This window comes from Amblyraja radiata, chromosome 43 (genome assembly GCF_010909765.2).
Source record: "Amblyraja radiata isolate CabotCenter1 chromosome 43, sAmbRad1.1.pri, whole genome shotgun sequence".
Classification (NCBI taxonomy): Eukaryota; Metazoa; Chordata; class Chondrichthyes; order Rajiformes; family Rajidae; genus Amblyraja; species Amblyraja radiata.
The window spans coordinates 2,888,986-2,961,074 of NC_045998.1; the positions used below are offsets into that span (position 1 = coordinate 2,888,986).

At 43.6% G+C, this 72,089-nt stretch overlaps 1 long non-coding RNA gene across 1 annotated transcript; it reads right to left on the reverse strand.

The window, feature by feature from the left end:
- Positions 1 to 15,100: 15,100 nt before the first annotated feature.
- On the reverse strand, positions 15,101 to 31,880 carry LOC116967971. The gene is made up of 3 exons (XR_004410371.1): positions 31,870 to 31,880; positions 21,816 to 21,825; positions 15,101 to 15,129 (listed from the first exon to the last, which is right to left on the reverse strand). It is a non-coding gene; the product is annotated as an uncharacterized LOC116967971 (long non-coding RNA).
- Between the last annotated feature and the right edge of the window lie 40,209 nt (positions 31,881 to 72,089).

Below are 72,089 nucleotides of genomic sequence, written 5' to 3' on the forward strand. Positions count from 1 at the left end.
ACCTTCTCTGCACTCCCTCTATGAAAATAATGTCCTTCCTCAGATTTAGAGACCAAAACTGTACGCAATACTCCAGGTGTGGTCTCACCAAGACGCTGTACAACTGCAGTAGAACCTCCCTGCTCCTATACTCAAATCCTTTTGCTATGAAAGCTAACATACCATTCGCTTTCTTCACTGCCTGCTGCACCTGCATGCCCACTTTCAATGACTGGTGTACCATGACACCCAGGTCTCGCTCCATCTCCCCTTTTCCTAGTCGGCCACCATTTAGATAATAGTCTGCTTTCCTGTTTTTGCCACCAAAATGGATAACCTCACATTTATCCACATTATACTGCATCTGCCAAACATTTGCCCACTCACCCAGCCTATCCAAGTCACCTTGCAGTCTCCTAGCATCCTCCTCACAGCTAACACTGCCCCCCAGCTTAGTGTCATCCGCAAACTTGGAGATATTGCCTTCAATTCCCTCATCCAGATCATTAATATATATTGTAAATAGCTGGGGTCCCAGCACTGAGCCTTGCGGAAACCCACTAGTCACTGCCTGCCATTGTGAAAAGGACCCGTTTACTCCTACTCTTTGCTTCCTGTTTGCCAGCCAGTTCTCTATCCACATCAATACTGAACCCCCAATGCCGTGTGCTTTAAGTTAGTAAACTAATCTCTTATGTGGGACCTTGTCGAAAGCCTTTTGGAAGTCCAGATACACCACATCCACTGGTTCTCCCCTATCCACGCTACTAGTTACATCCTCGAAGAATTCTATAAGATTCGTCAGACATGATTTACCTTTTGTAAATCCATGCTGACTTTGTCCAATGATTTCACCACTTTGCAAATGTGCTGCTATCCCATCTTTAATAACTGACTCTAGCAGTTTCCCCACTACCGATGTTAGACTAACTGGTCTGTAATTCCCCGTTTTCTCTCTCCCTCCCTTCTTAAAAAGTGGGGTTACGTTTGCTACCCGCCAATCCTCAGGAACTACTCCAGAATCTAAAGAGTTTTGAAAGATTATTACTAATGCATCCACTATTTCTGGAGCTACTTCCTTAAGTACTCTGGGATGCAGCCTATCTGGCCCTGGGGATTTATCGGCCTTTAATCCATTTAATTTACCCAACACCACTTCCCGGCTAACCTGGATTTCACTCAATTCCTCTAACTCCTTTGACCCGCGGTCCCCTGCTATTTCCGGCAGATTATTTATGTCTTCCTTAGTGAAGACGGAACCAAAGTAGTTATTCAATTGGTCCGCCATATCCTTGTTCGCCATGATCAACTCACCTGTTTCTGACTGCAAGGGCCCTACATTTGTTTTAACTAATCTCTTTCTTTTCACATATCTATAAAAACTTTTGCAGTCAGTTTTTATGTTCCCTGCCAGTTTTCTTTCATGATCTATTTTTCCTTTCCTAATTAAGCCCTTTGTCCTCCTCTGCTGGACTTTGAATTTCTCCCAGTCGTCCGGTATGCTGCTTTTTCTGGCTAATTTGTACGCATCATCCTTCGCTTTGATACTATCCCTGATTTCCCTTGTTATCCACGGATGCACTACCTTCCCTGATTTATTCTTTTGCCAAACTGGGATGAACAATTTTTGTAGTTCATCCATGCAGTCTTTAAATGTCTTCCATTGCATATCCACCGTCAACCCTTTTAGAATTAATTGCCAGTCAATCTTGGCCAATTCACGTCTCATACCCTCAAAGTTACCTTTCTTTAAGTTCATAACCATTGTTTCTGAATTAACAATGTCACTCTCCATCCTAATGAAGAACTCAACCATATTATGGTCACTCTTGCCCAAGGGGGCACGTACAACAAGACTGCTAACTAACCCTTCCTCATTACTCAATACCCAGTCTAAAATAGCCTGCTCTCTCGTTGGTTCCTCGACATGTTGATATAGATAACTATCCCGCATACATTCCAAAAAATCCTCTTCCTCAGCACCCCTGCCAATTTGATTCACCCAATCTATATGTAGATTGAAGTCACCCATTATAACGGTTTTGCCTTTGTCGCACACATTTCTAATTTCCTATTTGATACCATCTCCAACTTCACTACTACTGTTAGGTGGCCTGTTCACAACACCCACCAGCGTTTTCTGCCCCTGTCAGCTGATTTACATCGGGTAGACCAAGCTCCAGAAATAGTGGATGCATTAGTGATAATGTTTCAAAACTCTTTAGATTCTGGAGTAGTTCCTGAGGATTGGAGGGTAGCAAACGTAACCCCACTTTTTAAGAAGGGAGGGCGAGAGAAAACGGGGAATTACAGACCAGTTAGTCTAACATCGGTAGTGGGGAAACTGCTAGAGTCAGTTATTAAAGATGGGATAGCAGCACGTTTGGAAAGTGGTGAAATCATTGGACAAAGTCAGCATGGATTTACGAAAGGTAAATCATGTCTGACGAATCTTATAGAATTTTTCGAGGATGTAACTAGTAGAGTGGATAGGGGAGAACCAGTGGATGTGTTGTATCTGGACTTTCAGAAGGCTTTCGACAAGGTCCCACATAAGAGATTAGTATACAAACTTAAAGCACACGGTATTGGGGGTTCAGTATTGATGTGGATAGAGAACTGGCTGGCAAACAGGAAGCAAAGAGTAGGAGTAAACGGGTCATTTTCACAATGGCAGGCAGTGACTAGTGGGGTACCGCAAGGCTCAGTGCTGGGACCCCAGCTATTTACAATTTATATTAATGATCTGGATGAGGGAATTGAAGGCAATATCTCCAAGTTTGCGGATGACACTAAGCTGGGGGGCAGTGTTAGATGTGAGGAGTATGCTAGGAGACTGCAAGGTGACTTGGATAGGCTGGGTGAGTGGGCAAATGTTTGGCAGATGCAGTATAATGTGGATAAATGTGAGGTTATCCACTTTGGTGGCAAAAACAGGAAAGCAGACTATTATCTAAATGGTGGCCGATTAGGAAAAGGGGAGATGCAGCGAGACCTGGGTGTCATGGTACACAAGTCGTTGAAAGTAGGCATGCAGGTGCAGCAGGCAGTGAAGAAAGCGAATGGTATGTTAGCTTTCATAGCAAAAGGATTTGAGTATAGGAGCAGGGAGATTCTACTGCAGTTGTACAGGGTCTTGGTGAGACCACACCTGGAGTATTGCGTACAGTTTTGGTCTCCAAATCTGAGGAAGGACATTATAGCCATTAAGGGAGTGCAGAGAAGGTTCACCAGACTGATTCCTGGGATGTCAGGACTTTCATATGAAGAAAGACTGGATAGACTTGGCTTATACTCGCTAGAATTTAGGAGATTGAGAGGGGATCTTATAGAAACGTACACAATTCTTATGGGGTTGGACAGGCTAGATGCAGGAAGATTGTTCCCGATGTTGGGGAAGTCCAGGACAAGGGGTCACAGCTTAAGGATAAGGGGGAAATCCTTTAGGACCGAGATGAGAAGAAACTGTTTCACACAGAGAGTGGTGAATCTCTGGAACTCTCTGCCACAGAGGGTAGTTGAGGCCAGTTCATTGGCTATATTTAAGAGGGAGTTAGATGTGGCCCTTGTGGCTAAAGAGATCAGGGGGTATGGAGAGAAGGCAGGTACGGGATACTGAGTTGGATGATCAGCCATGATCATATTGAATGGCGGTGCAGGCTCGAAGGGCCGAATGGCCAACTCCTGCACCTATTTTCTATGTATCTATGTATCTATGAAAGCCCTCTAAACCCCTCTAAACACCTATGAACACCTCTGAAACCCCCTAAATACCCCTAAACCCCTCCAACTTCCACTGAACGCCTCTAAACCCCTCTGATGCCATGTAAGCTCCTCTAAACACCTCTGAACACCTCTGAACATTTCTACACCCATGAAATCCACTCCAAACCCCTCGACACCACCACTTTAACACCATCTAAAACCCTCTAAAGCCCTCTAAACCTCTCTAAACCTCTCTAAACACCTCTAAACACCTCTAATTCCCTCCGAACACCCGACACCCCTGTAAACCACTCCACGCCACAAAACCCCTCTAAACCCTTCTGAACCTCTATAAACCCATGCAAAGCCATCTAATCCCATCTAAAAGCCAACTAATCCCATCTAAAAGCCAACTAATCCTATCTAAAAGTCAAGAAACCCCTCTAAACCTCTCTAAACACATCTAACCCCCTCTATTCCCATCTGGATGTGTTTAGAGAGGTTTAGAGGGGTTTCGAGACTTTTAGATAGGATTAGATGGCTTTTATGAACCTAACCCTTATGAACCTAAACCCCTGAAAACACCTGAAAACACCTCCAAATTACTCCAAAACCTATCGGGACCACTCGGAACACCTCTAAACCCCTCGAACACCCTATGTATCCCTCTGAACGGCTCTGAATTCCTCTAACCCCTAAACTCCTCTAAACCTCTCTGAAAACTCAGAACTCCTCTAAACCCCTCGAAACCATTATAAATCCCTCTTAAACCCTCTGAACCACTTTAAACTTCTCTAAACCCCTCTAAACCAGTCTTAACCCATCTGAAACCCTCTAAACCCCTGTAACCCCCTCTAATTTCCTTTAAACACTTCTAAACTCATCTGAAACTGAATGCCTGTAAACCACTCTAAAGCCATCTAAACCCCCCTGATTCCCTCTAAAACCCTCTAAACCACTCCAAACTAATCTACAACCCTCTGAACCCATCTGAACCCATCTGAATCCCTCTAAAAACCTATTAGCACCTCTGAAACCCCCTAAACCCCACTAAACCCCTCTCAACCCATCTGAGCACCTCTGAACGCCTCCAAATTCCTCTAAACAACTCTAAACATCTCTAAACACCACTGAACCCTTCTAACCCTCTCCAAACCACACCTCTAAACCTATCAGAACACATCTGAACCCCTCTAAACCGCTCTAAACCGTTCTAATCCCCTCAAAACGCATCTAAACCCCTCTAAACCGCTGTAAAACTCTCTAAAACCCTCCAACACTCCAAAATCCCGTTAAACCCCTCTAAACCAATCTCAACACATATTAACTCCTCTAAACCACTCTAAACCGCCCTAAACACCTTTCAACATCTCAAACTGCTCTCAACCTTTCTAAACTCTTCTGAACCTCTCTGAACCCCCTTTAAATCGCTCGAAACCCTCGAAAGCCCTCTAAACCCCACCAAACACATATGAACACATTTGAAACCCTCTAAACCCCCTCTAAACCCCTCTGAACATATCTAAACACACCTGTAAAGCCCTCTAATCCCCTGTAATGGCCTATACATCCATCTAAACCGATGTAAACACATCTAAACTCCTGTAAACACCTCGAAAACCCTCCAAAACATTTCGGAACAACTAGGAACACCTCTAAACCCCTCGAAAACATTATGTATCCCTCTGAACGGCTCTGAAACCCCCTAAATCCTTCTAACCCCGAAACCCCACTAAACCTCTCTAAAAACTCCGAACTCCTCTAAAACTCTCGAAACCACTCTAAACCCCTCTTAAACCCCTCTGATCCCCTCTAAACATCTCTAAACACCTCTAAACCACTCTAAATTCCTCTGAACCCCTCTGAATCCTTCCAAACCTCTGAACACCTCAAATCCGCTCAGAACACCTCTGAAACCTTGTGAACCGCTCTAAACTCCCTCTAAAAGCCTATAATTCCCTCTGAACTGCTATGAACCCCTCTAAACCGCTCGAAACCCCCTCTAATCCCCTCTAAACCCCTCTAAACCCCTCTAAAGCCCTATAGTCCTCTAAAGCCCTCCAAACCCCTCTAAGCCCCTCTATCCCCTTTAAACCCCTCTAAACCCCCTTCAACCCCTTATACCCCCTCTAAAACAATCTCAACACATATCAACCTAACTAAACCAGTCTAAACACCCCTTAAAACTTCGAAACATCTATAAACCGCTCTCAACATCTCTACTCCTCTGAGCCCCTCTTAACCACTCTGAACCCCTCGAAATCCCTCTAAATCACTCCAAACCGCTCCACACCCCTCTGAACCTGTCTGTACCCATATACACCTCTCTAAACACCTCTAAAATCCTCTAAGCCCATCTATATTCCTCTAAACCCCTCTAAACGCATCATAACCCCTCTAAACTTCTCAAAACACTTCCAAACAACTAAACCCTTATATACCATTATGAACCCATCTAAAATCTTTCTTAACCCCACCAAACCCCTCTAAGAACCTCTAAACCCTTATAAACGTCTTTACACCACTAGAAACGTACTTGAAACACCTCCAAACTTTCGAAACTCCTCTAAACACCTCTAAACCTATCTAAACCCCTCTGGACATCTCTGGACACCTCTAAACCCCTCTTAATCCCCTCCAAACCGCTCCAAACCATATGAATTCCTCTGAGCCTCTCTAAACCCCTGCAAACACATCTGAACACCTCTGAACCCTTCTAAACCTCTATAATCCACTTTACACTCCTCTAAACACCTCTATACATCTCTAACCCCATCTAAACCCGTCTAAGCGCCTCTGAACCCATCTAAACACCTCTAATCACCTCGAAACCCCTATACATCCCTCCACACCGCTCTGAGCACCTCAGAACACCTGTATACCCCTCTAACCTCTCTAAGCCCCTCTGAGACCGTCCAAACCCATCTAAACCCCTTCGAACACAACTGAACAGCTCTAAACCCCTTAAAATCCCTCCAAACTCCTTCACACGTTTCGGGACCCCTCTGGCTTTCGGCGGCGGCCTGGAGCTGATGCAGCGGGGCTCGGTACGGAGACGGCGGGACCCGGAGCTGGGGCAGCTGCCCGGAGTTGGGGTAGCGCCCCGGAGCGGAGACTGCAGGACCCGGGGCTGGGGCGGCGGCCTGGAGATGGGGCAGCGGCCGGGAGCTGGGGCGGCGGCCTGGAGCGGAGACTGCGGGACCCGGAGCTGGAGCGGCTGCCCGGAGCTGATGCTGTTGCGGGCCGTCTCGGAGCGGAGACGGCGTACCGGCTTTTGGCGGCGGCGACATCACCACGGATGTCCGCTGGACTGGAGGGCGGCATCTCCAGCCTGGATCGATCGCCTCAGCGCAGAGAGAGTACAAAGAGGGAAGAGACGGAGACTAAGACTTTGCCTCCATCATAGTGAGGATGTACTTGGTGAACTCACTGTGGTGGATGTTTAATTTGTGTTTATTGTATCTTTTGTTTTTATTGGTTCTGTGTATGACTGCAGGCAACATAATTTCGTTCAGACCGAAAGGTCTGAATGAAAATAAAGGAATCTAAGTCTAAGTCTAAACATCTCTAAACCGCTCTCAACATCTCTAAACCCGTCTGAACCCCTCTGAACCCCTCTGAACCTCTCAAAACCCCTCTCAATCCCTCTAAACCCCCTCTTAAACCTTCTGTACCCCTCTAGCCCCTCCAAATCTCTTTAAATCACGCAAACCGCACGAAACCCCTCTGAAACAGTCTGAACCCATATAAAACATTCTACTCACCTCTAAACCGCTTTAAACCGATCTAATCCCCTCTAAACCCATCTACACCGGCCAAACACCTCTAAAAATCTCTAAACCGCTCTCAAACGCTCTAACCCCGTCTGAACCCCTCTGAACCCCTCTGAACCCCTCTCAATCCCTCTAAACCCCTATTAACACTTCTGTACCCCTCTAGCCCCTCTAAATCCATCTAAACCCCTCCAAACTCATCTGACCCTTGTAATCCCCTCTAAACCCCCTTTAAACGCCTCTAAACTCCTCTACCCCCATCTGAAACCCTCTAAATCACTCTAAACCACTCAAAACTCCTCTAAACCCATCTAAACCCTTCTCATAAAACACGTCTCATAATACATCTGAACCCCGCAAAACCAATCGAAAGCCGTCGAACCCCATTGAAACCCCTCTTAACACCTCGAAATCCATCTAAACAACCCTGCGCATTATTGAACCTCTGTAAACTCCTCCTAACCCCTATACACCGCTCGGAACCCCTCTACCCCCGTCTAAAATACTCTAAACCGCTCTAAACCCCTCTATTCCCATCAAAACACCTCTGACCTCCTCTGAACCCCAATAAACTTATCTAACCCTCTATAATCCAACTCTAAGCCCCTCTAAATCTCTCTTATCCTATCTAAACACCTCTAGGCACCTCAGAGCCCCTCTAAACACGTCTAAACACCTCGACACCCTTATAAACACATGCAAACCCCTGTGAGCACCTCTGAACACCTGCATTCCCTTCTATCCCCCTCTAAATCCCTCTACACCCCTCCAAACCACAATGAGCCCCGCTGAACCCCCTAAAACTCCATAAGTCACGATAATCCCCTCGAACACCCCCCCCCCCAACACATCTGAACCCCTCTAAACACCTCAAAACTCTCTAAACACCTCTAAACACTTCTGGACCCATCTGAACCCCTCTAATTCCACCCACATCCCTCTGAAACCCTCTGAACCCCACTTAACCTCTCTAAACCCCCGGAACCACTCCAGTCCCCTCTAAAGCCCACGACACACCGAGAAACCTCTTGACCACTAGAAACGCCTTTAAACCGCTCGAAACCCCCCGAAAGCCCTCTAACCCCCTCTAAACACATCTGATCACCTCTAAAACCATCTAAACGCCTATAAACTCAAACTATCCTGAACCCCTCTGTACCCCTCTAAACCGCTCTTTAATCCCCATCTATACGCCTCTAAACCGCTCTGAACATCTCCGAACGCCTCTAAACCCCTCTGATACCCTGTAAAACCCCTGTAAACCTCTCTGAACCCCTCTGAACACCCTAAACCCATGTAAACCACTCCAAACCCCTCCAAACCCCTCCTCTCTAAACCCCTGTAAAGCCATCTAATCCCATGTAAAAGCCTCTAAACCGCTCTAAACCTCTCTGAACACATCTAAACCCCTCTAATCCCATCTGAACCCTTCTGAACCTAAACCCATGTCAACACCTCTAAATCCCTCCAAAACCCATCGGAACCAATCAGAGCACCTCTAAACCCCTCTAAACCAATCTTAACACATCTGAACCTCTCTAAACCCATGTAAAGCCATCTAACCTCCTTTAAACGCCTCTAAACCCATCTGAAACTATTTGAATGCCTCTCAACTAATCTAAACCCCTCTGATAAACTCTGAACCCTTCTAAACCACTCCAAACCACTCTAAACCCCTCTGAACCCCTCTGAACACCTCAGAATCCCTCTGAGCACCTCTCAACACCTACACACCCCACTAACCCCCTCTAAACCCCTCTCAACGCATCTGAGCACCTCTGAGCCCCTCGAAACCCGTCTAAAGCACCTCTAACATTCACTGAACGCCACGGAACACTTCTAAACCATTCCACATCACTAAACACTTCTAAACCCCTCAGAACACATCTGAAACCGTTTGAACGGCTCTAAACCCCTCTAAACCACTCTAAAGACCTCCAAACTAATCGAAACCCACCTGAACCGCTCTAACCCCGTGTAAAGCCATCTAATCTCCTTTATACGCCTCTGAAACAGTCTGAACGCCTCTGAACCACTCTAAAGCTCTAAACCCCTCTAAACCACTCTAAACCACTGTGATCCCCTCTAAACCCCTCGACATCCCTCTCAACCCATCTGAGCACAGCTGAACCACTGCACACCTTTCTAAACCACTTTAAACCCATATAAACACTTCTAACCCGCTCTAAACCCATCTGTACCCCTCAACACCCCTCCAAATCCCTCTAAACCCCTACTGAACCATCTAGCCCCTCTAAATCTATTTAAATCACACCAAACCGCACGAAACCCCGCTGAACCCCTCTGAACCCATATGAAACTATCTAATCACCTCTAAAACCCTCTAAGCCCCTCTAAATCCCTCTAAACCCCTCCAAACTCACCTGACTGCTCTAATCCTCTGTAAATCCCTCTAAACCACTTTCAACGCTTCTAAACTCCTCTGACCTCCACTAATCCCCTCTGAAACACTCTAAATCACTCTAAACTACTCTAAACCCCTCTAAACCATTCAAACCCCTCATAATACACCTAGCAAGTAAGTAAGTAAACTTTATTTATATAGCACATTTTAAGTCAACTTGCATTGACCCCAAAGTGCTTCACAAAAATGAATAAAAATGGACACAACATATTACAGAGTTCAACACAAACATCCCCCACAGCAGAATCAAAGCATTTCCACTGTGGGGGAAAGGCACCAGAAAGTTAAGTCCTCTTCCTCTGTGAAACACCCGAGGTCAGGGCCCATCTGTGGCCGTGCAGCCAGTCCGATGATTTTCAGGGCCCTCTTGCCGTAAAGATGAAACATCGGCGTCGGGTGAAACATTCCTCAGCGGCTTGGAAAAGTCTGGAGCGGCTGTCCCCTCCCCGGAGACCGGAGACCGCGGCACTCGTAGTCCTCCGGCCGCGCCGGCTGGAGCTCCGACCCCGGCGAACTCGATCCCTGGTTCTGCGGTGCTCCAAATCCAGCGCCGCCCGCGGCCGAACGCCCGCAGCCACAGCTCCGCGATGTTGGAAGTCGGCGACCAAAGCGCTCCGGAGCTTACCGCTCGGCGACCCGGTAGGCATCGCCCGCTCCTTGTTGGTATCCCAGCGCTGCGCCACCGCCGCCGAAGCTGTAGTCCCAGCCGGTCCCGACAGGAAAACGCCGCTCCACTTTCGGTGGTAGGCCGCGAGGACGGGGCGAAGAAACAGCACGGAGGGATGCTGCCTCTCCGACCAGGTAGGGGACTAAGAATAAAGTTCCCCCCTTCCCCACCCCCACCCCCCACATAGAAGACCTCCACTAACATAAAATAAAATAAAGAAAGGTGTAGAGGCGGACTGCGGGCAGGCTGCCATACACAGACGGCGCCCACTCCCGCACATCCGCCATCTTGGAAAAATGACCTGAACCCCGCAAAACCAATCAAAGCCCTCGTAACCCATTGAAATCCCTCTTAACATCTCGAAATCTATCTAAACACCCCTGAGCACTATTGGACCCCTGTAAATTCCTCCTAAACCGTCTGCACCGCTCGGAACACCTCTAACCCCGTCTAAAATACTCTAACCCGCTTTAAACCCATCTAATCCTATGAAAACACCTCTGAACACCTCAGAAACCTTTTAACTCCTCTAAACATCTATAATCCACCTCTAACCCCCTCTATACCTCCCTCACCCTATCTAAACACCTCTAAGCACCTCTGAGCCCCTCTAAACGCCTCTAAACACCTCGGAACCCTTATAAATACTTGCAAACCCCTCTGAGCACCTCTGAACACCTGTACACCCTTCTATCCCCATCTAAACCCCTCTACACCCCTCCAAACCCCTCTGAACCCCTCTGAGCCCCCCCTAAAACATTCTAAGCTCTCTAACACCCTCGAAATCCCTCCGAACACATCTGAACACCTCTAAACCCCTCAACAGCCCTCTAACCCCCCTCTAAACACTTATGGACCCTTCCGAACCCCTCTAAACCCCTCCATACCTCTCTGAACCTATCGGGACCCCTCTAAACCTCTCTAAACCCATTGGAACCAGTCGAGTCCCCTCTAAAGCCCACGCAACTCGTAGAAACACCTCGGCACCACTAGAAACCCATTTAAATCGCTCGAAAGCCCTCTAAACCCCTCAAAACACCTCTGAACACCTCTGAAACCCCCTAAACCCCCCTTAAACGCCTCCAACTTCCACTCTTCTTCTTTTCGTGTCTTTGAAGCTGGTTGGTTATATGACGGTTTCCCATTCCTTTACACAGTCCTTTACGTTTTTATTGAACACTGCAAGATCCTTTGGGCTGCACTGGTTGGGTAGTAGGGGGCAGACAAGGCAGTGCTGCATTGTATGGTCCACTTCTCCACATTCACAGGTGGTTTGGCCAGTTTCATAGTCCCATCTGGCCATGGCAGCTTTTGATCGCCCTGTTCCTGTTCTCAGGCGGTTGAGCGTCTTTCACTGGACCCATGGTGCGTCTGAGCCCGGAGGGAGGGCTTCAGAAGGAGGGATACCCATGTCTGTAGGAGGGGGGTCGTCCTCAAGCCTTTGTGTCCATAGTTGGAGTCTGGTTTCTTCCCGTGATGCTATTAGGGGCTGGACATGGCTGAGAAAGCTTCTCCTGGACTTCAGCCGTTGGGCCGGGGGTACACGTCCGTAGAGGACGTGGCGTTCATCACTGGTGGCCTTGGTCATCTCTACTCGGCTGGCGACTTCCCGTCTCACATCAGCTGGGGCAATACCAGCGAGGGGGTACAGGTTGTTTATGTTGGTGGGCTTCAAGCAGCCAGTTATTGAGCGGCGGGTGTTATTCAACGCTGGGTCTAGTTTCTTGGCATGGGATGATCTCTCCCAAACAGGACACGCATACTCCGCAGAGGAGTAGCACAGGGCCAGAGCAGTAGATCTTAATGTGTGTGCTGTGGCTCCCCATTTGGAGTTGGTCAGCTTCCGGAGGATGTTATTTCGGGAGTTAACTTTCAATTTGGTGTTTTTGACGTGTTCCTTATTGGAGAGAGTGCGATCCATTGTTACACCGAGGTAGACAGGGTTGGTGCAGTGCTCAGGAGGTGTTCCAGACCATGTGATGTTAAGGGGTCTGTTTACTTCCCGGTTCCTGAGATGGAACGAGCAGGCTTGGGTCTTCGCAGGGTTTGCGTGTAGGTGGTTGCGCTCATAGTAGAGGTGTAGCTCATCTAGGGCTGAGGTGAGATTCGCTTCTACAGCTTCAAACGTACTCTCCACTGAACGCCTCTAAACCCCTCTGACGCCATGTAAACCCCTCTAAACCCCTCTGAACATCTCTGAACATTTCTACACCCATGTAATCCACTCCAAACCCCTCGACACCACCCCTATAAAACCCTCTAAACCCCTCTAAACCTCTCTAAACACCTCTAAACCCCTCTAAATCCCTCTGAACACCCATAAACCCCTGTAAACCTCTCCAAGCCACCGAACCCCTCTAATCCCCGCTAAACCCATCTGAACCTCTATAAACCCATGTGAAGCCATCTAATCCCATCTAAAAGTCTCTAAACCCCTCTAAACCTCTCTAAACTCATCTAAACCCCTCTAATCCCATCTGAACCCTTATGAACCTAAACCCCTGAAAACACCTCCAAATCCCTCCAAAACCCATCGGGACCACTCGGATCACCTCTAACCCCCTCGAAAACCCTATGTATCCCTCTGAACGGCTCTGAATCCCTCTAAATCCTTTAACCCCTAAACCCCTCTAAACCAATCTAAATCCCTCTTAAACCCTCTGAAACACTTTAAACTTCTCTAAACACCATTAAACCAGTCTTAACCCATCTGAACTTCTGTAAACCCCTCTAATTGCCTTTAAACGCCTCTACACACATCGTAAACTGTCTGAATGCCTGTAAACCACTCTAAAGCCATCTAAACTCATCTGATCTCCTCTAAAACCTCTAAACCACTCCAAACCAATCTAAAACCCTCTGAACCCATCTGAACGTTTCTGAACACCTCTAAAAACCTCTTAACAGCTCTGAAACACCCTAAACCCCGCCAAATCCCTCTCAACCCATCTCAGCACCTCTGAACTGTTCCAAACTACTCCAAACAAATCTAAACCCCTCTAAACACCACTGAACCCTTCTAAACCGCTCCAAACCACACCTCTAAACCCATCAGAACACCTCTGAACACCTCTAAACCGCTCTAAACCGCTCTAATCCCCTTTTATCCGCTTTAAACCTATCTAGACCGCTCTAAAGCCCTCTAAAACCCTCTAAACCCCTCTAAACTAATCACAACACATATTAACTCCTCTAAACCACTCGAAACCCACCTAAACACCTCAACATCTCAATCCGCTTTCACCCTTTCTAAACTCTTCTGAACCCCTCTGAACCCCCTTTCAACCTCTTTCAACCCCTCGAAAGCCCTCTAAACCCCTCTAAACACACCTGAACACATCTGCAACACTCTAAACCCCCTCTAAACCCCTCTGAACCTATCTAAACCCCCTGAAAAGCCCTCTAGTACACGCCTATAAATCCATCTAAACCTCTAAACACCTCTAAACTCCTGTATACACCTCTAAAATCCTGCAAAACTCATCGGAACCACTCGAAACACCTCTAAACCCCACGAAAACCTTCGGTATCACTCTGAACGGCTCTGAATCCTCCTAAATCCTTTTAACCCCGACACCCCTCTAAACCTCTCTAAAAATTCCGAACTCCTCTAAACCTCTAGAAACCACACTAAACCCCTTTTAATCCCCTATGATCCCCTCTAAACATCTCGAAACCCCTCTAAACCACTCTAAACCCCCGTGAACCCCTCTGAACCCCTCTGAACCTCTCTGAATCCCTCCAAACCTCTGAACACCTCTAATCCCCTCAGAACACCTCTGAAACCTTCTGAACGGCTCTAACCCCCCTCTAAATCCCTCTAATTCCCTCTGAACTGCTATGAACTCCTCTAAACCGCTCGAAACCCCCTCTAATCCCCCCTAAACCCCTCTAAACCCATCTAAATCCCTCTAAAACCCTCTAAAGTCCTCTAAAGCCCTCCAAACCCTTCTAAGCCCCTCTATCCCCTTTAAACCCCTCTAAACCCCTCTAAACCCCCTTCAAACCCTTAAATCCCCTCTAAACCAATCTCAACACATATTAACCCATCTAAACCTGTCTAAACATCCCTAAACACCTCTAAACATCTGTAAACCGCTCTCAACATCTCTGAAATCCTCTGAACCCCTCTTAACCCCTCGAAATCCCTTTAAATCACACCAAACCGCTCCAAAGCCTTCAGAACCAGTCTGTACCATTATAAACCTCTCTAAACACCTCTAAAAACTCTCTCTAAGCCCTTCTATATTCCTCTAAAGCCCTGTAAACGCCTCATAACCCCTCTAAACCCTTCCAAAAACTAAACCTCTATATACCATTCCGAATCCATCTAAAACCTTTCTTAACCCCACCAAACCCCTCTAAACAACATCTCAACCCTTGTAAACGCCTTTACACCACTAGAAACGTGCTGGAAACACCTCTAAACTCTTCGAAACTCCTGCAAACACCTCTAAACCTATCTAAACCATTCTGGACATCTCTGGACACATGTAACCCCCTTTTAAGCATCTCAAAGTCCCTCCAAGCACCTCTAACCTCTACAAACCATCTGAAACCCTCTGAGCCTCTCTAAAACCCTCCAAACACATATGAACATCTCTGAACCCTTCTAAACCTCTATAATCCACCTCACACTCCTCTAAACCCCTCTAAACATCTCTAACCCCATCTAAACCCGTCTAAGCACCTCTGAACCCATCTAAACACCTCTAATCACCTCGAAACACCTATAAATCCCTCTAAACCACTCTGAGCACCTCAGAACACCTGTATACAGACTTCCGGTGGCGCTATGGAGTAGGAGAGACTCGCGCCAACTAGCTCCGTGAAAAATCCGAAAAAACGGGAGGAAAAGACAGATCCTACCTGCAGAAACCGGGACCGATTGTTTTGCACTAAGCCCGTGACGTCATCAGGCGCGCGACACCGGCAGTATGTCGACTCAACATACCCCCCCCCCCACAAGGCAAAAAACGGCAAGACTAAAGAGGTAGGCCCAACTGAAGCCTCGTCCTCAGGTTTAACAGCATCCCGAGAAGACATCTCAAAGAAGAAGAAAAAGACTGAGATGGAAGAATTAAAAACGTTCCTTAAGGAGGAACTTAAAAATCTTAGACAGAACTTTCAAGAGGTTAAAGAGGAGCTAGCATCTTTTAAAAAAGAAATGAAAGACCAAATTAAAGAAGATGTTACAGAGATTGTACACGAAGTCCTTGAAGACTGGAAATTAGAAATGGAAAGAAATATGACTCAAAATGTTGAAGAAGTAAATGAAAAACTGAATAAGATGGAATCCAGATTTGATTCTAAACTTGAACCTATTCTCCTGACATTAGACCAACACTACAAGATTGTAAAAGAACTTGAGGAACTTGCTGAGACAAGCACCGCAACTACAAAACAACTCATCACTGAGAACCAACGCCTATCAAAGTTATTGTATCAAATAACTGAAAAATGTACCGACTTGGAGGGACGACAGAGGCGTCAGAATTTAAGAATCGTGGGCATCCAGGAAGGCAGAGAGGGGACTCGTGACCCCCGTGAATTTGCTGCAGAAGTACTGAAAACAATTTTGAACCTGGATCAGGCGCCATTACTTGCCCGAGCGCACAGAGTGGGTCGCCCAAAGGTGGGCGACCGACCAAGAATAATGATAGTAAAGGTCCAATATGACCATGTATTGGATGACATGATGAGGAAAATTGGTAAAAGCAGAAATCTTGTATATGAAGGAGACAAGATTAGCGTATTCAGAGATTACCCCGTGGAAGTTGCTAAGAAAAGAGCGTTGTTCACAGAAACAAGAAGAATACTGAAGAACATAAAGAATCTGAGATATGGACTGTTATACCCCGCAACACTGAGAGTCAGTTACGAGAAGAAGGAATACTTCTTCATCAAGCACACGGAAGCATTTGAATTTGCCAAGAAAGTCGAAGACAAGATCAAAGATTGAAAAATATTCAACTCTTAACACCGACTCGGACACTGCTATCTCGCAGAGAAGATATGGAACTCTAAACTTTAAACTATTATATTTAAGAGTTGCCTAATATTCGCAATAAGAATTGGGTATATTTCCTACAACGGATATATATAAAACTAACATTCTAGTACTAACCTCTAACCTCTAACAACTATTAATAATCAAGAATATTAACTAACACTAACTAATGATAACAAGATTATTTAGATTATTTAAGAATTAATTAAAAGTATGAAATATAAGTAAAGTATGATTCAGGTATTTTATAATGAGAAATGTCTGATGGCCCTTGCTCTGATGTTTTCGTTTTTGATTATTCTTTGATAAATGTTTAGATTATACAAAACTAATATCTCAATTTGAGACTACTAATTATACCATTAATGGAATATAATCAATATTTCTTTCCCCCCCACAAATTGTATGCATCGAATTGGAAACTTTCCTTTCAAGGAAAGCACGGAGCTAGTATTTTTATAAACCAAAAGCTACGGAAGTCCATAGATGCTTAGCCACATTAGGGTGGCTATCACTAACTGCACTAATTGTAGTTGTAGTTGCTTTTCTTTTTTACTTTCCACACTTTACTAACCCTATTAGCTGTCACCTTTTTTTAATCTTATATCACATTATATTTTGTATTTGGAATGGAATTGCATATTTTATTTAAGGAGATACGTTCGGATGGAAAACAGACGTGACCTAAAATTCATCTACCTGAAGTTCAAGTATAAGGTAGGGTTGAGTGTGCTGAATCATCTGCTCTACCACTTAATCACAAGATGCAAGACATGAATATAAAAATTGGGGGTGAGGGAATTAAATTATGTAGTTGGAATGTTAAGGGAATTAATGAACCTATCAAGAGAGGCAAAGTGTTAGCACATTTAAAATCATTGAAAACAGATATAATATTTCTCCAGGAGACACATCTTAAAAAGGAAGCACTACATAGACTGAAAGCAAAATGGATTGCTAAAGCGTACCATTCTTCATTCTCACATAAATCAAGAGGTGTTGCAATATTAATTCGTAAAGGTATACCCTTTAAACATATATCAACGATAGAAGACATTGAAGGCAGATATATTATAATAATAGGGGAGTTATACTTAAAAAAGGTGACTCTCCTCAATGTGTATGGACCAAATTTTGATAGCCCTCTGTTTTTTAAGAGAATTCTTAACAATCTCCCGGAAGGTACACCACAAAACTTAATAATTGGTGGAGATTTAAATTGTACATTGGATGCTTGTTTGGACAGATCATCAACCCAAAGAAAACTAAAATCTCGATCAAGTGAATTTTTAAATTCATACATTAATACCACTAATATTAAGGACGTTTGGAGAATTGAAAATCCATCGGGCCGAGAATATTCATTTTACTCACCAGTACATAAAACTTACTCAAGGATAGACTATTTTTTGGTAGATTCAAAACTTATCCCATTCACCTATAACTCACAATATCACAACATCATAATCTCAGACCATGCCCCATTAACATTTATGATCAAAGTAAACGGAATGGCAGAGACACAGTCACAATGGAGATTTAATCCCCAAATCTTAAAAGATAAGTCATGTAATGAATATCTAGTAAAACATATTAAAATGTTTTTTGAGGCTAACGATAGCCCTGAAAACTCTGCCTCGCTTCTTTGGGAAACATTTAAAGCATTTGTACGAGGAGCATTAATTTCTTCCCAATAATTTTTTAATAAAGAGAATAGGGCCAAACAAAAGAAACTGGAAATGGAAATAAAGCAATTAGACACAGAAAATGCAGCAGCACCATCCACGATAAAACACAATAAAATTGCAGTATTGAAATATAAATTAAACAAGATTTATTCAGACCAAGTTATAAAACTTTATCAACATACAAAACAATTAAATTTTGAATTTGGTGACAAACCACAAAAACTATTAGCGCGTCAACTTCGCAAATTGGACGGGGAAAAAACAATATACAAAATTAGAACAGATAAGGGAGAAACATTAACATTGCCTAAAGATATTAATGATAGATTTCTACAATACTATCAAAAATTGTATTCATCTAAAATAACAGAACAATCAACGGGAATGGAAACATTTTTACAGAATTGTAAGTTTGCGGGTCTAGATCAGAAAGAGAGAGAATTGCTAGGGGCTGAAATTACGATAAAAGACATTGAAGAATCAATAAAGTCCTTAAAAAACGGAAAGTCGGCAGGACCCGATGGTCTAAATTCGGAATTTTATTAAAACATTTATGACTTGCTTTCCCCACGCATACAGACAATGTACAAATATGCTTATACTCAACAGAAACTCCCAGAAACTCTAAATGAATCAACAATCATACTTATACCAAAAACGGACAAGGATCTTGAAGACCCAGGTTCATACAGAGCTATAGCCCTCTTAAATACTGATCAGAACATATTAACTAAGATTCTATCTAATAGATTGAGCTTAGTGATCAGTAAATTAATACATCCTGACCAAACAGGGTTTATCCCCAAACGGTATTCATTTTTTAATCTGAGAAGATTATTTAATATTATATACTCCAATAGAATCCCCAACGCAGATCTAGCAATTATCTCGTTAGATGCTGGAAAAGCATTTGACCAGGTAGAATGGCCATATTTATTTTCGGTGATGGAAACATTTCAACTAGGAGAGAAGTACTGTACATGGGTTAAATTGTTATATTCTAACCCAACAGCTAGAATATTAACAAACAAAATGTTATCAACTAAATTTAATCTCTCTAGAGGCTGTAGACAAGGATGCTCACTATCCCCACTATTATTTGCCCTTGTAATCGAACCCCTAGCAGAAATCATTAGAAACCATCCAGGAATATTTGGATACAATACTAGAGACACAAGGAATAAAATCTCCTTATATGCAGATGATATACTAATATATATTACAAAATTAGAAACTAGTATTCCAAACCTATTAAATCTAATAACTCAATTTGGTCAGTTTTCGGGATATAGAATCAATTGGAATAAACGCGAAATCATGCCAATAACAAAATTCAATTTACATACAATACAACAATCCCCTTTTAAAATAGTTAAAGATAAATTTAAATACTTAGGAATCTGGGTAACTAAGACATATACCTCTTTATTTAAACTAAATTTCCCACCCTTACTGAATAAACTACATAAGAATATTCAATACTGGAAAACACTCCCCATTTCAATGCTTGGGAGAATTAATGCTATAAAAATGATTTTTTTACCGCAACTACTGTACATACTTCAATTAATTCCTATATATATCCCAAAAACTTTTTTCAAAAAAGTCGACTCCATTGTTACAAGTTTTGTCTGGGATTATAAGAATCATAGAATAAGTAAAAAACATTTATGTAAATCAAAGATAAATGGAGGTCTGGCTTTGCCAAATTTCTTATTTTATTTTTGGGCAGTCCATATTAAAAACATGAATTTTTGGCTGGAAGAAATGGACCAACAACCAGATTGGCTAATGATGGAAAAGGAAGACTGTCTACCTTTTGAAATTGGACCGATCATATTTGCCCCCACAAAACAGCACAAAAAAACCTATAAAGAAAACCCCATAATACATAGTGGAATACGAATTTGGAAACAAATAAAAAAAGATTTAAAATTGAATAATATACCACTCTGCCTTCCCATTGTAAATAATCCTTTATTCAAATCATCCTTTATGGACAAAGGTTTCACACAATGGAAAAATCATGGAATCAAAAATATAGGACATCTTTATGGGAAAGGTACTTTTCTTTCATTTCAAGAGTTACAACTGAATTATGGACTGCACTCAAATAATTTTTTCAGATATCTACAAATTAGAGATTATGTTAAATCTAATACACAAGTTTACAGGAATAGGGAATCAGAAATTCTTGATGAGTGTCTGAACAAGCATCCTAATACTGAAAAACTAATAGCTTATATTTATAACACCCTACTAAATAACGAGGTACCACCGACCGAACTACATAGATACAAATGGGAAATTGAAATAGGTCATCCTATCACGAAAGATATGTGGGACGAAAGTTTACAACAAATACATCAATGTTCATTAAATGCCAGACATATTTTAATACAATTCAAGGTCTTACATAGACTACACTTCTCTAAAATAAAACTAAATAGAATCTTCCCACACATCTCTCCTATTTGTGATAAATGTCTACATTTGGAGGCTAATTTAACACATACTTTTGCAAACTGTATAAAACTTAAACATTTCTGGACAGATATTTTTGAAATAACTTCAAAAGTTATTAATACAAAACTGGACCCAGACACAAAATTAATAATACTTGGAATATCAGAACAAAGCTTAACACTCACAACAAACCAAAGAAACTTCCTCAATTACAGTATAATAACCGGAAAAAATTAATATTAAAATTTTGGAAAGGCCCTACAACCCCCACAATCAAAATGTGGATTACGGAAATGTCGGAGACCCTATACTTAGAAAGAATTAGACTTGTCTTAATGGACAAACAAGATCTTTTCCATAAAATTTGGGCTCCATTCATTAACTATCTGAAGGGATAGACTGGCACAGCACGAGGACCCAGCTGAAACTTGAACTCAGGAACAGATGAAAAACTATACTCTATACTTTATAACCTACGAACCTATCTCCATTGATGTATCACAGGCAACCCATTCCACCTCCCTTGTTTTTCTGTTGTGTTTTTTTTTGCTTTCTTTTTTATTTGTAACTTTCTACCCTCTCTTTTTCTCGCTTTCTATAAAAAATAAAAATACTAGAAGCAGTTTAGTAATTGATAGTGGAAAATTTTAATAATGTATGACTGATGTATATGACAAGTTTTTTTTCTACTATAATATGTAACTACATTGTACAATATGTCTACTTCTAATAAATAAATAAAATTTAAAAAAATTAAAAAAAACAAGAACACCTGTATACCCCTCTAACCCCTCTAAACCCCTCAGAGCCCCTCCAAACCCATCTAAACCCCTCCGAACCCATCTAAACCCATCTAAACCCCTCAGAATCCCTCCAAACCCCTGCAAACACTTTTGGACCCCTCTGAACCCCTCTAAACCCCCTCCCAACATCTCCGATCCACTCTGAACCCCCCTAAACTTCTCTAAACTCCTCTGAACGACTCTGGTCCCCTCTCAAGACCCCGAAACCCCCTAGAAACCCCTCGAACCCCTCGAAAACCATATCAACCCCTCGAAACCGCTCTAAACACCTCTAAGCACCTCGAAACCCCTATCGACACCTCCAACCCCCTGTGAGCACCTCTGGACACATGTATACCCCTCTAACACCTCAAAACCCATCAAAATCACTCCAAACCACTCTGAACACATCCGAACCGGCCTAAAAATCTCTACGCCCCTCTAATCCCCTCTAAACCCCTTAGAACACAACTGGACCTCTCTAAACTCCTCAGAAGCCCTCTAATTCCTTCTAAACCCTTCTGGACCCCACTAAACCCCTCTAAACCCGTCCAAACCTCTCTGAACCCCTCTGAACCCTAAACCCATCTAAACCCCTCGGAACACCTCGAAAGCCCTCTAACCCTCTCTAAGCTCATTCGAAACCCTTTAAAACCCTCTAAATCCAGCTTTAATCTCCGCTAAACGTCTCTAAACTCCTCTGAAGCCCTGTAGTCCCCTGTAAACCTCTCTGAACCCCCTATGAACACCTCTAAACCCGACCAAACCACCAAACCCCTCTAAACCTGAACCTCTCTAAACCCCCTGTAAAGCCCTCTAATCCCCTCTAAACGCCTCAAAACCCCTCTAAACCTCTCTAAATACCTGTACACTCCTCTAAACCCAACTGAACACTTCTGAATCTCTAAACCCATCTAGACCCGTCAATACCCCTCTAAATCACTCCAAACCCATAGGAACCCATCGGAACACCTCTAAACCACTCGAAAACCCTCTGTCTGCCTCTGAACGGCTCTGAAACCCTCACAACACCTCTAACCCCCTACAAACACCTCCAAACCCCTCCGACCTCCTCTGAATTATCTGAACCCCTCTAAACACTTCAAAACCCCCTATAAACACATCTAACCCCATCTAATCCCTTCTAAATCCCTCTAAACTCCCCTAACCCCTAAATACCTCTAATCCCCTCTAAACACCTTTGAACCCCTCTGAACCACTCAAAACGCTCTAAACATATCTTAACCAGTCTAACCCCCTCTAAACCCATCTAAACCCCTCTAAACCACTCGAAACCCCTCTAAATCACCTACGCAACTACAAACCCTTCCAATCCCCTCTAAACCCCCTAAATCTCTAAGAACCCATCTGAGCCAACTACAAACCCCCCTAAATCACTCTAAAGCCCTCTAAACACATATATAACCTATTAACCACTCTAAACCCATCTCAATCCCTCTCTATACCTCTGAACACCTCAAAACCCCTCCAAACGTCTAAACACCGCTAAACCCCGCCAAACCCCTCTCACCCCTCTGAACCTCTCTAAACACATCGGAACCCGTCTAAAGCCCCTACGAACTACTATACACCACTCCAAGCAACTCTAAACCTCTATAAACCCCTCTGTATACCTCTAACCCCCTCCAAACCCTTCTAAACCCCATACGGACCCCTCTCAACTCCTCTGAACCGCTCGAAACCCCTTTGAACGCCTCTGCACCCCTCTACAGTTTAACCTCTAGCACCGTTTCATCCCCTCTAAACCCACCCTTTATAACCCCCTCTGAACCCGTCTTAATCGTCTAAACCCGTCTAAACAACACCTGTAACCCCCTACAAACACCTCTAAACCCCTCCGACCTCTGAATTATCTGAATCCCTCTAAACACTTCTAAACCCCTATATACACCTCTAACCCCATCTAATCCCATCTAAATCCCTTTAAACACCGCTAACCCCCTCTAAATGTTTGTAGGGAATTAGAGGTGTTCAGAGGGTTGTTTAGACGGGTTTAGAACGATTTAGACGGGTTCAGAGGGGTTCTAAGGGGTAGGAGGGGTTTCGAGTGGTTTATAGCGGTTGAGAAGTGTTCAGAGGGGTTAGAAACATAGAAACATCGAAATTAGGTGCAGGAGTAGGCCATTCGGCCCTTCGAGCCTGCACCGCCATTCAATATGATCATGGCTGATCATCCAACTCAGTATCCCGTACCTGCCTTCTCTCCATACCCTCTGATCCCCTTAGCCACAAGGGCCACATCTAACTGTTCGTATGGGTTTAGAGTTATTGGAGGTGGTTGAGAGATGAATAGAGGGGTTAGCAGGGTTGGGGAGAGTAGTGGTGTTTAGACAGGTTTAGAGGGATTGAGAGGGGTTCGGAGTGGTTTAGAGCAGTCAGAGTGGTTTAGAGGGGTTCAGATGCGTTTAGAGGGTTTAGAGTGGCTTAGAGGGGCGTCTGGGGGTGTAAAGGGGAGTAGGAGTTTACAGGGGTTTGGACGGGTTTCGAGGTGTTTGGAGGGGTTTAGATAGGTGTCGAGGGCTTTGGAGGGGTTCAGAGCGGCGTCGAGGTGTTTCGAGTTGGTTCGAGAGGTTCAAAGGGGCTCAGAGGGGTTTAGAGAGGTTTAGAGTGATTTAGATGTGTTGCTGAGAGGTTTAGAGGGGGTACATGCGTGTTCAGCGGGGTTAGAGACGGTTTGGAGGGATTTACAGGGATTTATAGGAATTTGGAGGGGTTCAGAAAGTTTTAGGATGTAGATGGGTTTTGAGTGGTATAGACAGATTCGGAGTGTTTCAGAGGGGTTTAGAGTGTTTGAGAGCTGTTTAGAGATGTTTAGAGGAGTTTAGGGGGTCTAGAGTGGTGTACATGGAATACTATGTGTTTAGATTGGCTCAGAGGTGTTTATAGGGTTTAGAGGGTTTTCGATGGGGTTTAGAGGTGTTTAAAGAGGATCAGAGGGGATTAGAGGGGTTCAGGTAGGTTTAGAGGGTTTTAAAGGGGTTTAGAGGCATTTAGAGAGGCCCAGAGGTGTTCAGAGGGTTTATAGGGGTTCAGGTATGTTCAGAGAGCTTCGGATGGTGTAGTGGCGCTTGGAGGGTTTTAGAGATGTTCACAAGTGTTTATAGCGGTTTAGTTGTTTGGATGGGTTAAGCGAGTTTTGGAGGGTTTCAGAGGCATTTGGAGGGGTTCAGAGGGGGTTGGAGGTGTTTTGAGGTCCTTACACATGTTTAAAGGGATTTAGAGGGGTTCAGAGTTGTTCAGAGAGTTGATGGGTGTTTAGAGGGACAGAGCAGTTCAGAGTGGTTTAGAGGGGTCTGGAGAGATTTAGATGAGTGTAGAGGAGTTTAGAGGGGTTTAGAGGAATTTAGAGGGGCTTAGATGGGTTTAGATGTGACCAGAGGGGTCGCGAGGTGTTCAGAGGGGTTTAGGATGGGTTTCGAAGGGTTTAGAGGGGATTCGAGCAGGTTTCTTGGGGTGTAGAGGAGTTTACAGGGTTTTCTTTTTTCTTTTTTTAAATTTATTAGAAGTAAGTACAATACAGTGGTACCTCAGGTGCCAAATATGTTGACATGATACATTCTATGTACAACTACAATTTTAATTTGTCTTAAAGTAATGAGAGAGAGAAAGATAATAGAGAGTAGAAGAACGTGTAGTGTGTGTAAAACGAGAAAGAGAGAGTGAGGAAGAGAAGTAAGAAAGAAAAAAGAGCAAGAGAGAGATTAGCAGATAGGAGATCGGAGATGAGTTTTTATATTGTTGACCATCTTTCCTCCAGACCTGAAGCAGTTGGTTTTTACGATTTACAGGTGTTTAGAGGGCTTTGGTGGAGTTTTCAGCGGGTTTCAGGGGTGTCGATGTGTTTAGAGGGGATTCATTGGGTTTCGAAGGGTTTGGAGTGGTTCAGAGGGGTTTTGAGGGGTTTAGACGGTTTAGTGGTTCAGAGGGGTTTAGAGGGGTTTTGAGGGGTTTAGACGGTTTAGTGGTTCAGAGGGGTTTAGAGGGGTTTACGAGTGATTTAGAGATGTTTAGAAATGTTAATGTGGGTACAGACAGGTTTAAAGGGTTTGGAGCGGTATGAAGCGATTTAGAGGGGTTTAGAGGGGTTTACAGGGGGATAAAGAGTGATTTAGAGGAGTCTTCAGTGGTTCAGAGGATTCAGTGGGGTTCAGGGGGGTTTAGAGGGATGTTGACTGATTTTGAGGGGCTCAGAGGGGTTCAGAGGGATTCATAGAGGTTTAGAGGTTGAGAGCGGGTTAGACTTGTTTAGAACGGTTTTGATGGTATAGAGGGGGGTTTACAACGGTTCATAGGTGTTCAGAGGGGGTTTACAGCGTGTCAAAGGTGTTCAGATGGGTGCAGAATGGTTTAGACGTGTATATAGTGGGTTGAATGGATTTAGAGGGGTACAGTTGAGTTTCGAGGGGTTTATATGACTTTTGTTGGGTTTAGAGGGGTTCAGATGTGTTCGGAGGGGTTTACAGGAGAGTAAAGGGGCTAAGCTAGGCTTGGAGGGGTACAGAGGGATCCAGAGTAGTTTGGAGGTGTTTAGAGGGGTTTAGAGTGAGTTAGAGGGGTATACATGGTTTCAGAGGTGCACAGAGGGATTTGGATGGTTGATAGGGGTTGAGGGGCGTTTAGAGGTTTTAGAGGTGTTCAGTGGTGTTTACAGGGGATTTGAGGGGTAGAGGAGTTTGGGTGTTTGGGGTTAGAGGAGTCTAGAGGGGATCAGATGTGTTCAGAGTTGTTTAGAGCGGTTTAGAGGGGTTTAGGGGTTAAATTATTTTTCTTTTATTTATATAGCACATTTTTAGTCAACTTGCATTGACCCCAAAGTGCTTCACATAATTACATTCACACACACAGGCAAAGGTGGGTGAAGTGTCTTGCCCAAGGACACAACGACAGTATGCACTCCAAGCGGGATTCGAACCAGCTACCTTCCGGTTGCCAGCCGAACACTTAGCCCATTGTGCCATCTGTCGTCCACAGATGGTACAATGGGTGTAGACGTGTTCAGATGGGCTGAGATGTGTTTGGAGGGGTTTAGAAGGGTTTAGGAGGGGTTTCCAGGGGTTTAGAGGAGTTTCGAGGTGTTTAGGGGTTTAGGGGTGTTTGGAGGGGTATCGAGGGAGTTAGATGGGGTTTGGAGGGGTCTGGAGGGGATCGAGGGGTTTCGAGGGTGTCAAGGGGTTTAGATGGGTTTAGAGGGGTTTAGACAATTGTTGACGGGGTTAGATGAGTTCAGAGGGTTTCCGAGCGGTTTAGGTGGGTTTAGAGCGGTTTATGAGGGGATGAGTTGGTTTCAGAGGGGTATAGACGGATTTAGAGGGGGTTTGAGTGCTTCAGAGCGGTTCAGATGTGTTTAGAGGTGTTGAGAGCGTTGTGGAGATGTTTAGCGGTGTTTAAAGGGGTTAAGAATGGTTTAGAGGAGTTAAGATGTGTTTAGATTGGTTCAGAGGTGTTTCGATGGGTTTAGAGGGGTTTAATGGGTTTTGAGGGGGTTAGAGGAGTTTAGAGGGGTTCAGGTGGGCTAAGTGGGGTTTAAAGGGGTGTAGATGCGTTTAGAGGGGTCTAGGGCAGTTTAGAGCGGTTTAGAGGGGTTCAGATGTGTTCAAATGGGTTCGGAGGGGTTTAGAGGGGTTTGCAGGGTTTTCAGATTCAGATACAGATTCGATATTTACTGTCATTGTGCAGTGTACAGTACAGGGACAACGAAATGCAGTTTGCATCACCCATAAGAGCGAACATAGAATAATGAACAATAAATATATACACGTACATACAGTAGTAGTAGTGCAATTTTTCTGGGGGAAGGAATGTCCGGCAAGGGAGGGGGGTGGTGACTGACAATCACCAAGGAGCAGTGTTAAGTAATGTAATAGCCGCAGGGAAAAAGCTGTGCCTGTACCTGCTGGTTCGGCAACGGTGAGACCTGTAGCGCCTCCCGATGGTAGGAGGGTAAACAGTCTGTGGCTGGGGTGAGAGCAACCCTTGACGATTCTGCGGTCCTTTCGCAGGCATCGCTTGCTTTGGACAGACTCAATGGAGGGGAGTGAGGAACCGGTGATGCGTTGGGCAGTTTTCACCACCCTCTGCAGTGCTTTCCGGTCGGAGACAGAGCAGTTACCATACCATACTGTGAGACAGTTGGTAAGGATGCTCTCGATGGTGCAGCGGTAGAAGTTCACCAGAATCTGAGGAGACAGAGGGATTTAGAGGTGTTTATAGAGGTTTAGCTGTTTGGAGGGGGTTAGAGGGGTTCAGATGCGTTTAGAGTGTTTCAGGGGGTTTGAAGGAGTTTAGAGGTCTTTTGACAGGTTTCGAGGGATTTAGAGGGGTTTAGAGGTGTCCAGATGGTTTACAGGGGGTTTAGAAGGGTTCAGAGTGGTTTAGAGGTGTTGAGAGGGACTTAACGGCGTGTAGGTGGGGTTTAGAGGGATGCATGTGGGCTTAGAGGGGGTTAGAGAGGATTAGAAGGGTTCAGATGCGTTCAGAGGTGTTTAGAGGAATTTATAATGGTTTAGAGGGGTTTAGATTGGTTCAGAGGAATTTATAGGGGTTTAGAGAGGATGAGAGCGGTTTAGAGTTGTTTAGAGAGGTTTAAATAGGTTTAGAGGGGATTTACAGCGGTTCAGAGGGGTTCAGATGGATTTAGGGGTGTTTAGAGTGGTTGGAAAGTGTTGAGAGAGGTTCATTGGTGTTCAGAGGGTGTTAGAGGTGTTTAGAGGGGTATAGAGTGGTTTAGAGGTGTTTGCAGGGGTTCAGAGGTGGTCATATGTTTTGAGATGGATTTAGAGGCGGTTAGAGGGGTTTTGAGGTGTTCATAGGAGGGTAGGGTGGTTTGGAGTGGTTTAGAGGGGTTCGAAAGGTCTAGAGGCGTTTAGAGGGGATTAGAGGGGATTATAGGGGTTGAGAGGGGTTCAGAGGGGTTTAGAGTGGTTTAGAAGTGTCTTGAGGGGTTCAGAGCCGTTCAGAGGCAGACAGAGGGTTTTCGAATGCTTTTGAGGTGTTCCGTTGGGTTCATATGGGTTTGGAGGGATTTAGAGGGTTATTGACGGGTCTAGATGGGATTAGAGATTCAGAAGGGTTCAGTGTGTTTAGAGGAGTTTACAGGTGTTTAGAGGGCTTTACAGAAGTTCTAGAGTCGTTCAGATTTAGAGGGGTTTGGTGGTTTGGACGGGTTTAGAGGTGTTCATAGGGGTTCAGAGGGGTTTACAAGGGACTACAGGGCTTCAGAGGAGTTTAGCGGAGATTAAAGCGGGGTTTAGAGCGTTTTAAAGGGTATTTGAATGAGTTTAGAGAGGGTTAGATGACTTTCGAGGTGTTCCGAGCGGTTTAGAGGGTGTTTAGGCGGGTTCAGATGGGTTTAGAGAGGATTGGACGGGTTTAGAGGGGTTTAATGGGGTCCAGAAGGGTTTAGATGGGTTTGGAGTGCTTCTGAGGTGTTTAGAGAGGTTCAGTTGCGTTAAAAGGGGTCCAGAGGGGTTTAGATTGTACAAAAATCCAAAAATTCTGGCATGGAATATTTGATATTTTTTCAAAATTAATTAAAATAAAACTGGTACCAAAACCAGAATGGATCATTTTTGGCATATCGGAAGGTATCCCTGAATTAAACGTGTATCAGAAGAATTTACTCAATTACGGGCTAATAATGGGAAAAAAGCTCATACTTAAATTCTGGAAAAATGCGCCCACACCAACAATAAAAATGTGGATATCAAATATGTTTGAAACATTACATCTGGAAGAGATGAGATTCCTCTTAGCAGATAACGCAAACCAATTCCAAAAGACGTGGTCTACGTTTATGGACCTATTACAAGCATGAGGTGCAATAGTAATTTAAAAAATACTAAATAAATAAATGGTATCAGGACCTGGCATTGGGAGATAAAACAACAAAAACAGACTTGGTTGGTAGTCTTTCTGCGGAGTTTAATGTTATAATAGAGCGATTGTCCTTACTTTATTTTTCTTTCTTTTCTAGGGTCTACTTTCTTACTTTACTTCCTTCTCTAACTTCTTTTCTAAGGGGCTTTCTTTTCCCAACACTCTCCTGCACTTCACAACTCCTGCGCACTTACTTTACTTTCCTTACTTCTATCTTTTTCTTAAAGCTTTAAAAAAAATAAAAAAATGAAGCGGTACAAAAAATGTATTAAGATATATGTGTTGTGTGTTATTGTAATTTACCGTACTTCTAATAAAAAAAAAAAAAATACAAAAAAAAAAAGATTGGCGGAGAGGTTTTTAGGCCGGTTCGGATGTGTTCAGAGTGGTTTGGAGGGATTTGCAGGGGTTTTGAGGGGTTAGAGGGATATACAGGTGACCAGAGGTGCTCACAGGGGGTTGGAGGTGTCGATAGACGTGTCGATGTGTTAGAGGTGTTTAGAGGGGTTTCGAGGGGTTTAGATGGTTTTCGAGTGGTTCGAGGGGTTTCTAGGAGGTTTCGGGTTCTTGAGAGGGGACTCTAGTCGTTCAACCTCTCAAAATCACTCTAAACCCCTCTAAACTTTTCTAAGTCCCTCTAAGCACCTCTAACCCACACTGAACCCCCCTCTAAACCGCTCCGACCCATCTGGAATCCTCTGAGCCTCTCTAAAAACCTCCAAACACATATGAACACCTTTGATCCCTTCTAAACCTCTATAATCCACCTTACACTCCTCTAAACCCCTCTAAACACCTGTAACCCCATCTAAACCCGTTTTAGCACCTCTGAACCCATCTAAACACCTCTAATCACCTCGAAACCCCTATAAATCCCTCCAAACCGCTCTGAGCACCTCAGAACACCTGTATACCCCTCTAATCTCACTAAACCCATCTGAGCCGCTGCAAACCCATTTAAACCCTCCGAACACAACTGAACCGATCTAAACACCTCAGAATCCATACAAATACCTGCAAACCCTTTTGGACCCCTCTGAACCCCTCTAAACCCACTCCCAACCCACCTGAACCCCTCTGAACCCCTCTAAACCTCTCTAAACCCCTCTGAACGTATCTGAACCCTTCTAAACCCTTCTAACTCCCTCTAAATCCCTCGAAACCGCTCTGAACACCTGTACCCATATAAACCTCTCTAAACCCCTCTAAACCCCTCTAAGCCCCTGTAAATCCCTCTAACCCCCTCGAAACTACATTGAATCCCTCTATACCCCACGAAGCCACTCTGAACACATATAAATATAGAAACATAGAAAATAGGTGCAGGCGTAGGCCATTCGCCCCTTCGAGCCTGCACCGCCATTCAATATGATCATGGCTGTTCATCCAACTCAGTATCCTGTACCTGCCTTCTCTCCATACCCCCTGAGCTCTTTAGCCGCAAGGGCCACATCTAATTCCCTCTTTAATATAGCCAATGAACTGTGGCCTCAACTACCTTCTGTGGCTCCACTCTCTGTGTAAAAAAAAATGTTTTTTTCTCATCTCGGTCCTAAAAGATGCCCCCCTAATCCTTAAACTGTGACTCCTTGATCTTGGCTTCCCCAACATCGGGAACAATTTTCCTGCATCTAGTCTGTCCAAACCCTTAAGCATTTTGTAAATTTATATAACTCCTCTAAACCACTCTAAACCGCTCTAAACATCTCCAAAATGCTCTCAACACCTATACATCCCTCTAAACCATCCGGACATCTTTAAACACCTCTAAATCGCTCTAAACCACTCCGAACCCCTCTGAACACATCTGAAACCCTCTAAACCGCTCTAAACTCCCCTGGACCCCTCTAAACGCATCTAGACCCCTTTAAACACCTATTAGACCACCTGAACCCCTCGTAACCCCTCTCACCCCTCTAAACCATCTGAACATCTCTAAACACCTCTATAAACACCTCAAAATTTGTGTACTAGTCATGTATCTACTATTTATTTCATTCCGCTTAAATATTTTCCTCTACTTGCGAAATAGTTGTAAGGTGTCCTTGAGACTCTTGAAAGGCGCCCATACTCTAAACCCCACTAAACATCTCCAAAACGCTCTGAACAACTCTAATCCACTCTAAACCCCTCTGAGAACCTCTGAACCACTCAGAACCCCTCTAAATCACACTAAACCGCTCAAAACTCCTCTGAACACGTCTGTACACATATAAACATATCTATACACCTCTAAACCCCTCTAAGCCCATATACGTCCCTCTAAACCCCTCCTACACGCCGTTAAGTCCCTCTCAACCCATCTAAACCACTCTGAACCCTTCTAAACCCCTGTAAACCATCTGAACACCTCTGAACCCCTCTAAATCCCTCGAAAACTGTCAAAAGACCTCTAAACTCCTTCAACCCCCTCTGCAACACTCTAAACGCATCTGAACCACTCTAAACCCCTCCAAACAGCTAAACCTCTATAAACACCTCTAAACTCATCTGTCTCCTCAGATTCTGGTGAACTTCTACCGCTGCACAATCGAGAGCATCCTTACCAACTGTCTCACAGTATGGTATGGTAACTGCTCTGTCTCCGACCGGAAAGCACTGCAGAGGGTTGTGAAAACTGCCCAACGCATCACCGGTTCCTCACTCCCCTCCATTGAGTCGGTCCAAAGCAAGCGATGCCTGCGAAAGGCGCGCAGCATCGTCAAGGGCTGCTCTCACCCCAGCCACAGACTGTTTACCCTCCTACCATCCGGGAGGCGCTACAGGTCTCTCCGTTGCCGGACCAGCAGGTACAGGAACAGCTTTTTCCCTGCGGCTATTACATTATTTAACTCTGCTCCTTGGTGATTGTCAGTCACCCCCCCCGCCGGACATTCCTTCCCCCAGAAAAATTGCACTACTACTACTGGATGTACGTGTATATATTTATTGTTCATTATTCTATGTTCGCTCTTATGGGTGAAATGCAAACTGCATTTCATTATCCCTGTACTGTACACTGCACAATGACAGTAAAGATCGAATCTGTATCTGAATCTGAAAACCCTGCAAACCCCTCTAAACCCCTCCGAACCCCTTTGAACACATCTGAATCCCTCTAAACCGCTCTAAACTGCCCTAGAACCCTCTAAACGCATCTACACCCCTAAACCGCACGGAACCCCTCTGAACTCATCTAACCCCGTCAACAACTCTCTAAACACCTCGAAACCCTTTTAAATGATAAAAGTCATGTCCCCTTGTTTGAAACTTCCCTACTCTCAGTGAGAAAAGCTTATCCACGTCAACTCTGTCTATCCCTCTCATCATTTTAAAGACCTCTATCAAGTCCCCCCTTAACCTTCTGCGCTCCAAAGAATAAAGCCCTAACTTGTTCAACCTTTCTCTGTAACTTAGTTGCTGAAACCCAGGCAACATTCTAGTAAATCTCCTCTGTACTCTCTCTAACTAAACCTCTCTAAACACTTCCAAACTACTCTGGATCCCTCTGTACCCCTCCAATGCCTAGCTTCGCCCCCTTTAAACCACTCTAAACCCCTCCGAACACAGCTGAACCCCTCTAAACCCAACAAAAGCAATCTAAACCCCTCGAAACACAACTGTACCCCTCTAAATCCCTTCAAACCACTATATGCACGTCTAAATCACTCTGCACCCCTCTGAACACCTTTGAAACGCTGTAAACACCCTCTGAACACGTATGCACCGTTGTAAACCCCCTGTAAACTCATCAAAACACTTCTAAACAAGTCTAACCCGCTCTCAATCTCTAAACCCCTATGAATCCCTCTGAACCCCGCTGAGTCCCTCAAAATCACTCTAAATCCCTCTAAACCCCCTGAACCCCACTGTATCAATCTGAACTACTCAAGACTCCTCTAAATCACTCTATATCCCCCTGAAACCCTCTAAACCCCCTCTAAACCCCTCTAAATCGCTCCATACCGCTCCAAACCCCTCTGAACCCGTCTGTACCCACATAAACATTTCTAAACATCTCTAAATCACTCTTAAACCCCTCTAAACCCCTCTGAACCACTGAACCGTCTAAACCCCTCAAAACCCCTCTGAACCACTCCGAAACATTCGAAAATCCTCTAAACACCTCTAAACCCCTCTAAACCACTCCAAACCTCTCGAAACTCAATGCAACCCCTCTAAACACATCGACACCCCTGAAACCCGCTGTAAACTCCACCAAAGCCCTCTAAACCCATCGAAAACCCTGTAAATCGTAAAAACCAACTGTTTCAGGTCTGGGTGAAAGATGGTCAACAATATAAAAACTCATCTCCTATCTCCTATCTGCTAAACTCTCTCTTGCTATTTTTTCTTTCTTACTTCTCTTCCTCACTCTCTCTTTCTCGTTTTACACACACTACACGTTCTTCTACTCTCTATTATCTTTCTCTCTCTCATTACTTTAAGACAAATTAAAATTGAAGTTGTACATATCAACATATTTGGCACCTGAGGTACCACTGTATTGTACTTACTTCTAATAAATTAAATAAAATAAAAAAGAAAACCCTGTAAACTCCTCTACACCCCAAGAAACCTGCTCGAAACCCCTCTAAACCCTTCGAACCCCATCCTGAACCACTCTGAACACCCCGTGACCCCTCTGGTCTCCTCTAAACCCATCTAAGCCCCACTAAATTTCTCTAAACCCCTCTAAACTCCTCTACACTCATCTATATCCCTCCAGACCGCTCTAAACCACTCTGAACTGCTCTGTCCCTCTAAATAGTAAGATTAAACGAGAACTTACCAGTTTGAAGTTTGATCTGTATTTTATGAGGAGTTACGATGAGGGATTACGTGCAAAAACCAGCCAGGACGCATGCGTGTCATTCTTTAAAGCAGCGGTGTGAAATCACAGATAACTGTACTGACTAAACATAGTAAGATTAGAGAAGAGATACCAGTTAAGTATATGATCAAGGGTGGGAGCGGAGGGCACGTAATCCCTCATCGTAACTCCTCATAAAATACAGATCAAACTTCAAACTGGTAAGTTCTCGTTTAATCTTACTATTTTACTTCGGAGTCACGTGAGTGACTACGTGATGATTTTAAAGCTCTGTGATTTCATGCCGTGGAACCGCGTCCATGCATCACGCTGCCTTGATGACTGTAGGAGGAATTGTGTTAACATAATTAGAACATGAATTCGACATTGAAATCATAAAATTTATTAACACAATTATAACCCCTTTTTATGGGTTTACATTAATTTACAGAATTTAAAATTGTTTCTGCAAACGTTCCAGGTTTCATTACTGGTTTATTGTAAAATAATTGTAATGTTCTTTCCCCTGACCATCTTGCTGCCTTGAGGATTTGGTCCATTGGTACATCCAATTGTATCGCTGCCGATGTAGCTGCAGCACTGGTGGAATGAGATTAAAAATATTAGTATCCACCCCAGCCTGTGTTCGCACATGTTTCAGCCATCTTGAGATGGTCTGGACCGTCACTCTTTTGTGTGGTTGCTTGTGGCTGACCAAAAAGTGCCTTCTCATTGCCTCTTAGGATTTTTGTTTTCTCTATGTATAATGACAGATGTCTAACTATACAGAGACGGTCATCTGTTGGGTATGACCTAAATTGTATATTGAGGCCTGATGATCCCTGTCTGTTCTGCTTTACTAACGCATAGATATGAAACGTAATATTTTCAGTTGAGGAAGTCATGTTGTCAAGTCTTAGTTTATGTAGTGACTGTACCCTCTGTGCCGTGACCAATGCCATTAGCATGACTGTTTTTAATGTCAGTCTGTGAAGGGACAGAGCGGTTGCTGGAGACCAATTCCTGAGCATCTTCATGACAATAATTACATCCCATATTTGGGAGTACCTGGTTCTTGGGGGGTTAGTATTGTAGTGGCCATTTGGCCTATTTTGCATGTCATTGTGGATGGCATGTTCCTTTAAATTTTAGCCTGCCCGTTATAATGTGGGTGGGATTTTATGACGTGTCTAGGGGCGTGTTTATGCAGCTTAACTGCTTGCGTGTTAGTTTAGTGGGGAATTCGTTTTGGACAGGAGAGGGAGAAGGTTTATCCTTCGACCATGTCAAGCATGTCAAGCACGTCAAGCATGTCAAGCATGTCAAGCCTCATGTGAAGAAGAAGACACGAGAGTTTTCTAGTATCTGAAGAAATGCGCTGGAGTTCGAAGAAGATTGCTGGAACAAGTCGGAAAACCTTGGATGTATCTTACTGTTTTATATCTACAATAAAGAAAATATTCATTAAAAGACTGTGTGCTGAAGCTTTATAAAGTAGAAGCTCTGTAAGTCTCTGAGGCAGCTTGCATGCGTACCGAAGATATTCCCCTTATCCCCTCTCAACCAATTAGTGGCTAGGGAGTTAATTTCCTGAAAGATCTGAAAAATCTGCCGCTACATTAAGTCGAAGGATACCTCCGGCAGGGGGTAATTGCCAGTCCCAGAGATTGGGACAGAAGAAGAAGAAGAAGATAAGTAAAAGCGAACCTCCAGCGGGGGTAAATACCAGTCCCTGAGATAGGGACAGAAGATCGAAGTGCGAAGGCTAAGACCTAGGAGAGGTGCGGCCAGAGCAGGACGAAGGCTAAGACCTCGAAAAGGCGCAGCCAAAGAAGATTGGTTCCAATCGTGGAACTGAAGAAGATCTCGGCCAGGAGGAGCCTTGAGGTCTATCAACAGCATCGGGACGCATCGGAAGACGTATCACTGGATTGTGAGTACGAATTGATTATTACCTTTTGAATTAAAATTACGGTTTTAATTGAAAGAATTCTGTAATAGAGCTCAACAAGCTGTTTTCTCCAGCGTGTCTGGGAAAGGCAGACCGACCTTGGATTGTTTTGAATCAAAGAGATAAAGGAGCATTCCATTGGAATTAGCATCATTTATTTTGCACCTGGAATGTAGAGAGAGGTTCTCTACATTATCAGTATGTTTTAGTTTTGGAAGAAATTGTTGATAATAACAAAGTCACTCAGAAGCAGAGACTTTTTTTCGACTAAGTTAAAGACTTGGCAATCTGCCAAGACCTCTTTTAAATCATGAAGGAAGATGAGGGCAGAGCTATGCCAGAAGAGCCACATGGTGGTGAAGAAAGACCAGCCAGACAACTTAAACTCACTGAGAAAGGTCGAAGTTATGTTCTCAAGGAGGCTGAATTGGATAGGAACAAGTTGGGGAAGAAGATTAGAAAGCTGTTTGAAAGTGTGAAGACACTCATGGAATCAGAAGAGAGCCAGGAAAAGGTGGAAGAGAAATTACGCCTGATAAGTAGCCTTAACCATGAGCTGAGAGAGAAGCAGGACACACTGCTGGAGGCAGAGCGTTCTCCAGAGGAGCGTGAAAGACATTTTAAGTGGGATTGTGAAAATACGGAGTATTATGATGAATCCAAAGAAGTTGTAGAAGGATGGTTAGAGCAAGTTAGCAAAAGTAAAGGTAGCAGAAAAGAAGATACTAAGCCAGAAGAAGAAGGTGATGAAATAGCACCGGAAGATAGTATCTCAAATGTATCTTCACAAAGATCAGGCCGTAAATCTGGTAGCTCAGCCAGTTCGGTTTCGAGGGCTTCTGCTCGTTTGGGAGCAAAGGCTGAGTTAGCAGCGCTCTCAATAGAAGCGGATGCTATGAAGAAAAAACATGAGATGGCCCGACAGCAAGATGAGACAAACCGACAGTAAGATGAGACAAAGCGACAGCAAGAAGAGATGATGCAACAGATGGCCCGACAGCAAGATGAGACAAACCGACAGCAAGATGAGACAAAGCGACAGCAAAAAGAGATGATGCAACAGATGGCCCGACAGCAAGATGAGACAAAGCGACAGCAAGAAGAAATGGCGCGATGTCAGGAACAACTGGAATTAGATACAAAGTTGAAGGTGGCTAAAGCCAGAAGGGACATACTGGAAAGTGAAGGGTCTAGATGCAGCTCTAGATCATCAAAGGCGATAAGCTCTAGACAGAGAGCCAGACTTGCTCAGAGTGAATTGGCAGTTGAATCGATTCCACGGTCAAAGTCCACAGGATACCTTGGATTGGAAAACCTAAATAGGTTTAGTGAACCTTCAGCTCAGCAAATGGATGCTAGGCCGAAACTAGCTACTATAAGAACATCCGTACAAACTCGAGAAAGACCAGTGGACCAAGGAGAAGGGAATCAGGTTGGTCTAATGGCACTGCTACATAAGCAATCTGAATTCAACGAGATTATAGCTCGACGAAATAAATCTCTCATTTTGCCACCAGTTGAAATTCCTACGTATGCTGGAGATCCTTTGGAATATGAAACTTTCGTGAGGGCACTGGAAGAGGTATTAGAGAAGAAAGTTATGGATGGAAAAGAGCGCTTAAGGTTTCTGGTGAAGTACACACAAGGAAAGGTGAAGAGGCTTGTGGAAAGTTGTCAGATGGAGCCAGACAACCAGGGCTATAAAAAGGCGAGAAGATTATTGAAGGAACGTTTTGGTGATGAACAGAGGATTGCGAATGCATACATTGAAAAGGCCCATGATTGGAAAGAAATCAAGCCAGAAGATGTGGAAAAATTGAGTGAATATGCAATATTTCTGAGAAGATATTGCAGCTCGATGAAAAATCTTGGCTATATGGAGGAAATTAATCTTTCAAGTAATATGAGAATCATCATTAGCAAGTTGCCCAGAAGAATGAGAGAAAAGTGGAGAGAAAGGGCAGGTAAAATACGTGATAAGAGCAAACAAGTAGCCAGGCTACCAGACCTGGTGGAATATTTAGAAAGAGAAGAACGGTACATGTCAGATTCATGCAGCGGGATTATTGAAGAAGCCAAGCCACTTGCAATTTATAAGGGTTCTACCTATATCAAAACTAAACAAAAGACAGGGCCTAAGAAAAGCAATTTTGCTACCAATATATACCTGAGAAGGTGTTAGGTGGTGCAAAAGAGGATGCACCGACCAGAAAGAATGAATTCTGTCCATTTTGTGATGAAGTAGGTCACACCATAAGATGGTGTCGTAAATTTAAGGAAAAGAAATATGAAAAAAAGATGGACTTTTTAAAAAGGAATGGAATCTGCTATGGATGTTTAAAGAAAGGGTACATGGTAAAATACTGTAGGTGTCCAATAATTTGTGACAAATGTAAGCAGAATCATCCTGATGTGCTTCATACTGTAAATAAAGAGCCAGATCATACTGAGCAGAAAAAGGAGTCAGCGGATGTAAATGCTATCACCTCGCCTCAAGTAACTGCACATATTGGGGCCGGAGAGAAAGCATGCATTTTCTCTATTTTACCAGTACAAGTGAGAAATAGGGAAACTAATGTAGTGTTGCATACATATGCATTTCTGGATCATGGGAGTTCAGCTACTTTTTGCACAGAGAATTTGATGAGAAGGTTGGACATTACTGGAGAGAAAGTTAAAATTCAAATGCGTACCATGAATAAAGAAAAGGATTACCAGAGTTATTATATAACAAATATGGAGATATCCAGTTTGGATGAAGATAATTTTATTCCAATTTCAGAGGTTTTCACACATGAAACAATGCCTGTTGGTCGTCAAAATGTACCCAGATGTGAAGACTTACAGCAATGGCCTTACCTGAAAGAAGTCAAAATAACAAAGATAAATTCTGATATTTACTTACTTATTGGAACGAATGCCCTGAGAGCATTAGAACCTGTACAGATAATTAGGAGCCAAGGGGATGGACCGTATGCTATGAAGACCCTATTAGGATGGGTTATTTATGGCTCCTTGGGTAAGAATAAGGAAAGCACCAGCAAAATGAATTGCCGTGCTGTTGCTCTTAACCAAATATCTACAGGTAAATTGGAAAAGCTGTTAATGAAGCAATATAATCATGACTTCAATGAAAGTACCAGCCAAGAACATGAAGAAATGTCTAGAGAAGAATTGAAATTCTTAGATATTATGAACCATTCAGTTAAGATGAAAAATGGACATTATTGTTTGGATTTACCTTTCAAGAAGGAAAGTGTCAATTTACCAAATAATCGCTATATGGCTGAACAGCGTATTCATGGTTTGAAACGTAAATTTGTTAAGAACACGAAATTTCAAGAGGAATATACATCCTTCTTACAGAATATGATTAATAACGATTATGCTGAAAGGATACCAATGAATCAACTATATCGAGATGATGGAGAGATCTGGTATATTCCGCACCATGGGGTGTACCACTCGAAGAAAGGGACATTGAGGGTGGTCTTTGACTGCGCGGCAGTCTTTAAAGGGACATCACTTAACAGTGAATTACTGCAAGGTCCAGACCTTACTAACTCGCTCCTTGGAGTTCTCATCAAATTTAGGCAAGAACCGATAGCTTTGATGGCTGATATCAGAGCAATGTTTTTTCAAGTGAAAGTAACTGGTAAACATATTGATTATCTGCGATTCTTATGGTGGCCTGAAGGGGATGTGCAGCAAGACCTTGTTGATTACCGAATGAAAGTACATCTTTTCGGAGCAGTGTCATCTCCAAGTTGTGCGAATTTCGCTTTGAGGAAAACCGCAGAGGATAATAAAGATTATTTCCCAGAGGAGGTAATTTCCACTTTGAAAATTAATTTTTATGTGGACGATTGCCTAAAATCCGTATCTACCGAGTTAGAGGCAATTCAAATAGTGAAGCACCTAACCTTTCTCTGCAATAAGGGAGGATTTGTACTTACCAAGTGGGTCAGCAACAGTCGTGCTGTTTTGGAAAGCATTCCACCAGATGACAGAGCCGAAGAAACCAAGGTGATGGATTTAGACAAAGACAACTTGCCAATGGAAAGGGCACTGGGACTGCACTGGTGTGTGGAAACGGATGTGTTTAAGTTTAAATTGTCAATTCAAGAACGACCATGCACAAGAAGGGGTATCTTATCTGTGATTGGTTCAGTATATGATCCTTTGGGATTTCTGGCACCATTTACACTGCCAGCCAAGTTAATTTTACAGAATCTGTGTCGAGAAAAACTTGGTTGGGATGAGAGTATAACTCAAACATCCTCGCACAGTTGGACAGAATGGTTAAAAGACCTCCAAAAAATGACAACGTTTAAAGTAGATCGGTGTATAAAGCCTAAAACCATTGGTAATATCGGAAATGCGCAACTGCATCACTTTTCGGATGCCAGCAAAAGTGGTTATGGGACTGTTTCATACTTAAGACTACAAGATGTAAACAAAAGAGTGCATGTTGCATTCGTAATGGGAAAAGCCAGAGTAGCACCATTGAAGCAAAAGACGATTCCCAGAATGGAACTTACAGCAGCAGTCTTAGCTGTGAAAATTGACATAATGCTGAAAAAGGAACTGCAATTTCATCTGGAAGAATCTACCTTCTGGACCGATAGTACTACGGTTTTGAAATACATTAACAATGAAAACAAACGTTTTATGACATTTGTTGCAAATAGAGTTTCCTTTGTACTAGGAGCTACTAATGTTTCTCAATGGAGATATGTTAATACAAAGGAAAATCCTGCGGATGAAGCCTCTAGGGGACAAACAGCAAATTGCTTTCTTAATAACAAGAGATGGATCAATGGTCCAAAGTTTCTTAGTAAGCCAAGTAGAGAATGGCCAAAGCTTGAACTCGGATTTGAAATCTCTACTACAGATCCGGAAATTAAACAAAACATTTCGGTGAATGTGATTGAAAAAAACTCATATGACACCGTGAATAGTTTAATTACCCACTTTTCATCATGTAATAAATTGAGAACATCGGTAGCCTGGTTTCTTAAAATAAAAACAAGATTGTTGATGAAAATTCGGGAAAAGAAACAAATAACAGAAAGTATCTTGGAGAAGAATCCTGCGGAAAAGGAAAATGAAATCAAATTCCAGACGCAAGTTTTTGAAGCTTCACCTAGCCAATGTCTTGATGTCTTCACCTCACCTATGTCTTGATGATCTCCTCAAAGCAGAAAATGCGATCATTTCTTTCTGTCAAAGGCAGAAATACAAAGAAGAGGTATTAACATTACAAGCTGGTGGAGAAGGGGTAAAAAGAAGTAGTCAATTGTATAAGCTCGACCCAATTTGGGAAGGAGATCTTCTGCGGATGGGTGGACGCCTAAACAGATTGGCAATGCCTGAAGAAAGGAAACGTCCTATCATTCTCGCTAAGGACTTTTACATAACAACATTATTATTACGGCATATTCATGAACAAATTGGGCATGGAGGAAGACATTACATGCTATCCCAACTTCGTAAAACATATTGGGTTACCAAGGCAAATTCAGCAGCAAGAAAGATAATAAAAAATTGCATCATATGCACGCGAGAGCGTGGGAAACTTGGTATACAGAAGATGGCAGACTTGCCTTTGGAGAGGATCACTCCAGACAAACCTCCATTCACAGATGTGGGGGTGGATTATTTTGGTCATATGGAAGTTAAGAGAGGACGTAGCCTTGTGAAAAGATATGGTGTGATCTTCACTTGTATGGCGAGTAGAGCGGTACATCTTGAAGTTGCATCTACACTCGACACGGACTCATGTATTCAGGCATTAAGGAGATTTATTTGTCGACGGGGTCAAGTTACTTCGTTAAGATCGGATAATGGTTCGAATTTCGTTGGAGCGGATAGGGAACTAAAAAAATCACTCAAAGACTTAAATCAGGATAAAATCCAATATACTATGCTTCAACAAGGCATAAAATGGAACTTTAATCCTCCAATGGGTTCCCATCATGGCGGTATTTGGGAACGATTAATTCGTATGGTACGAAATGTGCTGCGCTCCGTTCTGAGACAACAAGTTTTGGATGATGAAGGGTTACAGACACTGTTTTGTGAAATTGAGGCGATTTTAAACGATCGACCTATTACGAAAGGTTCTGACGATCCTAATGACCTGGAAGTACTCACACCAAATCATATTCTTCTGCTGAAAACCATTCCAACACTTCCACCTGGGCTTTTTGTAAAAGAAGATTTGTATATGAGACGTAGATGGAAGCAAGTACAATATATGGCAAATCTTTTTTGGAGGAGATGGATACAAGAGTATTTGCCTTTAATCCAAGAACGACAACGATGGCTAAGGATTAAAAGGAACTTTGTTCCAGGCGACATTGTGTTGGTGGCTGACTCTACAGCATCTAGAGGTTCTTGGTTAATGGGTAGAATACTGGAAATCATGCCTGATGTTCAGGGTTTGGTACGTATAGTGCGACTGAAAACAAAAAACAATGTTTTAATAAGATCAATAACTAAGTTGTGCTTGCTTCTAGAAGGCGAAAGCGAGGAAGGAAGAGTCGAGAAAGAATTGTGATTGCAGATATAGTGCATGCTATTTTTTCCTCATTAGTATGGTGGTTAGTATCCACGCCTGGCATGCGGGCGATCGCGGTTTGATTTCCTGACGAGGGAGCCACAGGGTTTTATTCCCTGATATTTTGATTTTGATTTTGATGTATGCTAAGCCTTAATGGCCACTTTTTTGATGTTATTTGGTAATTGCCTCATTATGTATTCGGAACAATTAGGGGCCGGTGTGCAGTGGCCATTTGGCCTATTTTGCATGTCATTGTGGATGGCATGTTCCTTTAAATTTTAGCCAGCCCGTTATAATGTGGGTGGGATTTTATGACGTGTCTAGGGGCGTGTTTATGCAGCTTAACTGCTTGCGTGTTAGTTTAGTGGGGAATTCGTTTTGGACAGGAGAGGGAGAAGGTTTATCCTTCGACCATGTCAAGCATGTCAAGCATGTCAAGCATGTCAAGCCTCATGTGAAGAAGAAGACACGAGAGTTTTCTAGTATCTGAAGCAATGCGCTGGAGTTCGAAGAAGATTGCTGGAACAAGTCGGAAAACCTTGGATGTATCTTACTGTTTTATATCTACAATAAAGAAAATATTCATTAAAAGACTGTGTGCTGAAGCTTTATAAAGTAGAAGCTCTGTAAGTCTCTGAGGCAGCTTGCATGCGTACCGAAGATATTCCCCTTATCCCCTCTCAACCAATTAGTGGCTAGGGAGTTAATTTCCTGAAAGATCTGAAAAATCTGCCGCTACAAGTATTAAAAATCCCCTCATAAGCTTTGTTACCAGTGGGTGAGTCCCAACAGATTAACGCTCTGCCCCCTGCCATAGGTAAGTCGATAGGGCACTTCTGGCGCAGTTGATGGCACTGTAACTGAGCCCTTCATCATAGTGGAGGCCTGTCAGATATTCCAGAACAGACGGGATGTGCATGTCTCTGTATGTGATGTTGTTGTTATGGCAGTACATCTCCCACTTCCTGATATAGACCAGATACTGTTTTTTGGTTGATTGTCTTTGGGCCGCCGAGATCATGTTCACTGTTCGGTCCTTCAGTCCCAGTTGTAGTAGATGTGTTTTTAAACTCTACAAATTAATAAGTTAAAATGTTTATGGCATGGGTGGCTATTCCGTGTTACGGGATGTAGCAATAAATCTGGTCTATGTGGGATGGTGATACATGGTTCTAATACCATGTTTAGTACCACTGGGAACCATGGTTGAGTAGGCCAATCGGGTACTACCAAAATACCAGACGCAGAGTCTTGTTGTATTTTCCTTAATACCCGACTGATGGGGCAGAAAGGAGGGAATGCGTAAATAAACAATTTCCCCCAATGCAGGGAAAATGCATCTGTCGCCGCTGCCCCAGGGTCTGGTTCCCATGAAACATAATTTGATACCAGGTGGTTTAGTCTGGATGCGAATAGATCGATATCTGGCGTTCCATATTTTGCTGTAATATCACCAAATACTTTTTTATTCAACATCCATTCGGTGTTTTCATTAAATTTGCGTGACCTGGTGTCTGCCACTAAATTTAGTCTTCCTGGTAGGTAAGTGGCTGATATCCAAATTTCTCTCTGGATACACCATTGCCGAATTGTTTTAGCCAGATTGTCACATGATGTCGATTTGTTTCCACCCATGTGGTTAATGTATGCTACCACGGTGGTATTGTCTATCTGCAGTCTACCATGCTGGTGATATGACCCAGTACAATATGACTTCAGGCCATGGAATGCACCCAACATTTCCAGGTAGTGTATGCCCAGTGTGAGTAATAAAGATGCCTCCTGGGCAGTCTATCTACCTCCACAGCTGGTGATGGTATTGGTGGCTCCCCACCCAAGTGCACTGGCATCAGTTTGTAGTACCATGGAAGGGTTACTGACAATGATTGGGTTGGAACAAAGCCAGATGTTATCTATCCACCATTTTAGTTCCATTTTAGCTTTGATTGGTAGTTTCACAGGTCTGTCAAAGTGACAGGCATTAATTTTGAGTGCTTGTATTTTTGCTCTCTGTAAGTTTTGGTAATGTAGAGGTCCAAATTGTGTGGCTGGAAAGGCAGCCAGCATTTTGCCAATTAATTTTGCTACCAATCTGATGGATGGTTTGCTGATGTCAATGAGGTTATTGCAAGCCTCTATTAAATCTCTAGCCTTTCCCTTAGGTAGAGTCACCGACATGTGAACTGAGTCAATGGTGAACCCCAAATAGTCCATAGTAGTGGAAGGCGTTAGTTTAGATTTAACTGGATGGATAATAAATCCCAGTTTTTCAAATAACTGTTTTGTGGCTGTTACAGTTTGTTTGGCCAATTACAAAGTTTTGCCCACAATGGGTATGTCATCTAAATGTGCCATGACCATGTGTTTACGTTTGCGTAGAAACGCTAGGGCTGGTTTAAATTTTTTTTGTGAACAGCCTGGGGGCTGATGATGAACCATTTGGCAGTGCTTTATACTGGCAGTTTTGTCCCATCCAGTTGAATTTTAAGTAACATCTGTGGTCACCTCGTATAGGCACTGAATAGTAAGCATTGTTTTAATCGATGCTGGCCATGAAGTAACCTTTGGAAATTAATTGTTTAGCAGTAACAAAGGTTTCCATTTTAAAGTGAATATATTGTACAAATGTATTAAATTTTGTCAGATCTATAATGATGCGACAACCACCATCTTTTTTGTTTTTGGTAAATATATTGGACACGAATTCTAATGGTTCGTGTTGAGTTATCTCAATTACACCTTTTACGTAAAGCCGCTCCAGTTCACCTTGCGCTTCTGATTTTTCATTATCAGAAAGCACGAACACTCGGTTCGGTTTCTGTTGAACTGGAGGGCTGTATTTGTTTTTAAACTCTATTGTATATCCCTGGATACTGCTTAAGATGTAAGTATCGGTTGTTAACATGCTCCATGCATTCAGAAAATAGTGTAATCTCCCCCCAACCTCCATGATCCCTGTATTTTGTAGGGAACCAGACCCACCTACCTCCATAGTTACCAGTGGCAGGTTTACTTCTTTTTGTAGGTTCTTCGCTGCTGTTGTTGCGCTGGTGTCTGGATTTTCGGTTTGGTTGGCGTTCGAGGTCCCCGCATCTTCCAAGAAGGCCGGCCTGGGCCATGGCCTAAAAAAGACTCATGTTGTGAGTACCGTGCCTTCGAGCTTTCACCAGTTCTGCTGGTGGGTGCGTAGGGGTTCTGTCTTTGGCTGTAGTGGGTTTTTGTTGGAGTCCGGTTTATTAGTCCCAGGGTTTTTGCTTCCTCATCGAGCTCTTCGATAGGTTGCCTCCAAACAAAAATATTGGTGGTTTTGTGGTCCCAGGTTTGCACAGTCCCGCGAATTTTGGGTTTAGTGTGGGTTGAATGGCACTTTTCCTGATGTTATTTATTTCATGTTGGGCGTTGCAGAGTAGAGCCAGTGCATCTTGTTGGTCCTGGGACATGTCCTTGTCATCCACTGTACGGGCAAATGCTGTTATCCCTGCAGTCAGGAGTTTCAGTACTTTTTGTAATTTGACGTCCACACTTCTGAATCCTGTTCCAATGTGCATCCGTATAAAGTTGTTTACTATTGGAATATTCAGGGATATGCATTTGCCCGGCGCCAGGTGTCTTGATGTGGTGTCCAGTACAACCTGTTATTGTAACTGGTTTAGAGACATGTAGTCTATACCGGCCGCAAGCTTTGGCTCCAGATTTTGACCAGTCTGGTCTGGCTGTATGAAATTGGCCACCATGTCCAGTAGGTTCTCTCGTTCCTACACCCCTTGCACACTTGTCTTTCCTTCTGCGGACCTCTCTTCCAGGTCAGCCCAGAACTGACCCGCAGTGCTCCCCTCTGATGAGGTAGAAGCACTGTGCAGCCTTTCAAGAGGTACTGCTGTGGGTTTATCATACGGTCCACACTGATCCGACACCATCTCCCGGTGTCTGTCACGTTGGAGCAAATGCTCCACACACCGCTCCATCCGGCTCCAGCGCTCTCGATCGCAGGTCGCCAGCGGTTGTTCAAAGTCGGACTCCTCTGAGTCCACGACCTTGTTTGTTTTGTGTCTAGCCTTACCGCCCGGCCGCGTGGATCTGGCCGGTGCGGAGGCGACATCGGGCACAGCTGATCCCACTACCGGTGATCCAAGTGCCGCAGGCTGCTGCTGGCTGCCCGCTGCTCCGCGGACTTCCCTCCCCAGCTTTGTCGCAGCCCTTGTCTTCTTTGTTTTGTCCATGTTCCCACCTGTAGTTGGAAATTGAAACAAAAAAGACCGCAGAGTAAACTGTTACCTGCAAGTTACGGCTTTTAAACTGCCGCTGCGGGGGAACGTCGTTTCAACGCGTCAATGCGTGTAGCGTTAATGCACGCATGCGTCCTGGCGGGCTTCTTCACGTAGTCACTCACGTGACTCCGAAGTAAAACACCTCTCAACCCTTTAAACAACTCTGAACCCCTCTAAATCCCTTTGAACATGTGTAAGGTCCTCAAAACACCTCCAACACCCCCTGAACCCCTCCAAATGCCTCTGAAACCCTCCAAAACTCGCTAAACCCATCCAAACAACTAAACCGCTATAAACACCTCTAAAACCCTCCAAGCCCCACTACACCATCCGAAGCTCTCTGAACATATCTGAACCCCTATAAGCCCCCCTGAACAAATCTGGGCCTCTCTGAATGCCTCTAAACCCCTTTAAAACCCTCTAAACCTATGTGAACCCCTCTAATACCCTCTGCTTATCTCTAAACACCTCTCAACCACATCTAAATTTCTCTAAACCCCTCTAAACACGTCTAAACCAATCTAAACACATATTTCCCCCTGTAAACCACTCTAGACCCCCTAAACTCCTCTAAACATCTCTAAACCGCTCTCAAACACTCTAAACCCCTCTGAACCACTCCGAACCTGTCTATACCACTCAAATCCCATCTACATCCTAAAACTTTCTGAACCCCTCCAAATCCCTCGAAATCCCTGTAAATCCCTCCAAACCGCCTCTAACCCCGCTGAACACGCATGTACCCCCTCTAAACCTCTCAGAAACACCTCTAAATCACTCTAAACCTCTCTAAACTCCTCTGAGCCCCTTTGAACTCCTCGAACCAACTCGAAACACCTGGTCGCCGCTCTAAACCCCTCCAAACCCCTCGACACCTATCTAAACCCCTCCAAACACATCGAAACCCGTCCAGACCCCTGTAAACTCCTCTACACTCCCAGACGCCCCTATGAGCCACTCTAAACCCTCTAAACGCCTCTGAACCCCTCTAAACCCCTCTGAACTGCTCGAAACCACTTCGAACGCCTCTCAATCCTTCTAAACTTGTCTAAACACCTCTAAACTCCCCCAACCCTGCTAACCCCTCCGAACAACTCTAATCATCTCTGAACCACCTCCAATAACTCTAAACCCATACTAACCCCTCTGAACACTTCTCAACCGCTCTAAATCCCTTTGAACGCATGTGGACACCTCTACACCCATCTAATTCCCTTTAACCCCCTCTAAACCCACCAAAACCCATCTAAACCACTCGAAACCCCTCTAAACCCCTTAGAACCCCTCTAAACCCGTCTAAACATCCCACTGAACACCTCTAACCCCCTACACACATCTCTAAACCCCTCCGACCTCCTCTGAATTATCTGAACCCCTCTAAACACTTCAAAACCCCCTATAAACACATCAAACCCCATCTAATCCCTTCTAAATCCCTCTAAACTCCCCTAACCCCTAAATACCTCTAATCCCCTCTGAACCACTCAACACGCTCTAAACATATCTTAACCAGTCTAACCCCCCTCTAAACCCATCTAAACCCCTCTAAACCTCTCGAACCCCTCTAAACCACCTAAGCAACTCTAAACCCTTCCAAACCCCTCGTAACCGCCCTAAACCTCTAAGAACCCATCTGAACCCACTACAAACCCTCCTAAACCACTCTAAAGCCCTCTGAATACCTATATAACCTACTAACCACTCTAAACCCATCTCAATCCCTCTGTATACCGCTGAACACCTCAAAACCCCTCCAAACGTCTAAACACCTCTAAACCCCGCCAAACCCCTCTCACCCCTCTGAACCTCTCTAAACACCTCGGAACCCGTCTAGACCCCCTACGAACTTCTATAAACCACTCCAAGCAAACCTAAACCTCTATAAACACCTCTGTACACCTGTAACCCCCTCCAAACCCTTTTAAACCCCATACGAACCACTCCCAACACCTCTGAACCGCTCGAAACCCCTTTGAACGCCTCTGGACCCCTCTAGAGTTTAACCTCTAGCACCGTTTAATCCCCTCTAAACCCACCCGAATCCCTCTAAACCACTCTAAACCCCTCTAAACCCTTTATAACCCCTATGAACCCGTCTTAATCGCTCTAAACTCGTCTAAACAACACCTCTAACCCCCTACAAACACCTATAAACCCCTCCGACCTCTGAATAATCTGAACACTTCTAAACCCCTATAAACACCTCTAACCCCATTTAATCCCATCTATAGACGACACAGCTGTTGTCGGCCTCATCAAAGGGGGCAATGAGGAGGAGGAGTATAGAGATACAATAAACAACTTTGTGGAGTGGAGTGCACACAATAACCTGCATCTCAATACCACAAAAACCAAGGAGATGGTTGTGGATTTCAGGAGGGGGATGCGGAGGACTCAACCAACACCAATCACCATCAGGGGCACTGAGGTGGAGGTGGTCGCCAACCACAGGTGCTTGGTGTGCTGCTTGACAGTGAGCTGGACTGGAAGAGTCATATGGAGGCGGTGTACAGGAAGGGATAAAGTCGACTGTATTTCTTAAGGAGGCTAAGGTCATTCAACATCTGCCAACCCCTACTGTGCAGTGTCTACCATTCAGTGGTGGCCAGTGCTCTGTGTTTTGCTGTGGCCTGTTGGGGAGAAGGCGCCCGCATAGCGGACAAAAACAGACTGGACAAGCTGATCAGGAAGGCCGGCTCAGTGGTCGGGGCTGAGCAACTAACGGTCCAGCAGGTGGCAGAGGCCAGAACTCTGAACAAACTGGGTTCAATAATGACCAACCCCACTCACCCACTCCACGCCCTGAAGGTGATCAAGAGCAGCATCTTCAGTCAGAGACTGATTGCACCAATGTGCAAAACTGAGAGATATAGGAAGACTTGTATACCAGCTGCTATAAGGTTTTACAATGCACAAAATAATGTTGCACTTTTTTAGTATTCATTCATTGTATTTTAACTTATTAAGTAAGGAAGCTATCTGAGGAAATGTGTGGTGTTATGTCTGTCTTGAAGCTGTTGTGGCACTTTAAATTGACACAATCAACGAAGAGACAAACATTCAAAGCTACCTTCTGCACCGATCGGTCGACCGCACGGGCAGTGACACGGCAAGGATTGGGTTGTCAGCAGCGGTACAATAATACAATAATAAAGAACACACACAATGTAACACAAACATCCACCACAGCATTCATCACTGTGGTGGAAGGCAGAAAAAATGACCAGTCCTCCTCCCTCCCCCCCCCCCCCCGTGGACAGGACCAGAGTCCAGAGTCAGTCCAGGATCGGCTCCTCCTCACCGGAAACCGCGGCTTTAGCTTGTTGTAGGCCGCAGGCCGGCGGTCAAGCTTTGAAGTCCCCGCCGCAGCCAGAAGCACCGTCGACTGCAGGGCCGGCGGTCGAAGCTCCCCTCCAGGGGTGATGGTAAGTCCATGCCGGCCCCGCGGTAGAAGTTGGCCGCGGGCCGGCAGTGATGGCTTCTTCTTCCCCCGGGTCCCCCACGAGGGATCCCGGGCTGTACACGCCGCACCAGCTGGAGCTCTGCAGACCGCGGTTTCAGGCTGCGACCTCAGGCTACCGGCTGCCCCGGGCAAGCGAAACGGAGCGCTCCCCTCCAGCGAGCCCCAGCGAGGGTTCACCCGCTTCACGCCGAGAGTCCACGCTGCGCCCGCCGCTGAAGACCCGGGCACGTCTCTGGGAAAGGCCGCGCCGATCCTTGATGTTAGGCCACGGGGGAGGCGACCTGGAAAACGTCGCCCCTCCATGTAGGAGGCGACCGAAGCGGTTTCCCCCTTACCCCCTCCCCCCCCCCACACCACCCCCACACAAGGCACACAAAGAAACATTAAATACACACTTTAAAACATACTTTAAAAAAAAAAAATAGTTGAAAAAACTGACGCACTGCTGACATGGCTGCTGCCAGAACAGCGCCCCCGGAGAGGTTTAGCGCGGCGTCGAGGTGTTCGGGTTGGTTCGAGGGGTTCGAGGGGTTCAAAGAGTCTCAGAGGTGTTTAGAGAGGTTTAGAGTGATTTAGAGTTGTTTCTGAGAGGTTTAGAGGGGGTACATGCGTCTTCAGCGGGGTTAGAGGCGGTTTGGAGAGATTTACAGTGATTTCGAGGGATTTGGAGGGGTTCAGAACGTTTTAGGAGGATGTAGATGGGTTTTGAGTGGTATAGACAGGTTCGGAGTGGTTCAGAGGAATTTCGAGTGTTTGAGAGCGGTTTAGAGAAGTTTAGAGGAGTTTAGGGGGTATAGAGTGGTTTACATGGAATAATATGTGTATCGATTAGTTTAGATGTGTTTAGAGGTGTTTAGGGAGGTTTCGATGGTGTTTATAGGTGTTTAGAGAGGATCGGAGGGGTTTAGAGGGGTTCAGCTAGGTGTAGAGGGTTATAAAGGGGTTTAGAGGCGTTTAGAGAGGCCCAGAGGTGTTCAGATGGGTTTACAGGGGTTCAGTTATGTTCAGAGAGCTTCGGATGGTGTAGTGGTGCTTGGAGGGTTTTAGAGGTGTTTATAGCGGTTTATTGTTTGGATGGGTTTAGCGAGTTTTGGAGGGTTTCAGAGGCATTTGGAGGGGTTCAGAGGGGGTCGGAGGTGTGTTGACACAGGTGTCTTGGGGTTTAGAAGAGTTTACATGGTTTTTTTAAATTGCATTTAATTTATTAGAAGTAAGTGCAATACAGTGGTACCTCAGGTGCCAAATATGTTGACATAATACATTCTATGTACAACTTCAATTTTAATTTGTCTTAAAGTAATGAGAGAGTAGAAGAACGTGTAGTGTGTGTAAAACGAGAAAGAGAGAGTGAGGAAGAGAAGTAAGAAAGAAAAAAGAGCAAGAGAGATATTAGCAGATAGGAGATAGGAGATGAGTTTTAATATTGTTGACCATCTTTCACACAGACCTGAAACAGTTGGTTTTTACGATTTACAGGGTTTTCGAAGGGTTTAGAGGGCTTTGGTGGAGTTTACAGCGGGTTTCAGAGGTGTCGATGTGTTTAGAGGGGTTTCATTGGGTTTCGAGGGGTTTGGAGTGGTTTAGAGGGGTTTAAGAGTGATTTAGAGATGTTTAGCAATGTTTATGTGGGTACATACGGGTTCAGAAGGGTTTGGCGCGGTATGGAGCGATGTAGAGGGGTTTAGAGGGGTTTAGAGGGTTTCAGGGGGATATAGAGTGATTTAGAGGAGTCTTGAGTGGTTCAGTGGGATTCAGTGGGGTTCAGGGTGGTTTAGAGGGATTTACAGTCATTTTGAGGGGCTCAAAAGGGTTCAGAGAGATTCATAGGGGTTTAGAGGTTGAGAGCGGGTTAGACTTGTTTAGAAGTGTTTAGATGGGTATAGAGGGGGGTTTACAACGGTTCACAGGTGTTCAGAGGGGGATTACAACGTTTCAAAGGTGTTCAGAGGGGTGCAGAGTTGTTTAGACGTGTATATAGTGGTTTGAAGGGATTTAGAGGGGTACAGTTGTGTTTCGAGGGGTTTAGATGGCTTTTGTTGGGATTAGAGGGGTTCAGATGTGTTCGGAGGGGTATAGAGGGGTTTAAAGGGGCTAAGCTTGGCTTTGAGGGGTACAAAGGGATCCAGTAGTGTGGATGTGTTTAGAGGGGTTTAGAGTGAGTTAGAGGGGTATACAGGGTTTCAGAGGTGCTCAGAGGGGTTTGGATGGTTTATAGTGGTTGAGGGGCGTTTAGAGGTTTTTAGAGGTGTTCAGTGTGGTTTGGAGGGGTTTTGAGGGGTAGAGGAGTTTGGGTGTTTGGGGTTAGAGGAGTTTAGAGGGGTTCAGAGGTGTTCAGATTTGTTTAGAGGGGTTTGGAGGGGTTTAGGGGTTAAAGGGGGTTTAGACTTGTTTAGATGGGCTGAGATGTGCTTGGAGGGCGTTAGAAGGGTTTAGGAGGGGTTTCCAGGGGTTTAGAGGAGTTTCGAGTGGTTTAGTTGTTTAGGGGTGTTTGGAGGGGTATCGAGGGGTTTAGATGGGGTTTGGAGGTGTCTGGAGAGGTTTCGATTGGTTTAGATGTGTTTAGAGGGGTTTCGAGAGTTTTGACGGGGTTAGATGAGTTCAGAGGCGTTTAGAGCGGTTTAGAAGCGTTTAGAGCGGTTTAGAGGGGTTGAGATGGGTTCAGAGGGGTATAGACGGATTTAGAGGGGGTTTGTGTGCTTCAGAGCGGTCCAGATGTGTTTAGAGCTGTTGATAGCGTTGTGGAGATGTTTACAGGTGTTTAAAGGGGTTAAGAGTGGTTTAGAGGAGTTAAGATGTGTTTAGATTGGTTTAGAGGTGTTTCGATGGGTTTAGAGGGGTTTAATGGGTTTCGAGGAGGTTAGAGGAGATTAGAGGGGTTCAGGTAGGCTATGTGGGGTTTAAAGGGGTGTCGATGCGTTTAGAGGGGTCTAGGGCAGTTTCGAACAGTTAAGAGGGGTTCAGATGTGTTCAAATGGGGTCGGAGGGGTTTAGAGGGGTTTGCAGGGTTTTCAGATTCAGATACAGATTCGATCTTTACTGTGATTGTGCAGTGTACAGTACAGGGACAACGAAATGCAGTTTGCATCTCACCCATAAGAGCGAACATAGAATAGAATAATGAACAATAAATATATACACGTACATACAGTAGTAGTAGTAGCGCAATTGTTCTGGGGGAAGGAATGTCCGGCGGGGGTGGGGGGGGGGGGGGTGGTGACTGGCAATCACCAAGGAGCAGAGTTAAGTAATGTAATAGCCGTAGGGAAAAAACTGTTCCTGTACCTGCTGGTCCGGCAACGGAGAGACCGGCAACGCCTCCCGGATGGTAGGAGGGTAAACAGTCTGTGGCTGGGGTGAGAGCAGCCCTTGACGATGATGCGTGCCTTTCGCAGGCATCGCTTACTTTGGACACTCAATGGAGGGGAGTGAGGAACCGGTGATGCGTTGGGCTGTTTTCAACACCCTCTGCAGTGCTTTCCGGTCGGAGACAGAGCAGTTACCATACCATACTGTGAGACAGTTGGTAAGGATGCTAACGATGGTGCCGCGGTAGAAGTTCAACAGAATCTGAGGAGACAGAAGAGTTTAGAGGTGTTTATAGAGGTTTAGCTGTTCGGAGGGGTTTAAAAGGTTCAGATGCGTTTAGAGAGATTTTCAGAGGGAGTTGAAGGAGTTTAGAGGTCTTTTGACGGGTTTTGAGGGATTTAGAGGGGTTCAGAGGTGTCCAGATGGTTTAGAAGGGTTCAGATGCGTTTAGAGGGATTGAGAGGGATTTAACGGCGCGTAGGTGGGGTTTAGAGGCATGTATATGCGCTTAGAGGCGTTTAGAGGTGTATAGATATGTTTATATGGGTACAGACGTGTTCAGAAGTTTTGTGCGGTTTAGTGTGATTAGAGGGGTTCTGAGTGGTACAGAGCTGTTCAGATGGGTTCAGAGTGGATTAGAGGTGTTCAGAGCGTTTTGGAGATGTTTAGTGGAGTTTAGAGTGGTTTGCAGGAGTTAAGGTGTGTTTAGATTGGTTTTGAGTAGTTTAGAGGGGTTTAATAATAATAATAATACATTTTATTTATGGGCGCCTTACTAGAGTCTCAAGGACACCTTACACACATTTCGCAAGTAGAGGAATAACATGTAAGCGGAATGAAATAAATAGTAGAGACATGACTAGTACACACATTTACAGGTGGGCTAAGAGGAGTTTAAAGGCGATTAGATACGTTTAGAGTGGTCCAGAGGAGTTTAGAGCGGTTTAGAGGGGTTCAGATGTGTTCAGAGAGGTTCGGAGTGGTTTAGAGCGATTTAGAGTGGTTTAGAGATGTTCAGATGGTTTATAGGGGTGTAGGTGTTGATAGCATTTTGGAGATGTTTACAGCGGGTTAGAGTGGTTTAGAGGAGTTATAGAAATTTACAAAATTCTTCAGGGGTTGGACAGACTAGATGCAGGAAAATTGTTCCCGATGTTGGGGAAGTCCAGATCAAGGAGTCACAGTTTAAGGATTAGGGGAGGCATCTTTTAGGACCGAGATGAAAAAAACATTTTTTTTACACAGAGAGTGGTGCCACAGAAGGTAGTTGAGGCCACAGTTCATTTGCTATATTTAAGAGGGAGTTAGATGTGGCCCTTCCGGTGACTTCCGGTGGCGTTATGGAGGCTTGAGTCCAGCGCCAACTAGCTCCGTGCCGAAGAAATTTAAAACGGGAGAAAATCGGGTCTTACCTGCAGCGATCGCGATCTGAACGGCTGCCTGCGTGACGTCATCAGGCGCGCGACTTTAAGATATGTCATCGGTACAACATACCCCCCCCCCCGTGGGACACAAAAAAAAGTCGGTAAAGGGAAACAGCAGAAGGAAGAGGAAGGCCCCACAGAGGCCTCGACCTCAGTTACAACGACGGCCCAGGAAGACCCTTCGAAGAAAACGAAACCGAAAAAGTCTGAAATGGAGGATCTTAAAATTTTTCTCTCTGCCGAAATGAAAACATTTGGAGAGAAGTTTGGAGAGAAGTTTAAAGAGGAACTTGACTCTTTTAAGGTAGATTTTAAAGCAGAAATGCTTTCTACCGTTCAACAAATGCTGGAAATCTGGAAGAAGACGAGGGAGGAAGAGATCAAGGATCAGATGGAAGTGCTGGAAACCAGGCTTGTTTCGGTGGAAAAGAAGGTTAAAACGGAGGTGGTCCCCATTTATCACATACTTGATCAGCATAGAACAGCGATACCGAACTTGAGAATTCGGTGACGACAAGTGCGGAAACTGTAAGTCGACTCCTTATTGAAAACCAACGCCTCTCCGATATGGTGATCAAATTAAATGATAAGTGTATTGATTTGGAGGGGCGTCAAAGACGTAAGAATCTAAGAATTGTAGGGGTGAAAGAAGGAAGTGAGAAGGAAATGGGCACTCGGGATTTTGTGGCAGACCTATTACAAAAAGCCTTAAAATTGGATCACAAACCTTCACTCGGTCGAGCTCATAGAGCGCAGGGACGTCGTATACAAGATGATGCCCGTCCAAGACAAATTATCGTAAAGGTACAATTGGATCATGAATTTGATGATATAATGAAGAAAATTGTTCGAGGCGGACAGCTCCTTTTTGAAGGTGCGAGATTCAGTATTTACCGAGATTATCCGGCAGAAGTCTTCAAGAAAAGAGCGCTGTTCATTGAGACAAAGAGAATACTGAAGGATGTACCTGATCTGAAATACAGCTTGTTTTACCCCGCAAGACTAAGAGTCCTCTACAAGTCCAAGGAGCACTTTTTCACAGACCATGAAAAAGCACTGGAATATGCCAAAGAAGTCAGTAACATGACCACAGACGGAAGAATTTACATTACTCCTTAGGAGTCAAGCCAGATCTAAAAGGACCTTTAAAGTTCTTTTAAGAGCTTTAAGGACATTCGGAAACCGAAATGGACGGAGGACATTGGATAAATCCGTGATCTTTGTATTTTTGTTTATTAATCAATATTATTATCTGTATATTCATGCCTAACTATATATGTAACAACTAATACTTATTAAATATCTATATTACCACTAAAATTATTAACATTAACATTTCTCATAAAAAAATTAGTACTGTATATGATTGATAACAATGATTAATAATAAATAGTCTTCGATTAACGTAGAAATGAATTACATACTTATATTATATAGGAAGATATGCAAGAGGTAAATTAGATTACGTCATTAAAAAAGTTTAACGGTTTTTCTCTTTATTTTTCGATTTAAAATTAAATTTATAGATTTAGCGAAAAAATTAATATGATATGTGAGAATAATAACGTTGGGAATTTTTGCTGTTTTTGAACTTTTCTTCAGGGTTACGTGTTTATGTATGTATCCATATGGTATATATGTATATATATGTATATGTGTATATTGTGTGTGTGTATGTATGGATATGTAAATAAGTTTGTTACTCCCAAAGAAGTTATTTGAATGTTAGAAATAATCTTTTTTTTTTCTTCGGGCACGGAGCTGGAAATTTTTTTTTTTTACAAAGGCTACGGAAGTCTTTAGAATTCTAGCCACGTTAGTGTGGCTATCACTAACTACACTAATTGTAGATGTAGTTCTTTTTCTTTCACCCTATACTAACCAACTCTATCACTTTTTTCACTTTAAATATTTTTATAATTTAATGTTTGAATGGAAAGATAAGATTAATACAAGGAGATGTGTTCGGAAGAGCGATGTATATGATTTTAAATTCATCTATTAGAGGTTCGGGAGCAGGGTCAGGTTCTATGTGTTGTACCTTCTGCTCGGTTATAGACCACCTTAGAAACAATATGCAAGATGTTAATATGATAAGAGGGGGTCAGGGAATAACATTTTGTAGTTGGAATGTCAAGGGAATTAATGAACCAATTAAGAGAGGTAAAGTTTTGGCACATCTAAATTTAATCAAAACAGATATAATATTTCTACAAGAAACACACCTTAAAAAGGAATCTCAACATAGACTTAAAGCTAAGTGGATCGCTGAATCATATCATTCCTCCTTTTCCCATAAGTCCAGAGGAGTTGCAATACTAATTCGTAAAGGAATACCTTTTAAGAACTCTTCAACAATAGTGGATATTGATGGTAGATATATTATATTAGTTGGAGAGTTAAATGGAGAAAAAGTGATTCTTCTTAATGTTTATGGGCCTAATTTTGATAACCCCAAGTTTTTTAATAAAACATTTAATAACATTCCTGAATTTACACAATATAAATTAATAATTGGAGGAGACTTCAATTGTACATTAGATCCATACTTAGACAGATCATCAAGGCAAAAAAAAGTAAAATCTCAAGCAAGTGTATTTCTAAATTCATTTATTAATACCACCAATATTAAGGATGTCTGGAGAATAGAAAACCCAACGGGACGGGAATATTCATTTTATTCACCAGTACACAAAACATACTCAAGAATAGATTATTTTTTAGTTGACTACGTTTATCCCATTTATTTATAATTCAAAATACCATAACATTATAATCTCAGATCACGCACCTGTAACATTCATGATTAAATTAAATGGAATGTCCGAGAAACAAGCATATTGGAGATTTAACCCACAAATTTTGAACGAAAGATCATGCCAGGAATATATTATTAAACAGATTCAAATATTTTTTGAGGTAAATGACAACCCTGACACACCTACTTCTCTTATGTGGGAAACGTTTAAAGCGTATGTTCGAGGTACATTAATTTCTGCTCAAGCATTTTATAATAAAGAGAACAGGATTAAGCAACAAACATTGGAAATTGAAATCAAGCAACTAGATATAGAAAATGCGAGAATGCCATCTACTTTAAAACATAATAAAATTGCGGTATTGAAATATAAATTAAATAAAATGTATTCAGAACAAGTAATAAAACTTTATCAAAAAACCAAACAACTACATTTTGAATTTGGAGACAAACCACAAAAATTATTAGCACGTCAATTACGAAAAATGGAAGGGGAAAAATCAATTCATAAAATTAGAACAGAGACAGGAGAATTATTAAAAATGCCCAAGGATATAAATGATAGATTTCTCCAATACTATCATAACCTTTATTCAACTAAAACCGTAGCACAATCAGAAGGAATAGCAGATTTTTTAATAAAATGTAATTTAAAAGGTTTAGATTCAAACGATAGAGAATTATTAGAAAGGGAGATTACGATAAAGGATATTGAGGAGTCTATTGGCTCTTTAAAAAATGGTAAAGCAGTAAGACCAGATGGTTTAGGTTCCGATTTTTATAAAAAAATTTATGATTTGCTTAGCCCACGTTTACAAAGACTGTATGAGTATATATATACTCAACAGAAACTTCCAGACACTTTAAATGAATCAATAATAACACTTATTCCTAAAGCTGATAAAGATCTGGAAGACCCGGGATCATACAGAGCAATTGCACTTTTAAATACAGATCAGAAAATTTTAACTAAAATACTAGCGCATAGATTAAGTACAGTGATGAATAAATTAATACACCCTGACCAAACAGGCTTTATTCAGAAACGGTACTCATATTATAATCTAAGAAGATTATTTAATATTATATATTCTAAGAGAATTATTAATGAAGATCTATCAATAATTTCACTTGACGCTGAAAAAGCATTTGATCAGGTCGAATGGCCTTATTTATTTTCGGTGATGGAAAATATGCAGCTAGGGGAGAAATTCTGTACATGGATAAAACTGTTATATACAAATCCCACGGCTAGAATATTTACAAACCAAAGGTTGTCACCTAAATTTAGCCTATCTAGAGGTTGTAGACAAGGATGCCCATTATCTCCATTATTATTTGCGCTTGCTATTGAGCCACTGGCAGAAAGAGTTAGGGGGCATCTGGAAATACATGGGTATAACACAAAGGACACAGTGAATAAAATTTCTCTATACGCAGATGATGTATTAATTTACATTACTAAACCAGAAATTAGTATTCCAAACTTATTAAAGCTAATAACCCAATTTGGTTCACTTTCAGGATACAGAATAAATTGGAATAAAAGTGAAATTATGCCAATAAGGGAACATAACAAACAGACAATACAACAATTTCCATTTAAAATAGTAAATGAAAAATTTAAATATCTAGGTATTTATGTAACTAAGATATATACATCATTATTTAAAGCAAATTTCCCCCCATTACTGAACAAACTACATAAGAATATTCAATACTGGAAAACACTTCCTATCTCAATGGTAGGCAAAATCAATGCCATAAAAATGATTTTTTTACCGCAAATATTATATCTTTTTCAGACAATTCCGACTTATCTGGCAAAAAACTTTTTTTTTAAATTGGACTCTATTGTTAATGATTTTATTTGGGATTATAAGAATCATAGGATAAACAAAAGACACTTGTGTAAATCAAAAATAAATGGAGGCTTGGTTTTACCCAATTTTTTGTTTTATTTCTGGGCAGTTAACATTAAAAATATGAATTTCTGGTTGGAAGAAATAGATCATCAACCAGACTGGTTAAAAATGGAAAAGGAAGATTGTTTACCTTTTGATATCGGTTCGTTATTATTTGCTACGTCTAAATTAAACAAAAAAATTTATAGGGAAAACCCTATAATATTTAGTGCTATACGAATCTGGAAACAATTAAAAAAGACATTAAAATTAGATAATTTATCACTTTTTCTTCCAATTGTGAATAATCCTTTGTTTAAGCCTTCATGGTTGGACGGGGGTTTCACACAATGGAAGAATTATGGAATTAAAAATATGGGACAACTTTACAAAGAAGGCACTTTTATGACATTTCAGGAATTGCAACAGACTTATGGACTTCGAGGAAATGATTATTTCAGATATCTTCAACTTAGAGATTATGTAAAATCGAACTCCCAAAATTTTCGAATTAGAAATTCAGAAATTCTTGATGAATGTTGGAACAAACATCCTAATACAGAAAAATTAATATCTTATATATACAATATCTTATTAGACAGTGACATTCCCTCGACGGACTTACACAGACAAACATGGGAAACAGAATTAAATCAAGTAATAACGAAAGATACTTGGGAAGAAAGTTTGCAACACATACATCAGTGTTCACTAAACGCCAGACATTCTCTAATACAATTTAAAGTAATACATAGGTTACATTATTCAAAAACAAAACTACATAACATTTTCAACATATCTCACCTATATGTGATAAATGTCAACATTTAGAAGCTACATTATCTCATATGTTTGCAAACTGTATAAAAATTAAAAAATTCTGGGTAAATATTTTTAGTATAATATCTAAAGTAACCAGCACACAATTGGACCCAGATCCAAAATTAATAATACTCGGAATATTAGAATTAAATCAAACACTTAGAACAACACAAAGAAACTTTATTGATTATAGTTTAATAACAGGAAAAACATTAATTCTAAAATTTTGGAAAGGCCCTACGGCCCCCACAATCAAAATGTGGATTATAGAAATGACGGAGACCTTAAACGTGGAAAGAATCAGATTTTCCCTGTTGGACAAACAGGAATTATTCATTGGAACATGGTCTCCTTTTATTGATTACTTAAAGGGTCAGAATGGTTCAGCACAGGAACCTGACTAGCACGCGGGCTAAATAATGGATGAAATACTATACTCTGAAATGTACGAATATATCTCGAATGAAGTCTTTTTTGTTTTAATAAATTTTTCCATTCTTCTTTAACTACTTTTTATTTTTTTTTTTTTTTTTTTTTCCTTCTCTTTCTTTTCTTTCTTTACTTCATCTATCTCTTTAGTTCTATCTAGTTTTAAAAAAAAAGGCAAAAAGTATTGGAGACAATGTAATAATAATTGACAATATTATCAATTTAAAAATGTAAGACTGTAATGATGTAATTTGGTTATGTACCTATCTCCAATAAAAAATATTTTCAAAAAAAAAAAAAAAAAATTTTCAAAATTCTTCAGGGGTTGGACAGACTAGATGCAGGAAAATTGTTCCCGATGTTGGGGAAGTCCAGTTCAAGGAGTCACAGTTTAAGGATTAGGGGAGGCATCTTTTAGGACCGAGATGAAAAAAACATTTTTTTTACACAGAGAGTGGTGCCACAGAAGGTAGTTGAGGCCAAAGTTCATTGGCTATATTTAAGAGGGAGTTAGATGTGGCCCTTGCGGCTAAAGGGATCAGGGGGTATGGAGAGAAGGCAGGTAAAGTGTACTGAGTTGGATGAACAGCCATGATCATATTGAATGGCGGTGCAGGCTCGAAGGGCCGAATGGCCTACGCCTGCACCTATTGTCTGTGTTTCTATATTTCTATGTGTTCAGAGTGGTTTCGAGAGGTTAAGAGGGATTTAATGTAGTTTCGAGGGGGTTAGAGGGATTTACAGGGGCTTAGAGGAGTTTAGAGAGGTTTTGAGAGGTTTATATGGGTACAGGTGTTCAGAGCGGTTTCGAGCGGTTTCGAGGGATTTAGAGGGAGTTAGAGGGGTTTAGAAGGATTCAGATGCGTTCAGAGGGGTTTAGAAGGATTTAGAATGGTTTAGAGGGGTTTAGATTGGTTCAGAGGAATTCATAGCGGTCTAGAGAGGCTGAGAGCGGTTTAGAGTTGTTTACAGGGGTTTAAATGGGTTTAGAGGGGATTTGCAGCGGTTCAGAGGGGTTCAGAGGGGTTTAGAGGTGTTTAGAGTGGTTCGAAAGTCTTTAGATAGGTTCATTGGTTTTCAGAGGGTGTTAGAGGTATTTAGAGGGGCATAGAGTGGTTTAGAGGTGTTTGCAGGGGTTCAGAGGTGCTCATAAGATTTGAGTTGGATTTAGAGGGGTTTAGAGGGGTTGTGAGGTGTTCAGACGGGGGTTAGAGTGGTTTGGAGTGGTTTAGAGGGGTTCAGAGGGGTTCAGAAGTGTTTAGAGGCGTTTAGAGCGGATTAGAGGGGATTTGAGGGGTTCAGCGGGCTTCAGAGGGGGTTAGAGTGGTTTAGACGGGTTTCAGAGCCGTTCAGAGGCAGACAGAGGGTTTTCGAATGGTTTAGATGTGTTCCGAGGGGTTCCTATCGGTTTGGAGGGATTTACATGGGGTTTAGACGGGTCTAGATGGGTTTAGAGGATCAGAATGGTTCAGTTGGGTTTAGAGGAGTTAACAGGTGTTTAGAGGTGTTTACACGGGTTATGAGGGGTTTAGATTGGTTCAGAGGAATTCATAGGGGTTTAGAGAGGTTGAGAGCGGTTCAGAGTTGTTTAGAGGGGTTTAAATGGGTTTAGAGAGGGTTTACAGCGGTTCAAGGGGTTCAGACGAGTTTAGAGGTGTTTAAAGTGGTTTGAAAGTGTTTAGAGGGGTTCAGTGGTGTTCAGAGGGTGTTAGAGGTGTTCAGAGGGGTATAGAGTGGTGAAGAGGTGTTTGCAGGGGTTCAGAGGTGCTCATATGTTTTGAGATGGATTTAGAGGCGGTTAGAGGGGTTTAGAGGTGTTCAGAGGGAGGTTAGAGTGGTTTGGAGTGGTTTAGAGGGGTCCAGAGTGGTTCAGAAGGGTCTAGAGGCGTTTAGAGGGGATTAGATTAGATTAGATTAGATTAGATTCGGTTTATTGTCATTCAGACCTTTCGGTCTGAACGAAATTCTGTTTCCCTGCAGTCATACACACAATCCAGAAAAAATGGCAAAAACACACAATCAACACAAATCTAACATCCACCACAGTGAGCCCACCAAACACCTCCTCACTGTGGTGGAAGGCAAAAATCTTAAAGTCTCTGTCTCTTCCCTCCTTGTTCTCCCTCTGCGCCGAGGCGACGGTTCAAACTCCGCTGCCGTTGCTGCCTCCGCCACAACTCCAGGGCCGAGTCGGGTCTCCGCCGCCGCCGCCGCCACAGCCTCGGCGCCGAGCCGGGTCTCCGCTGCTGTTGCTGCCTCCGCCACAACTCCAGGGCCGAGTCGGGTCTCCGCCGCTGCTGCTGCTGCCGCCGCCACAGCCTCGGTGCCGAGCCGGGTCTCCTCCGCTACTGCTGCCGCCGCCACAGCCTCGGTGCCGAGCCAGGTCTCCGCCGCCGCCGCCGCCGCCGCTACAGCTCCAGGGCCGAGCCGGGTCTCCGCTGCTGCCGCCGCCGCCACAGCCTCTGTGCCGAGCCAGGTCTCCGCTGCTGCCGCTGTTGCCCCCACAGCTCCAGGGCCGAGCCGGGTCGCCGCCGATGCTGCTGTCGCCGCTACAGCCTCGGTGCCGCCAGCTCCGCCATTAGGCCTCAGCGCACACCAGGAGACGGGGAATACGACCAAAGAAAAAGTCGCATCCCCCCGAAGGAAGAGATCAAAACATGTTTCTCCCACCCCACCCACACACATACACAACTTAATAAAACAAAATTAACTAAGACATGACAAAGAACAAAACGAAATAAAAAAAAACAGACGGACTGCAGGTGGGGATTATAGGGGATTATAGGGGTTGAGAGGGGTTTAGAGTGGTTTAGACATGTTTTGAGGGTTTCAGAGCCGTTCAGAGGCAGACAGAGCGTTTTTGAATGGTTTAGAGCTGTTCCGATGTGTTCCTATGGGTCTCGATTGGATTTAGAGGGGTATTGACGGGTCTAGATGGGATTATAGATTCAGAAGGGTACGGTTTGGTTTAGAGGATTTTACAGGTGTTTAGAGAGGTTTAGAGGGGTTTAGAGACGTTTAGAGGGGATTAGAGGGCTTTACAGTGGGTTTAGAGTGGTTCAGATTTAGAGGGGTTTAGCGGTGTTCATAGGGGTTCAGAGGGGTTTACAGGGGACTACAGGGCTTCAGAGGAGTTTAGAGGCGTTTAGCGGAGATTAAAGCGGGGTTTAGAGGGTTTTAAAGGGTTTCGAATGAGCTTAGAGAGGGTTAGAGGGCTTTCGAGGTGTTCCGAGGGGTTTAGAGGGGTTTAGAATGATCCAGAGGGGTTCAGAGAGGTTTGGACGGGTTTAGAGTTGTTTAGTGGGGTCCAGAAGGGTTTAGAGGGGTTTAGAGGGCTTCTGAGGGGTTTAGAGAGGTTCAGTTGTGTTCTAAGGGTTTAGAGGGGTTTAGAGGGGCGGAGAGGTTTTTAGGCCGGTTCGGATGTGTTCAGAGTGATTTGGAGGGACTTGGAGGGGTTTTGAGGAGTTAGAGGGGTATACAGGTGCCCAGAGATGCTCACAGGGGGTTGGAGGTGTCGATAGGGGTTTCGAGGTGCTTAGAGGCGTTTAGAGGGGTTTCGAGGGGTTTAGATGGTTTTCGAGTGGTTCGAGGGGTTTCTATGGGGTTTCGGGGTCTTGAGAAGGGACTCGAGTCGTTCCGAGGGCTTTAGAGAGGTTTAGAGGGGCTCAGAGAGGTTGGGAGGGGGTTTAGATGGGTTTAGAGGGGTTCAGAGGGGTCCAGAAAGGTTGACAGGCGTTTGGAGGGATTATGAGTGCTTTAGAGGGGTTCAGTTGTGTTCGGAGGGGTTTAGATGGGTTTGGAGGGGCTCAGAGCGGTTTAGAGAGGTTAGAGGGGTACACAGGAGTTCTGAGGTGCTCAGAGCGGTTTGGAGCGATCTATATGGGGTTCGAGGTGATTAGAGGTGTTTAGATGGGTTCAGAGGTGCTTAGACGGGTTTAGATGGGGTTAGAGATGTTTAGAGGGGTTTAGAGGAGTGTAAGGTTGATTATAGAGGTTTAGAAGGATTCAGAGGTGTTTAGATGTATTTGGAGGCGTTTAGAGAGGCTCAGAGGATTTCAGATGGTTTGGATGGGTTTAGAGGGGGTTCAGAGTGGGTTAGAGGTGCTTAGAGGGACTTAGAAAAGTTTAGAGGTGTTTAGAGGGATTTTGAGGGGCTTAGGGGTTTAAAGGTGTCCAGAGATGTCCAGAATGGTTTAGATAGGTTTTGAGGTGCTTGGAGGAGTTTCGAAGAGTTTAGAGGTGTTTCAAGCACGTTCCAGTGGTGTAAAGGCGTTTACAAGGGTTTAGAGGGGTTTGGTGGGGTTAACAAAGGTTTTAGATGGGTTCAGAATAGTATATATAGGTTTAGTTGTTTGGAAGGGTTTAGAGGGGTTATGAGGCGTTTAGAGGGGTTTAGAGGAAAATAGATGTGCCTAGAGCGTTTTTAGAGGTGTTTAGAGAGGTTTATAATGGTACAGACTGGTTTAGAAGGCTATGGAGTGGTTTGGTGTGATTTAGATGGATTTCGAGAGGTTCAGAGTGGTTAAGAGGAGTTCAAAGATGTTGAGAGCGGTTTACATATGTTTAGAGGTGTTTAGGGATGTTTAGACTGGTTTAGATGGGTTAATATGTGTTGAGATTGGTTTAGGGGTTGAAGGGGATAGAGGGGCTTAGAAGTGTTTGGAGGGCTTTAGAGGACTTTAGGGGGCTTTAGAGGGTTTTCGTGGGGATTAGAGGGGTTTTCGAGCGGTTTAGAGGGGTTCATAGCAGTTCAGTGGGAATTAGAGGGATTTAGAGGGTGTTTAGAGCGGTTCAGAAGTTTTCAGAAGTGTTCTGAGGGTATTAGTGTTCAGAGGTTCAGAGGGGTTCAGAGGGATTTAGAGTGGTTTAGAGGGGGTTAGAGATGTTTAGAGGGGTTCAGAGGGGTGTAGAGGGGTTTAGAGAGGTTTAGAGATGTTTAGAGGGGATCAGAGGGGTTTAAGAGGGGTTTAGTGTGGTTTCTAGAGGTTTAGAGGAGTTCGGAATTTTTAGAGAGATTTAGTGGGATTTCGGGGTTAAAAGGATTTAGGGGTATTCAGAGCCGTTCAGAGTGATACAGAAGGTTTTCGTGGGGTTTAGAGGTGTTCTGAGTGGTTCCGATGTGTTTTGAAGGGGTTTAGAGGTGTTTACAGGAGTTTAGAGGTGTTTAGAGAGGTTTAGATGGATTTATAGGCGTTTACAGGGGATTAGAGGGCTTTACAGGGGGTTTAGATAGGATCAGAGGGGTTTAGAAGGGTTTAGATGGCGTTTGAGGGGTTGAAAGAGGTTGAAAGGGGGTTCAGAGGGGTTCAGAAGAGTTTAGAAAGGTTGAGAGCGGTTTGAGATGTTGAGAGGTGTTTAGGGGGGTTTAGAGTGGTTTAGAGGAGTTAATATGTGTTGCGTTTGGTTTAAAGGGGTTTAGAGCGGTTTAGAGGGGTTTAGAGGGTAAAGAGGGGATTTGAGCGGTTTGCAGCGGTTTAGAGGTGTTCAGAGGTGTTCTGATGGGTTTAGAGGTGTGGTTTGGTGCGGTTTAAAATGGTTCAATGCTGTTTAGAGGGGTGTAGGGTTGTTTAGAGGAGTTTGGAAGGCTTCAGAGGTGCTGAGATGGGCTGAGAGGGGTTTGGCGGGATTTAGGGTGTTTCAGAGCTGTTAATATGTTTTTAGAAGTGTTCAGAGGGGTTCAGATTGGTTCAGAGGATTTTAGATTGGTTTTGAATGGTTTGGAGGGTTTTAGAGGAGATCAGAGGGGTTTAGATGGCTTTAGAGTGGTGTACAGGCATTCAGACAGTTTCCGATGTGTTTAGAGGCGTTTAAAGGAAATTACAGGGGTTTATAGGGGTTTACAGGGGTTCAGATGGGTTAAGACTGGTTTAGAGGGGTTTAGAGAAGTTTAAAGTGGTTCAGAGGGTTTAAGAGGGATTTAGAGTGGTTTCGAGGGGTTTAGCGGAGTTCTGAGTTTTCAGAGAGGTTTAGAGGGGTTTAGCGGTAGGAGGATTTAGAGGGATTCAGAGCCGTTCAGAGGGATACATAGGGTTTTCGAGGAATTTAGGAATTTCGAGGGTTTAGACGTGTTCAGATGGGTTGAGAGCAGTTTAGAGTTGAGAGATGTTGAGAGCGGTTTACAGATGTTTAGAGGTATTTAGGGATGTTGAGACTGGTTTAGATGGGTTAATATGTGTTGAGATTGGTTTAGAGGCGGTTAAAGGGGTTGAAGGGGGTTTAGAGGGGTTTAAAGGGGTTAGAGGGGCGTAGAGGGGTTTTGAGGGGTTTAGAGGACTTTAGAGGACTTTAGAGGGGTTTAGAGGGAGTAGAGGGGTGTTTCGAGCGGTTTAGAGCGGTGCATAGCAGTTCAGGGGGAATTAGAGGGATTTAGAGGGGGTTTAGAGCGGTTCAGAAGGTTTCAAGTTGTTCTGAGGGGATTAGAGGTGTTAAGATGTTTGGAGGGATTCAGAGAGGTTCATAGGGGGGTCAGAGGGGTTCATGGGGGGGTTTAGAGTGGTTTAGAGGGGTTTAGAGATGTTGAGAGGGCAACATATGGGTTTAAGAGAGGTTTAGTGTGGTTTCTAGAGGTTTAGAGGAGTTCGGAATTTTTAGAGAGGTTTAGAGGGGTTTCGGGGTTTAAAGGATTTAGGAGGATTCAGAGCAGTTCAGAGTGATACAGAAGGTTTTCCTGGGGGTTTTGAGGTGTTCCGATGAGTTTTGGAGGGATTTAGAGGTGTTTACAGGAGTTTAGAGGTGTTTAGAGAGGTTTAGATGGATTTATAGGTGTTTACAGGGGGTTAGAGGGCTTTACAGGGGGTTTAGATAGGTTCAGAGAGGTTTAGAGGGGGTTTAGAGGGTTTCAGATGTGTTCAGAGGAGTTTAGAGGGGTTTAGAGGGCTTTCGAGGGGTTGAAAGAGGTTGAAAGGGGGTTCAGAGGGGTTCAGAAGAGTTTAGAAAGGTTGGGACCGGTTTGAGATGTTGAGAGGTGTTTAGGGGGGTTTCGAGTGGTTTAGAGGAGTTAATATGTGTTGTGATTGGGTTAGAGGGGTTTAGAGGGTTTTAGACGGCTTTAGAGCGGTTTATAGGGGGTTTAGAGAGAATAATAGGGGATTAGAGCGGTTTAGAGCGTTTTAGAGGGGTTCAGAGGTGTTCTGATGGGTTTAGAGGTGTGGTTTGGAGCGGTTTAGAAAGGTTCAGTTGTGTTTAGAGGCGGTTTAGAGTTGTTTGGATGAGTTTGGAAGGGTTCTGAGGTGCTGAGATGGGTTGAGAGGGGTTTGGCGGGGTTTAGGGTGTTTCAGAGATGTTAAGAGGTTTTTAGAGGTGTTCAGAGTGGTTCAGATGGGTTCAGAGGGTTTTAGATTGGTTTGGAGTGGTTTAGAGGGTTTTAGAGGAGATCAGAGGAGTTTAGATGGCTTTAGAGTGGTTTACAGGCATTCAGTTTACGATGTGTGTAGAGGTGTTTAAAGGAAATTAGAGGGGTTTACAGGATTTCAGATGGGTTAAGACTGGTTTAGAGGTGTTCAGTGTGGTTCAGAGGGTTTAAGATGGTTTTAGAGTGGTTTCGAGGTGTTTAGAGGAGTTCTGAGTTTTCAGAGAGGTTTAGAGGGGTTTAGGGGTTAGAGGATTTAGAGGGATTCAGAGCCGTTCAGAGGGATACATAGGGTTTTCGAGGGGGTTAGAGGTGTTCCGAGTGGTCCCGATGGGTTTTGGAGGAATTTGAAGGTGTTTTCAGGGGTTTAGGTTCATAAGGGTTCAGATGGGATTAGAGGGGTTTAGATGTGTTTAGAGAGGTTTAGAGGGGTTTCGAGACTTTTAGATGGGATTAGATGGCTTCACATGGGTTTATAGAGGTTCAGTGGGGTTTAGAGGGGTTTACATGGCATCAGAGGGGTTTAGAGGCGTTCAGTAAAAGTTGGAGGGGTTTAAGGGGGTTTAGGGGGTTTCAGATGTGTTCAGAGGTGTTTAGAGGGGTTTAAAGGGCTTTCGAGGGATTTAAATGGGTTTCTAGTGGTGCCGATGTGTTTCTAGGGGTTGCGTGGGCTTTAGAGGGGACTCGAGTGGTCCCAAGGGGTTTAGAGAGGTTTAGAGGTGTTCCGATGGGTTCAGAGAGGTATGGAGGGATTTAGAGCGGTTCAGAGGGGTCCATAAGGGTTTAGAGGGGGTTAGAGGGTTGTTGAGGGGTTTAGAGGTGTTCAGATGTGTTCGGAGGGGTTTCATAGAAACATAGAAACATAGAAATTAGGTGCAGGAGTAGGCCATTCGGCCATTCGAGCCTGCACCGCCATTCAATATGATCATGGCTGATCATCCAACTCAGTATCCCGTACCTGCCTTATCTCCATACCCTCTGATCCCCTTAGCCACAAGGGCCACATCTAACTCCCTCTTAAATATAGCCAATGAACTGACCTCGACTACCCTCTGTGGCAGGGAGTTCCAGAGATTCACCACTCTCTGTGTGAAAAAAATTATTCTCATCTCGGTTTTAAAGGATTACCCCCTCATCCTTAAGCTGTGACCCATTGTCCTGGCTTCCCCAACATCGGGAGCAATCTTCCTGCGTCTAGCCTGTCCAACCCCTTAAGAATGTTTAAGTTTCTATAAGATCCCCTCTCAATCTCCTAAATTCTAGAGAGTATAAACCAAGTCTATCCAGTCTTTCTTCATAAGACAGTCCTGACATCCCAGGAATCAGTCTGGTGAACCTTCTCTGCACTCCCTCTATGGCAATAATGTCCTTCCTCAGATTTGGAGACCAAAACTGTACGCAATACTCCAGGTGTGGTCTCACCAAGACCCTGTACAACTGCAGTAGAACCTCCCTGCTCCTATACTCAAATCCTTTTGCTATGAAAGCTAACATACCATTCGCTTTCTTCACTGCCTGCTGCACCTGCATGCCCACTTTCAATGACTGGTGTACCATGACACCCAGGTCTCGCTGCATCTCCCCTTTTCCTAGTCGGCCACCATTTAGATAATAGTCTACTTTCCTGTTTTTGCCACCAAAATGGATAACCTCACATTTATCCACATTATACTGCATCTGCCAAACATTTGCCCACTCACCCAGCCTATCCAAGTCACCTTGCAGTCTCCTAGCATCCTCCTCACAGCTAACACTGCCCCCCAGCTTGGTGTCATCCGCAAAATTGGAGATATTGCCTTCAAATCCCTCATCCAGATCATTAATAAATATTGTAAATAGCTGGGGTCCCAGCACTGAGCCTTGCGGTACCCCACTAGTCACTGCCTGCCATTGTGAAAAGGACCCGTTTACTCCTACTCTTTGCTTCCTCTTTGCCAGACAGTTCTCTATCCACATCAATACTGAACCCCCAATGCCGTGTGCTTTAAGTTTGTAAACTAATCTCTTATGTGGGACCTTGTCGAAAGCCTTCTGGAAGTCCAGATACACCACATCCACTGGTTCTCCCCTATCCACGCTAGTAGTTACATCCTCGAATAATTCTATAAGATTCGTCAGACATGATTTACCTTTTGTAAATCCATGCTGACTTTGTCCAATGATTTCACCACTTTCCAAATGTGCTGCTATCCCATCTTTAATAACTGACTCTAGCAGTTTCCCCACTACCGATGTTAGACTAACTGGTTTGTAATTCCCCGTTTTCTCTCTCCCTCCCTTCTTAAAAAGTGGGGTTACGTTTGCTACAGCCAATCCTCAGGAACTACTCCAGAATCTAAAGAGTTTTGAAAGATTATTACTAATGCATCCACTATTTCTGGAGCTACTTCCTTAAGTACTCTGGGATGCAGCCTATCTGGCCCTGGGGATGTATCGGCCTTTAATCCATTCAATTTACCCAACACCACTTCCCGGCTAACCTGGATGTCACTCAATTCCTCCAACTCCTTTGACCCGCGGTCACCTGCTATTTCCGGCAGATTATTTATGTCTTCCTTAGTGAAGACGGAATCAACGTAGTTATTCAATTGGTCCGCCATATCATTGTTCCCCATGATCAACTCACCTGTTTCTGACTGCAAGGGACCTACGTTTGTTTTAACTAATCTCTTTCTGTTCACATATCTATAAAAACTTTTGCAGTCAGTTTTTATGTTCCCTGCCAGTTTTCTTTCATAACCTATTTTTCCTTTCCTAATTAAGCCCTTTGTCCTCCTCTGCTGGTCTCTGAATTTATCCCAGTCCTCCGGTATGCTGCTTTTTCTGGCTAATTTGTACGCATCATCCTTTGCTTTGATACTATCCCTGATTTCCCTTGTTATCCACGTATGCACTACCTTCCCTGATTTATTCTTTTGCCAAACTGGGATGAACAATTTTTGTAGTTCATCCATGCAGTCTTTAAATGTCTTCCATTGCATATCCACCGTCAACCCTTTTAGAATTAATTGCCAGTCAATCTTGGCCAATTCACGTCTCATACCCTCAAAGTTTCCTTTCTTTAAGTTCAGAACCATTGTTTCTGAATTAACAATGTCACTCTCCATCCTAATGAAGAACTCAACCATATTATGGTCACTATTGCCCAAGGGGGCACGTACAACAAGACTGCTAAATAACCCTTCCCCATTACCCAATACCCAGTCTAAAATAGCCTGCTCTCTCGTTGGTTCCTCTACATGTTGATTTAGATAACTATCCCGCATACATTCCAAACAATTCTCAGCCTCAGCACCCCTGCCAATTTGATTCACCCAATCTATATGTAGATTGAAGTCACCCATTATAACGGTTTTGCCTTTGTCGCACGCATTTCTAATTTCCTGTTTGATACCATCTCCAACTTAACTACTACTGTTAGGTGGCCTGTACACAACACCCATCAGCGTTTTCTGCCCCTTAGTGTTTCGCAGCTCTACCCATACCGATTCCACACCCTGCAAACTAATGTCCTTCCTTTCCATTGCGTTAATCTCCTCTCTAATCAGCAACGCTACCCCACCTCCTTTTCCTTTCTCTCTATCCCTCCTGAATATTGAATATCCCTGGATGTTCAGCTCCCAGCCTTGGTCACCCTGGAGCCATGTCTCCGTGATCCCAACTATATC